The sequence below is a fragment of the Electrophorus electricus genome, chromosome 17 (assembly GCF_041902795.1).
Source record: "Electrophorus electricus isolate QZ-2024a chromosome 17, ASM4190279v1, whole genome shotgun sequence".
Taxonomy (NCBI): domain Eukaryota; kingdom Metazoa; phylum Chordata; class Actinopteri; order Gymnotiformes; family Gymnotidae; genus Electrophorus; species Electrophorus electricus.
Window position 1 is genome coordinate 16884341 of NC_137513.1, and position 70411 is coordinate 16954751.

Here is a 70411-nt window from a genome sequence, read left to right on the forward strand (position 1 = left end):
CTGATATCCCATTGAAACTGAAGCAGTATGTGCACCTTAAACATTTTAAGAGGATGTTGCAATCGATTGAGAAAAGTAAACAAATTATAAGACTAAAATATTTATAAAAATTATAATGATGTTTCCTTTTGTATATCGGAGAGTGAATCCCTTTACCAGTTATTCAGTAAAATGAAGTAATATAACAAGCATCACACTTCATGCTTTAATACATTAGGTAAGGACAATAGTGTGTTTTCAATAGGCGAAAATAAACCGGGGGGGCATTTGGCATGGTATAGTTATGATTTCAGGTCTGAATAACAAACACTATTTCACAGACATGGGATTCACAGTAGGTTACTATGCTGGGGCAAACCCCACCCACAGCCAACCACCAATTTCACACAGCCCATTAAAAATGAATGCAAGACGGCCATTGTATCATTTGCATTTAGATAAAAGTCCATTTTATTGGGGGAAATCTCTTCTCAATAGTGTGATCAGAGAGATTTGTCTTTAATGTGTGAATAAATGTCCTGTAAGTGTCTCCCACCCACCAACACCCTCAGTTTTAGATGTGCCTGCATGGCTAATAAGATTTCATTTAGAAGACTTGAATGTCACATTTGAGTGGGTTTCTCAGTTGGCTCTAAAACCCCATACCGATGACCAAGCTCATCTTCACCACTGAGCAAGCCATACTGTATCACATCACATATATTAACATTTACGGCATTTGGCAGACACTCTTACCCTGAGTGACTTACAAAAGTGCCTTGTCATTTACTCATAGCAGGCATCCTAGCCAGTACAGTAGGTTAAGAGTTCATGGTTCCATTGAGCTAAATATTGCTGAAATACAGGGATCAATGCTGGTGCCTAGATGTGCAAAACACACATAAGCTCTATTTCCAACAACGATAAGCGCAATAACAAATGCACTACAGTAAGTACTAGAGTTTCAGTTACTCAACATTAACCTCCACTGGTATGATGGACTGGGTAGTCATACTCAAACAAGAATTAATGATTCCATGAATGAAGTCAAATGCTGTTGGTATCCGTTCGTTTGTGGTTTCATACAATGACCAGAAACTCATGTGAAACCAAAAATATATCCCTATACCCTGATATATCCAAGAATACAAAGGAAAGTGAAAAATTCAGTTCAGTAACATGTAAAGAAATATTTATTTTTTAAAAGAAACCTGACCCTGAATATGCCATCATTCTACCCTGTTCACAAATTCTGCCATGTCTGAGACATGTGAAGTAATTTAGACCCCATGCAACCTCTAATACCAGCAGCAATTTCCCAAAGGAAAGATGGGGGGGATGATTACCCTTGTGTCTGGTAAAGTGTTAATTCTCTTCAGGAAATTCTCTCGATACCGTGACCGTAGATCAAGAGAGACATGCAGAGAACGTTTCTGTTAAAAATGGATCCGTTTGTCTGGAGGGGGCCACAGAGGACCGTGAGCCCTGTTACTGCTGGATTGCTGAAACACAGATAAAAAAAAGAACAAGGCATCAGGATTCAAGTGCTGTACATTCTGTCTCCAATGCAAGGTCACCATAAAAACACCTGATTACTGCAAAAGGAAGTGTTTTAGCATTTTTCATGCTTGTGGTATACGCCTCTAATGACTGCTCTGAAATTTCCTCAACCCTTCTGGAGCACTCTATCTTACAGTAATACACAACTGTTGGGTAGGGCTGGGTGGGACAGTGGAAGAGAGACTACTCGTCTTTAAGTGACTCAGGGACATCTCAGAACAGAGAGGGAGAACTGAGCTAAAAGAACTGTGCTAAAAGGGCTTGGTCAGAACAACAGGCAGTCAGAGGAAAGTAACCTCAGAGAGGAGAGAACAGCGAGAACAGGGAGGAAACAGTGTATTAAGCTCTGGGGAAAAGTAAGAGAGTCCATGTACTTTACCGTTGTACTTAAGTGGCTTGTTCAGGAATATGTACTTTTTGAGGTGTTTTGTTTTTAAACCTCCACATACCCACAACTATGCTATCCCCCTTCACTCCATTTTTACCAATGAACATAGGACTCTCTAAAAAAATTCAAACATGTTATCTGTAAGAATGAACCATATATTAATAATTAATAATTGAATAGTCTACATAAATCATACTATTCATCCCTCAAATAAGCACACTGAAATTTAAATGTCTGGGCTTTGTGAATCAGAGAAATTGGGCATTCAAATATCTAATCTCTTGATTAATCTGAATTTTGAATTTCCACAATTTGAAATCAGAATTCTGGAAGGTCTCCTAAAAATAGACTACTTAAATTCTACACTTAAACCTGTAATTGTACACTAAGCCTGTACGTCAACTCAAACAAAGGGCTTAGTACATTTTCTCCCACCAGTATCATTTAGTGACTACATTCACTAGCATACGTCATCGTGTCTGTTCCTCATTATTGTCTTTACCGAACACAGCCCTCCAGGAAAAAAGAAAGAAAAAAAATCATAGTACTGACCTCTACTGGACCTTGTGAAGTTTAAATAAATTATAAAATAAATAGATGCATAACTCTGTCCCCCAGTGTGAACAGAGAGCAAGACAGAGTGAGAGAGAGACAGACAGTGGAGAGGCAGAGAGGTGAATACAGAGTTGCAGGAGTTTTTATTCAGCATGCTACACAGAGAAAGCACACCACCACCATCTCCACTACCACCACACAGGGATCTTACAGCAGGAGCTCGGTAGAAAAAGGAAGTTTTAATCTTGTCACTTTCAAACGACACTGGAATTATACATTTCTAAAGATGTAAAAACTCAACTCATGTAGAAAATATACAGTGCCACCCTCCATTTCCATATTTTTGACCACAGAATGCATTCAGTCATTTGTTTAATGGAGCAGTTGTCAACAGGTGACACCCCTTCCCAACCTCCAGACATATATTCTGCATATTCCCAATCTTTTTTTACAATCCATGATGCCTAAACAAAAATCCAGAGGCTGAATAAACTGAATTTGCACAACACAGAAAAATAAGACAAAAGGCACGTTAACTTTGGTCCCGACATTTCTTCTACACATGAGGGCAACACTTCACAATGACATCAGTGACATCACAAAACCTGACAAAGGTCTAAGATGCATTCAGATTCGGTTAACAGCAACGTGATGCTGGTGTTCATCAAACAAGTGATCAAAAACACATATGAAGAGCTGTTCGATGCTCTTTATTTTGAAGTGTGCTTCATGTAGTTTGAGTTCAGTATTGTCAGGTTTGCCTGATAACAAAAAACAGAGGGCAAAGACACATTTTCTTTCACTTGTTTGCTTGAACTTTATGACGGACTTGCCTTAACGAACTTGAACACACTATGGTCAAACATATGCAACAGCAAGCTTTCCCTCACTACAGCCAAGACCCAGCAGTGCATGCTTAAAAAATCCATCTATACTTTAAAGATAAAAAGTGGAAGGAAAGAAAGGAAGGGAAAAAAAACCCAGAAAACAGACAATAACTTGGGAGTATCCAAACAGTAGGTGCTGTAATATATTATACACTACGCTGCCCTGTGTGTGTGTGTGTGTGTGTGTGTGTGTGTGTGTGTGTGTGTGTGTGTCCAGCATTTCATTTTATACTGTATTTTAAGTTCCAGCTCCAAACAAAATCCACCTCCTTTCCAGAAACAATGGGACAGAACATGTACTGGCGAATGCTGACCCTGTCCAATCACATCACTCATACGCCAGTGACGCATAACTGGAATTTTGCTTCTGGTTGAGACCAACAGCAAGACAGCTGGACTGGGAAAAAAACACTAGCACATTAAAAATTGTACAGAAGCAAAGTCAGGGTCAGGGCAAAGACTTTCACGACCACTTCTTACACGAAGAAAACGAGCGTGCCTACACTTCCATCGCTTGTGTAAGAGAGGGATACAGAGAAGATGCTGCTTGGTGTATGTAAGGCACATTTTGTTGGGGGGGGGGGGAACAGCATGCCTGAACACACAAACGACAGGGAGAGGAGAAATTCTCATAGAAAGAGCGAGAGATAGAGTGAACGAGAGAGCATGAGAGAGAGAGAGAGAGCTACGTCGGTGTGTTTCTGTTATAGTCTCCAGGAATGACTGATCCAAATGACATTGACTCTGTGCTCCATAAGGAGTGGAGGGGAGATTTGGCCAGAGATTGTGGGCATGCCTTCAGATGGTGGACTTGGAGAAGGAGACCCTCAGGCGGTGGCCTCCACCCATGTCATAGTTGTGGAGGTCGATCAGGGCTTGGATAGCCTCCTCCACCGTAGACATCTGCAGGAGGGCCATCTTGCGGTCTCTGAGGCAAAGAAAAGGTGGAGGATGTTCAGACAGGGCAACATCTCTCAAAGAAAAAACAGCCCCCTGCTATGTGTAGCTTTACATCTTCCTTACTCAGACACACCTGACTTGGGTCATGGAGGGCCAGGGTTGGGCAGAGCAAATATTAAATATTGATGGCTACATTATGAATACACTATCCTAAAAGGTATTCTGTAAAGCATTTCATTAAAATACATAAAAATAATAACATCCAGAATACAATTACAATACATGTATAATACATCTGTGAAAAGATGTGCCATATGTTCATTTGCCATTATTTGGTTGCTTCAGTTCAGCTGTTCCTCTGTGCTACAGATTGGCACTTTTGTTTATGTAATATTTCTGAACTCTGCATAACATAGGCAAACTATTAAAATCTTTTTGAGCTGGCCAGATAACATAGATTGTGTTTTATAAGCTATGTACTGCCATTGCTGATCTTTATTTCTCAGGTTCCTTTATTTCTACACAGCCTGCATTAGCTAAAAGAATCAACAAAGATTTTGCTTATATAATCTGTTAGCTAGTAGGTAAAATTCAAAAGACATTATAGAGCGGTAGCTAGCTAGTTTAAGCCTGAACCTAAGAGAGAATGTGGGTGACACTGGAACTGGAATCACACTATATTTTAGTCAATCAAAGTCCAAGTCTTTGTAATATGTCTCTGAAAAATGTTGATATTCCAAATATTTTTTGTCTTTTTTCCCCACCTTCACTACACCTATACATGTTGCTATAAGACATAACAGCTAATACATGGTATGTAGCCTTGGTCATTAGCAAAGTATCTTAGTAAAATAACAGAGAGGATTCTTTCGGTGTCCATATTGCCCAGTTGCCTAGCAACACAGTTCGACTTTAACTACTCGCACAGCAGGCACTGAGTGTTAACTATCTATATTGAAGGCAGAAATTCTATTTGAACACACCATTATTTAAACAGACACTGATGGTATTTCTTTAAAAGACTACGTATTTTTTTAGTTAGTACTAAGGAATTGTAGGAGGACTCTGCCCAACATATATAAAGTAATCGTATCATGAATATTGCCTTTTCAAAATGTAATGTGGATAAAATGCAGATACTTCTTTTTTGTATGCTGAATACATACCACTGTTAATTCCATTTCCACCCAACCTTGTGGAGTGCTTGGTCATTAGTAATTAAAGTTAAATCAGGTGTGTTGGATTCAAGGGGAAAAAAACTGCACAGAGCATGGGTTACAAGGACTAGGACTGACAATGACTGCCCTGCCCTGGAGAAATGTAATACAGTATGTTAGAAACATATTTATAAATGCGTGGAGACAGCAACTATTATTATGCAAGTATATTGCAATATAATGATTCAACAGGGCACATAATATTGTGAAACATGTAGAAGGCTCTTACTGAAAGAACTTGAAGGCTTTAACTGTGCCTCCAGAATTGGAGAAGAGAAGTCTCAGGTCATCCTCAGTGACATCCTCCCTGCCAAACAGACGACAGTTACGTTTCTCCAAGCACAGAAGAAGAAACGACAGTGCTCACAGACAGGTAAAAAGCCATAATACCCCACACCCCTCTCCTCCATAATCACTGCACTGCATAATTAAGCAGACTCAGTTTTTTTTAACTCATATGTCTAAGCCAGAGACAAAACTGGTAAGTGATTTTCAAAAAAGAAAATTGTGGCAATGCAAAATTTAAGCTTTATATCGGGAGCATTTCTTGCATTTTATAAGTGTAAAAATACAAGAGGACACACACTGGAGAGATCTGAACAATGCACCAACCAAATGACAAGTGTCATAACTAGTCAAATATTCTTTTACCTTGTTATTAATCATTTCATTAAAATGAAACACAAACTTGTAATTTCCTTGCTGTGTGATTTGCTCTTGTAAGGTTTGGCTTTCCTAGCATGCCCTGGGTCTACCCACCCCAACACAGACTCCAACCTACTGTGTCACCATCTCTACTCACGGGATGTTGGAGAGGTGGAGGGTGGCTGAAGGGGGAAAGATGTTCTGGAAGTTCTTGGAGCCGGGTTTCTTGAAGCGGTGCAGGGGGGAGTTGGTGAAATCCTTGGTGAGGCCCTGGTCATCCAGGCCCTCACGGGGGAGCTGCACCGTGTGGTGCTTGGACAGGGTCACACGGATGATTTTCCCATACATCTTCTGCCCATTTAGGTGGCTCATGGCTGGAGCAGAATGAAAATAGACCAAATGTCTTTACACATTCATCCTTTTAGTTTGACGTGTGAAACTGCTGAAATAAACTGCCAATTGAAGTTCACTAGATGGACGGCGGTAGAAAGGGGGCGAAAGGGATGCCCACAGAGAGGCCTACCTAGCTGCGCCTGGTTGCCGTCTGCCATCTGGATCAGCGCACTGTCCTTCTTGTTATAGAGGATCTTCACCCGCTGCACATCGCCGTACACGCCTTCCGTTCGACGACAAGCAGGAGGCGATGCAGAGGGGAGGGGCGGGGGTGGGGCAGGTGGGGCGAAGCATGAAGGACAAATTAGTGCTCTACGAGCTTGGGTTCACGTGCAAAACAATCAACGCTGAGGAAGATGGTACTTCCAGGAAAAAGAAAACAAAAAGATCTACACGAGTCCTTAAGTGATTTTCAAATAGAGCAGAGTACATATTCTGATAGGCCCTCCCAAATAAAGAAGCTTAGTGATATGGCAAAGTTAAATCGGAAAGCCTACATGCAAAATAACTGAGCATGCATTACGGTAAGCTGTATATGAGGAGAGACAGAAAGAGCAAGATAGAGACATGGCCTTCAAAAGGCCAAAGAAAACAAAAATAAATGAACAAAAAGCCCTGCATAAAAACCTCAGACTTGGAACAAAAACAGAAATGGAAAATTAAGGGACTGTTCTGCAATACAGTCATTATTAAGTAAACCTAAACTGACAAAACAAACCATAATAATGAAATTAAAATCAAGGAAACAAATAAAATGACAGAAGTAAACTGAAAAAAGAGGTAGATTGCCAACGATAACATACCGAAGAGGGTAAAGAGACTTTGGGGCGTAACCATCTTTAGAAGGAGAGAAGAGCAAGCAGCGTAAGACAGAAGAGAGAAGAGTCGAGGTAGGGCGGAGATGAACAGATCGTCCATAACGGAGGGGGTGGTTTCCCGCGCGATGGTGAGGTGACCATGGAGCATGGGTCAAGGCAGTTAATTGGGGCGAGTTGGTCCGAGGAGGAACATTTGTTTTTGTTTGTTTGTTTGTTTGTTTTGGGTCCAGCACAAAGCATGGGGGAGAGGGGATAAAGGGGGGAGGGGTCACACAAGGAGGCAGGAGTAGAGGGTCAGGGGGCGGGGCAGGGCGGGGAGGAGGGGGGTGGGGAGAGGGAGAGGAAGCAACGTGAAGTAAAAACAAGAAAAAAAAGGAGTTGGGGACAAAAAATAAATATTACAGGTCAGTACACAGGAAATGCAGGAGTTTGGTCAGAAATGGCAGGGCTCTCTTTCTATCAGTTCTTTATTTCTTGAACATTGCTTGAATTGTGCCAAATGTAGTCCCCCAAGACCAAACCCGGGCAAGGCACATTTACATAGACTCACTGCAGCAGAGGAATGGCAGAGGGGCAGGGACATGCAGAGTATGGCTCTGGGTTCAGTGGCTGGAACTCGACAAATATGAGATGCAGGCAGTGCTGGTTAAAGGAACGCTAGCCTCGTATCGTTAGGGCAAGGCCAGGCCATGCAAGTTGTGGGCATGAAAACCACCTTGCAGAGTTATGGGCATCAGTAGAGAGCACATGTTTAAAAACCACAGACCCACAAGAGCGTTTGGGAAAGGAAACCATGATGGGAGAAAATTACTAGGACATTTCACAGGTAGAAAAGTAATAATAATAATAATAATAGAAAATGAGAGAGATGAGGCGGGGGTGGAGCTACCACATTTCATACCAACTTTGAATAGCTTAGAGAGAGGCAGTGGAACACCAGGAGAGGGAGAGAGAAGTTACAGCTTAGAGAGAAAAGACAGTTAGATATTACTTCAGGAAAGACCCACAGATAGAGAGCGAGAATGTGCATGAGAGTGAGAGTGTGTGTGTGTGTGTGTGTGTGTGTGAGAGAGAGAGAGAGGAGTGAGAGAGAGAGAGAGAGAGAGACAGTGATCAAAACTTGTACAGAATGCACAGAGCGACAGCAGAGAGACCCTCCATTTTGACAAGAACTTAATCAACAAAACACTTGCTTTCAGTATATTTATGGATGAGTATTAGCCAATGTTCAGGGACTAGCTTACACATCTCTGCCAAGTCATTTCCTACTAAGACAATCAGCTAAGTGTAAATATACTGAAATAACATTAAAACACAGGAGCACAGCAGGGACGGTGGTAAGCTACAGGCTCAGGGGCACGGATGGACAGACGGCTGTTCACCAATAAGTGTGAGCTACATTACACTAGGTTTTTGTTGTTGCCACATTTTTGGCTTTGTGGGTGGTTGGTGCAAATATTTCACACTGTGTTACTGCTCCATGGTTTGGCAGTGTTTTGTGAGTGAGCAGTTCACCTGTGAGCAGTTACACTCAGGACTGATGCAGTTATGAGGAGGCACAAAACTACCTGGAAGTGCTGAGGATGTGCTCTAAGATCTTTTAACATCAGGAGCTGAGTGGAGAGCACGATACCAATGTCAGCATGCTACAAACAACTGTCTCAAGTTCTGGTCAAAATAGAGGCAAAAAAGTAAATAATAAAAAGGTCAAAAGTGAAAGACTCATGTCACAAGACAAAACATGGAGCAGAGGTCAGCTTCATGGAACTGTCTCTCTTCATGAAGTCTGGATGTATATTCCTGCTCAGGAGACTCTTGGTCTCTTTAGACCATGTCTTAAACAATGAACCATTGCAAAATAAAACTTATTGGGAGATTTATAACTCCAAAAACATAAATCTTTAAGTCATGATAACATTGGTATGATGCTATACAGAATATATATAAATGTAAAAAAAAATGTAGGCGGTCCTCTGAAAATAAATACATAAATAAATGAAAATAATGAGCCTTGGCAGATGATGACTAAACATCCAAAAGTACAGAAACAGGCTCTGCCAGAGACCTGACTAGACACAGTGAGAACAGATAGAGGAGGTAGAGGAGTGTGTGTGCGCGTGTTGGAAGGATGCACTGACCTCTTCATTGAGATTGCTGGCGAGCAGTACTCCATTGGTTCCCGAGTGCCCAGAGAGCGCCACCCTCCCAGCCGCGGCTGCAGCTGCAGCGGCTGCACTCAGAGGACTGATAGCGCCTACCGAGAGGGAGAGGAAGACAGGAGAGCGAGAGAGAGGGGGAGAGAGAGTGAGAGAGAGAGAGAGGAAGACAGAGGAACAGAAAAAGAGCTCAACGTCAGTCAAAAAGTCACTGCAACTTCCTAAGGCGGCGGCAGTCCAGCAGCTCATCCCTCTCAGCAGCCTTCTGTCCAGCCCAGGCCATGCAGCCTCACAGCGCTGCCAAGTGCACACGCACACACACAGCACACATACACGCACACACAGCGCCCAGCCAACGTCACGACCCCCTCCGGCCAGACGGCATCCAACGTACATGTCATACACAGCATCACACACATCACTGCCCGCTCAGTTTCACACAGACTGGATTCAATGTGCAGGAAAGTACGGAAGCCAAAAAAGAACAAAAAGAAAAAGAAAGAAAAAAATGTATTGCTTTTTGGGTCTTTTTACTATGAGCCTTCGCGGCTACTGGAACCCATCCGTTCTAACTAGGCGAAGCCAACGGAGCTAACTGATTGGCCAGTCTGTATGAAAGGCGGCGTTCAATAATGAACACGGATCAATCTGTCACGCCCAGGACACAGTGCAGAATGGTAGGGCTTAGTGGCGAGCCACCCAATTAGCACTCTGCCAGAAAAGAGCGGCGGCCCAAGGCCGTCAATTTGGGACAGGCGGACGGCGCCGCTTCGGTGGGGGAAGCCCCGCCAGTTCTCACAGCGCTGGCAAAGAGCCTCTTTCCTCCAAGAGAAGGAAAGGACACAGAGGTGGGGTAGGAAAGAAAAGAAAGAAAGTGAGGGAGAGAACGAAAGAAGACAGTAGGTAACAGAAGCATAGGTACCTAGAGAAGACTGAAACGCTCCAGCACTAGAGTAGGAAGTCCCGGACGGAGTACCTAAGGAGAATGTGTAGAAGTAGAAGTCGCACGCGGTCAGACAGGAAGTGCGGGCCAGGATCTCTTAAAGTGAATTCTCAAACAGTAAATTATCTTAATTAGGGACAAACCGATATGTGCACCAGACACATATCGACTTCTGCCAGTGATAATGTCCAGTTAAAATTAACATCAAGAATAGCTGATTATCTACGTATCTGGATTTCTAATTAAGTGCTATGGTAACGTCCATCGTCTAGTCAGGCCTGGCCACGTAGGAACTGTTTGAACCCAATTTTCTCATGCCTAATTGAGTGAGTATTTATGTTCTGGTCAACACTTTCACCACCATGCATCAACGTGTGTATAACCTTCATATTCTTGGCTACAGTGCTTGTTTTGTCGGGAGTGCATTTGCGGCAAGCAAGCTTTCCCTGTTTTCACCTCAGTAGCACACTTTGCAGTGCAGAGCAACAGGACAACTTAGCCGAGCACCAGGAGTTGGCAGAGCTCTCCAGGGCCTTACCGAGCAAGGAGGTGGAGTCTTTGTTGAGGGCAGCAGCCACTGCCGGGTCCACGGGCGGCTGGCCGTCGCCCGCGGGGAGCTCTGGCCGCGTGTAGTCCCGGCTCTTGTCATTGTTGTACTTCACATTCAGGTTGACAAGCTTGGAGAAGTCAATGCGCAACGTGCAGCAGGAGTTATAGATGTTCTGCCCATCCAAGGACTTGGGAGAAAAATAATGAGGAGCCCAATTATTTTATTTTATGCTACAAGCATACTAGCACTGAAAATTAACTTGAGTTATTTAACCTCTTTCACTCCAAGGACTCACACTCTTATAACTACATGCCTTTCATGTTGGTTTCAGAGTAGTTACTTGATAATTTACAGTAGTAACAAAATAATTTTAATGATTCCCAGCTATCTCACCAGCTTGGCCTGCTGGGCATTTACAGGATCACTGAACTGCAGAAGAGCCTGGAACTGGTTGTTTTTGGTGAACGTGATAATCTTCATGACAGTCCCAAACTTAGAGAAGATCTAAAAAAAAAAAAAAAAAAGAAAAAAAAAAAAAAAAGAGAGAGATAGAGAAACTAGCATGATGTAAATGCTAATTCTGCATGGGGCCAGCACTTCCACAACAGAGAGTACACAAACTGCTGAGTGGTTGTTTTTATTTTTACAGTTTCATCCCCAAGCAGACGGGGAGGGCGGCGACCTGTTGGAGGACGTCCAGGGTCACTGGGTAGAACATGTTGTCGATGATGATGCGCAGGACAGGGCTGGGGGCAGGTGCCAGCACACTCTCGCCCGCTGCGTCTGAGCTCGGGGAGCCACCCTCCTGGACCGCGGATACGGCCTGCAGCACGGCCTGGGCACGCTGGGGATGAGAGAAAAGGGATGGAAGCCAAATCACAGCACTCTGGGCATCAGAAGGGTTGCTCTGTCACAAGCATACACCATTTGTCCGAGGCCTGGTTTGCTAACCTGGTTGAGAGCACTGTCGGTCTTGAGCTCTTTGTGGTTAGAGTACTGGATAAACACGGGCACGTTTCGCACTTGAGGCGTCACCGCCGTGTAGTAGTTCACCATGGTGACTGCTGCTTCCTCTGTTCCGAGCTCCAAAAAGGCCTGCAGATGGGGCGTATATATCCGAGATGAGCCAAAGTACTCAGCTTATGCAGGACCTAGCAGTTAAGAAGGTTCCAAAATGGCATATCCCTGGAAAACCACTTTACACCTCAGATTTTCCTAACTCCATATCTTCTGCTCATACACACCTGGTTTTTGCCTTTCAGCATCAGGATATTGGTGACTTTGCCAAAGGGCAAACCCAGGGCGATGACCTCTGTCTCAGAAACTTCGTTCGGAAGTTTGCGAATGTGAATGACCCGGGAGGGTGGGCTGTCCATGCTGTCCTCCACCCTCAGTTTCTTGCTGTCACTTCCATTAGCTATAAAAATTCACCACATTTTCAGGCTAGATATGAGCATGCATTAAATGCCAATCCTTGGCAATGGAATTATTTTTAACATTTAAACATTATATTCCTACAAATGATATATCTGCATCAAAATGCAAGGTTTTCAGACATGGTGTTGTATCTAGGTTCATGGCTTTGGCTGGAGACTGCACAAAGGTCACTGCATTGGTGTCTAGTTAGGCCCCTCTAACCCTTCAGAGAAGGGGTAATAAAAAAGTGGATGTAGAAAGTAATATAAACATATTTCATAAATATGTTTTGTTGGGGGTTTTTTGGAAGGGGCCGGGGGTTACACAGAAGGGGTATCCACTTTATGTACTGCAAGCCACTGACTGGTCATTGCACGGCCTTAATCAAAGATAATGCACTAGCAATATAGTTTAACAGAAGCAAAAAATATAAATAGTATATTCGTACACTGTGGCAGTAATACTAAGAGGAAATGTCCTGTAAATTCAATATTACTGAACCCTGGTCACAACCACATGGCACTTGTTACTTATAGCAAATAAACCAGAACCAATCAGTCCATTTGTTCACATCAAAGCATTTTCCTCACCTGTGACTGAAGAGTTTGGGCTGTTGTAAAGACTGCCAGACAGTAATTCATCTGAACTTCTCTGAGAGGAAATATAAATAGGTAAATGTAAAAGATAACAATATGCAAATATTAAAAAGTTCATAACACATATTTACCAAACATATGGTAGTTATCACTATCAAATCTATCAGCTTTATTACTGTGATTAATGACACCTTACCTTTACACCAACTGCAACATCACTAGCAATGCTGGAAATGAATGGAGAAAAATATTAGAGAAAAAGAAAAAATATATTAACTTGCCCAGTTATAGCATTTTAGAATGTCACAGCGAACTACCGCTGGCCAAACTCACATGATCTAAGCATTATTATATTTATTATTATCTTACAGTAAAATAGTACATTAGCTGGGATTTATCGCACTAACGTTTTCTACATCAAACAATTAACTTACAAAGTCATGACATAGCTACTACTTAGCTACTATCCCCGAAGTTCATCTAATGCTAACTGACCATCTTACGTCGGATACTCACGTAGCTAGCTAGCCAGTTTAGTTGATGACTAACTTAACCAGCAACGGCTTTGAGTGAGAATTTATACCCATGCTAAAGCCATATATAACTTATTTTAATGTTTAGCTATTGCAACTAAATAACGGTATGTTGCTAAGTAGAAATATGGCTGGCTGGTGCTTTGAAAACAGAACATTACGGAAGGTGACGTTTCAGAAACACTCCGGTTTTAAACAAAGAAATCCGGCCAGCTAAGCTATTTTAGCTAATCAATCCAGAGATCATCAGAGCGCTTTTTCCGGTTGCTATCTGGTTATGTAACCTAAGCGGGAAAAAAACAGTATATGTAATTTCCAAACGTGACACCAAATAATAAGGTTAATACATTATTTAAAAAAAATTATTCCTATAAAAAATAAATTAGAACAAAGCACAGACTATTTCCAGATAGCAGACTAGCTAGTTAGCTCCGAGGCTAACGGACTTCGTTCGCATAGCTTTTAGCAGAGGCGTCGGACAGCGCTTCATCAACAACGAAAGCTAGCAGTTTAGTTAGCAGCCACGGCCTCTGAAGGCAAAACAACTGCAGCGTAGTTGCCTGAAAGTAATTTAATATAAAAGCGAAATTCACACAGCGCATTTTTTTTTTTTTTTTTACATTTGCCCCCCTCCGATACTTACCCGTCCATTGCCGGGAACGCGTTTTCCACGTTATTAATCTGAGTGCTCTAATAGCAGACCGACACACGCACGTCACACCGCTAACGGAGTAAAATGGTGGCGATGCTCGACGCGGCGAGTGTTTGACCGAGTCATCCGACTCACTTTGACGGGACGATTCGGCCCAAGTCCTCTGGCGTCGGCACAATAAAGGCAACTGGGTTTGGGCTATGTGAATAGCTCGTAAATACAACTGACCAATATTTTTAAACCCTAGGTTTTTTGTTTTTGTTTTTGTTTTTATTACATGAAAGGCACAACACGAATTGCCATCTTTCTTTGTTGTGTAGGTGATGGAGATATATATATATATATATATATATATGTATATATATATATATATATATATATATATATATATATATATATATATATATATATATAAATCTTAATTATATTAATTATTTAATTATATATATGTCACTATCCAGATTCATTACATGTTACACATTCTTGAACCATTCAGTGTTTAAAATGTAATTAAAATGTAAACCTGTATCAAAAAACCTTCCAAGCTAGGGAATGTTTGGTGTGAATTTTAGTCCTAGGAATTAAATTTCCAAAACTGACCTTAATAAAATACACTTTAACCAAAAAACCTTAATATACTACAATAAATAACTATACATTGAAATCTTATTACATTATTATAAAACATTAGTCTATGAAGAGAATGGAATTCGATTGCATGAGCTCAACAAATGAAGAGATGTCAACAGCATAGCTCTCCACCAAAAGTACACTGCTCCCCGAGCATCAATAAATGCTCTGTATCGATTTCTATTGTGGTACATGTGGCAGTACCTCAGGGGCCTTGAATACTGGCTAAGTCTTTGTCACTGGAATCAGATTATTGATGAGAGATGCAGGACTAGCCTCTATAGTGTTCCACCTGACCCACCTGCCGTCATCTGAGACATGTCAGGTCACCAGGTCATCTAGAGACTCTAATCTTTACAGGTTTGTCATTTATGTACACCTTGTGCTACCTGATCAGACATATTGCTGGGAGTGTGTGGTTACACTCATGAACACAGAGGAGCCACATTACCTCTGCAAGTTCATGTTTCCCAATTGATAACAGTCTTCTACCAAGACAAGCTTCTGTAGTTGATCCTTTCCATTTGAATGAACAAAAGCTTGCTATCCTGTGACTAGCTTTTGTCATCACTATTCAGTTAGATCTTATCTGAACATCACTGCAATTAGAACTAGCGTTTTCTCTAGGGTAGTTTTGCTGTAGGTGTAGATGAATCTACTGTTGTAAGGTTATCACACAAACACAAACACACGCGCACATACATACACCCACAGACACACAGGCAGACTTTATCAGTCTCACATACAGCATGTTTGGGTTGAGAAAGGAAACTATCATCACACCCTCCACTGTGTCAAGCAAAGTGGCCTTTGAGAGTGACTATTTGTGATTTCAAGACGTGTGTACTGAAATGCCAGGGACATCACATTTCTTACCGTGTCTCCTTCAGACGAGACACCTCTCATCTTGAGGAAAGGGCAGGAGTGTTTAGGTCTCACTGCTTTATTGGCCTGTTGCTCTACTGGCAGACAACATGATTTTGTTTTTTGTTCATACACTGGAAACTGACAAATAATTGACATTTTGCCAAAATTTTTTCTTTTGATATTAAATGGAAATATTCATACATTTATAGTCAGCTATAATATAGGCCACGATGTGAAATTATTATGGTATTACATATATGAATAATGTACATGTAAATAGACTGTTATTTGGTAGTATTTATCAAAAATTGCATGACAAAAAGTCATTAGTGTCCTCCATTTCTTTGCTTATTAATTTGGCAGTATTTAATAAGTATGCATATAGTGCATATAAGGTACATTTTATATATATTGTATATAGAAACATAGGTTTACTAATAGAATGGTTAAACAGAAATGGGTGTAATGTGGGATAAAATCCCATCAACAAGGGCCCTCCTCAAACACACAAGATGCAAATTAACAGCTAATTATCAAGCCGTTCATTGGTTGAATTCTACTTTCAGTATTGGGCACAGTGTATTTACATTCAATGGATGGCATCTGTCAGACACAATAAAATGTACATAGTGTGGCTTGGTTTTACACAGATTTCAGTTTGGTTTTCTACCTGTTTTACACCACCTTAACAGTGCAAATTTGCTGATTCTGTGTTAAGATGTTGCTCTTAAATTCTGAGTGAAATCCTGAAAATAATGTTATTCGTTAAAAACAATATGGTTATAAAATGTCATCCCCTGAAGTATGCATTCATTGTGCTTTATTGCTATTAATACATCAGGGCCTCTTTCAGCTATATCTCTGATGACAGAACAGTAAATTTAACGAGAGAGCATTTAACAAGAAAGCATGTTTTAACACTTCTCATGGGTCTTTTTTTTTTAAGTACATGCCTTCTCTCATAATTGACAGCACGTAAACATGTCCTTATCTCCACACAAGCGTGACACCAAGACAGTTTCCATGGAGACTTTCCGGAAAGAAAAAAAACAAAACTGATGTACAAATCAATCTCGTTAACCTCTTCACCCTTGCCTGTGCCCCTGGGGAATGCAAGCAAGAAGGCTGCTTTCCTAATTCTGCCACAAGGTTCCCTTTTTTGGCAAGTCCAAACCTGACAAGGCGTCATGTGAAGGCGAGAGGCAGATCGAGGGTCACCCGTCCTCCGAAACAGGAGCACGGCACACTTATGATTATATGAAGCCTAATGATGGAGGGCCACCTTTAATGACTGCCCATCTGTCTTTGTTTAAATAAAACCCATATGTACCTGGCTAGCTGTCACTCACTGCCAGCGGTTATTTAAGGAGTTAGGTGGAATTACTTGCTGTTAAGAGCTGAAGAATTCAGGCTGTGAATTCTGCTATGTTCCCTTTCTCGCAGCGTTTTACCAGCGGATAATGGTGTGGCGGTTTGGATAAATTCTTCTAGCTAACGTCCTTCCCGAAATGCGCTTTCACGCATGTCCAGGGAACGCCAGATGTCTGTGCAGCGTGCGGCTCTGCCACACAGTAATCGAGAGCGTCTGGTGTGGAAGGAGTGGCAGGAGGAATACAAAGGGGCTTTCGAATAGGTTTGTGGAGCAAGTCAAGCTCTCCTAACACATGATCAGATCACTCTTCATGCTTCCCTTGTGTACGCATGTGTGTGTAGATGTGGTAAAGCCATGTGTGCACGTGTGTGTGTGTGTGTGTGTACCCCATCTGCCTGATCATGGGTCCCTATTCCCTCCCTGGGGGCCCTCCCTGAGCCTTGCTTGTTATCCTGTTGTAGGAGACAGAGGGTGACACTCCTTTAATCCGCCCGGCTCTGTGCCATGGGCCCTGACACCAAGCTAAATTGTGTTTGCTTGAGGAGGCTCTCAGAAGCACAGAGCCAGCGCCACTTCCGTGACCTCACTGCAGCTTGTAGAACAAACACCATATAGCCCACCATGATGTGGGCCATCGCAATCTCCAATGCAACCAAAGGCCCTTTTGTCATAATTCCTCCACTGATGGCATATGACGTTCCAGCTTCCACTTGAGAGGCCAGGAGCTGAACTCAATTCCCTTCAAAGGAATGCGACAGCATGGGTCTGATGTTCCCATGATCTCTCTCTGTGTGAAAACACCTTGCCTTCCCCTAGGCGACGAGGGCTGTACTTCCGAGAGTCGGATGGTTATGTGCGCGTCTGAGCAGGGGGATAGGGGTTAGTCATGCAGATGGGTCTGATTAGGTCATTCTTTTCCCCCTTGGGGTCTATCCTGCACAATGGCATAGGGTATTTGTCCTCCATAGTTACTCATTATGCACCAAACGCAAAGGTCCCCTTTTGTTAGCAAGCCTCAGAAATTGCTGTGAGCCTTCACTCTTCTTTGCTGCAGTATATACCCTGTCATTGTTATTAATTTTTCCTAAGATTTCAAGGAAGTTTTACTGGAAAGTTTAACTTTGTGGTCATTCAAGCCTCCTGGTGCCTTCTTAATGGGATAATGGGAGCAACGTACAGTGAAGAAGGTCATCCCGGTACTGATCAGTGTTATACCCACAGGTCTTCTGACCAGAGACATGGCGAGTGGCAGAAACCGGCAGAAACCGGCAGCCAGGCAGAATCGCCGCCACGTCTGTAAGGTGCGGCCTAAACAGTAGCAGAGACAGGGCCCTCCGATTCTTGATAAAGTGGCACTCCACCCACGCAGACCCCATCGAGTGTCCACCGCGCCTCCCCCCATAAGACCCCGGGAGAGATTCGCCAGCACACGACACCTGGAAGCTGCGCTAGTGAGGCTGCAGGGTCTGCAGGGATCCACAACGACATCTGGGAGCTAATGAAGCCACAGATGAGCTAAATGTTAATTAAAGTTTCTGTAATAAAGATCCATATGGTCTCACACTGATCGGAATGGCCCTGATATAATCTGTACATTTCATTATTTGAGCATGAGTCTGTTATTGCTCTCCCCTTTTCTGCCTGAAGTCAGGAGCCATCAGGGAAAAACAAAAATTCCAGAGCTTATTACTTTATGAGGAAGGGTGGCCTTTTATATTTCTTTATGCTTTTTTACATTTCTTCATAAACTTTAAAATGTACTGGAGGATATTACATATTCATACCAGAATGAATTTAGCAGACAGAAAGACAAAAGGAAGAGTTGTCTACTTTGAAGTTTTGCAAAGTTTCAGGTGAAATTTTGCATTAAGGTATGTAAGGGTAGTGAATTATTTTGGAGGGTTCAAGATTAAAATTTGTTTTAAGCTATGTATTTTTAGTGAAATATCCTTTATTTGTTCTCACATCAAAAGAAAAAGAAGTAATTTCACAGCGTGGAGCAGCACACACAAAAGCTACTGAAAACACAGTCAAGATGCAACTTTATCTAGCAATGCCACATAAGGCCATGCATCTCAAGTCTTTTCCCAAAACAAACCAGTAAGGGAAAATTGTCTTTTCAGTAGTCTGCTATCTGTCAGCCCATTCTGTGCCTGTTTTCTGTTTGTGTTGCATGGAGAAGAAGAGAAGAGGAGAAGACATCGTTCTGTGCTAATTAGGACGTGGACTTGATGAATCTGACTCTATGAGAGAGTCTTTACAGAGTGACTTACAGAGAGCAGAGTCTCTTTTAACATAGACACTGTTTTGGAAACAACAGCAGTCCCAACGAAGAAGGAAGAAAACGTATCCTTCTGACTGATATTTTGATTGACTCTCCTGATTTAAGCACTTTATGGTAAATACTCTGTCACTTTAATTGCCATTGAAATCAATTCTGAACTATAATAAACTTTACAAGTTTGCATATTCTTTTGCCCTTTCAGTTTGACAGCCATTGGATCAGCCCAGGATTCCAGGATTTAGTCTAATCCAAAAGCCAAAACCTATTAACTGTTGAAAGCTGGGTTCTGTGCAATATTATTCAGCTTGGCCCACACCCTGGCACACTGATACGGTGAGTCAGTACTGTAAAATGCTTATAAGCTTGGCATGGAGCACAGTCATGTCCTGCAGAGGCAATCATATGCGCTGAGGGGTAAGGTAATTGCCACGTATGGCAGCCAGCCCTTTTGGTGAACTACCTCACAGTAGCACAAATAACCAGAGAGTACTCGATAGAGGCCTCAGAGAGGAATTTAGCTAATCTTGGATGAGGGTGACGATTATTAAGTTTCAGCATGTATGAGCTCTTTCACGCAGCTCGAAAGGCTAGCTGGATGTCACTGTTGTTTTTGTTTAAAATAAAATTGGCTGTTTTTAACCACATAAGCAGCAGCTGTAGATATGGATGACTGGGGCATTGTATTTGGTGCAGTCCTAAATGCACTCATTTAGCACAGTTTCATTATTGGCAAACCCGCGATTACACAAACAGTTGGAACCCCAGGTCCCAGGAGAAGTTAGAATGAATGTAGATTCATATGACAGTTGGCAGCCCCTGTTAGATTGTTTTTCTACTGGAGGCCTGTCAGGGCGGTGTGGCTTCTCCTAACAGTGGCGAAACAACTCATTAAAAGCAGATGACACTATAGTGACGAACGCAGGCAATGGTCAACTCTCCCAGAATGCCGAGCTGCAGGCATCATTAGCGGGGGAGGCAGGGCAGCGTGAGGAATTGAGGTCAGTGTGTTCCAGGGCCGAGGTGGGTAGGAGGAGGATGACCACTCTGTGTTGCGCTTCTGCTAGCCGGACCGAGGCCATAATGAGCACGCTCGGCAGGTCGGAGTGTGGGCCCCTATTGCGCACACAGCTGCTAACACCCGTTAACACACAGTAAATGCATGAGCACACATAAATGCGTGCACGCACACACACGCGCACGCACACACAATTTTTTTTTCCAAGAAGAGACATGAGAAACTATGATTATGTGTTCCCTTTCAAAGATGTGTTCCAGCTATAGAAAAAAATGGTGAGAAACATATATATTCAGACAATGATGATAACTATAACGAGAAAATAAGTTGATATAAGAAGAAGCATGGCTTGATGAGGGCAGGAGGTATAGCTGTCAAAGGTGTCTTTTTCACAAAGCACTCTTACATTGATAATGTCAAATCCCAAGCCTGGATTTGAACTGCGAGAAAACTCAAATCCATAACTATGTTTATTATAATATCCAGTCAAACCATGTTGGGGGATGAGGAAAAAACACTTCTCTACTGTGAACTGAATTTAACTTAAATTGACACTGAATGAAAAGCTGACTGAGGAATAACTGCCTTTTATAATTACTACACATATGGTGTTAGGGGTACATGAGTAATTACTCTAGATAAGGTATTTCATTTTGTTCTAAACCTTGTCTGATAGAGGTGAACGAGTTTCCTGTTAACTCCACAAATTACCTGCTTAATTAAAATCTACCATCATTGAAGGAAAAAATGTTAATTAACACCAGCAAATACTGTGATAATTAGAGAGTAGTAACCACTGCCTGACATCTCGTGAATACTTGATGTACCAATGACATGCTTTTTCTTTTTCCACAGAGGAAGGGCATAGATATTATTTGTTTGTGGCAATCAGCACTGGCTGAAGTGACTACAGATTGGCATCAGAGTATTTCAGATTTATACAGCTTTGTCTGCTATGAGTGATTATAGCCGAGACACTGCAATTAAAGATTTTTATCTTCCTCCTCCAGTTTTCTTTCCCCTCATTCAATCTTGTTCAATTGGCATTAAGAGGCCTGGAAAAAAAAAAAAGTGGCTGAGGGCAATGGGAGACGGTTATGTGATTTTGGGGGATTTTAATAAGAGAGGAACAATTAAGGTCTCTGCGCTGCTGCTTGCACTCAAAAGTTCAGACCAGATGCAACCTTCCCCGTTTTGTAGCATTCAGGGCATGAGCAGAGCCTGCAGTTTACAGAAAATCTCTCATTTTCCCAGAGGCAAAGATGGCTCAGTTCATCCCAAGTACAGTAATGGATTTCCTTCTCTAAATGATCAAATTGTACAGAATGACAATTTTCAGGCAATAAAAGATCGTTTTACTGTCACTCTTTAGCCTCCTGTTAGCACAGAGAAGACCCTAAGAGCACTGCTTAGCAGGGTGTTTAATAGCTGTCCCAGGCGAGAAGGGATTACTGCAGATTTCTGAGTGGGGCCACCCACCTCTGGGCTAATGGCTGGCATTTGGCGTCTGGTTGCCACAAGTGCATAATTAATAACCGAGAGTGGACGCTTGGCTGTGCTGCCTTTTCAACTGCACAGTGACTGTGATTGCCTTCTACCCAGACACACAGTGATGCGGATGTGTGTGTGTGTGTGTGTGTGTGTGTGTGTGTGGAGGGGGGAGAGGGGTGTTAGGGTCAACACAGTCATAGTACATTCAGCCTCTCACACACCATTTCATTATCAGATCATTTACCCAAAAAGGAACACACATCAAAGTATCTTTGAGGAATGACTGGTTCACTCTGTTTTTTATCATTCATGACAATATGTTTCATTTTATTTTTTATTTAAGGGCAGAAAAACAGGGCCATTTCTAACTATGTTTCTAACTATGCAAATTTCTGGAAACACCTGGTTACGTGCTGTTAGCACCCTAGGGTGCTCCTGTCATCCAGGGTACAGGTCAAAGGTCAGCTTCCACACAGACACTGATCTAAAACGAAAGGCCATGCGGTATCTCACAGGTGCATGTCACCTCCAATTTACTACTCAGCAGTACTGCATGCCGGTTTCATCCATAGATTTATTGTTTCACACACACACACACACATACACACACACACACACACACACACACACACCTTTGTGGCTGAATAGAAAATGCAATATTCTAAAATGTTCCATTATGCAAAGTATACACTAATGCTAATCAATAGCTAATAGGGAGGTTTGTGGGATTTTTATGTGACTTTCTGTTAGTTCATGTCGACAAATGTCTCATTGTATTTTTAAAGGGTGAGTCTATATGAAATCACTGTGAAAGTAGCCTTCAGCCCAACAAAAGTAATTGCTTATTAAACAAAATAGACAAATCAATTCACAGATCTGAACAAAAACATTTCTATTCATTGGTGCAGTCATACTTATAAACTGTCGTGAAAGTAAATCCATTGTGGTCCATTGTGTTGCAGATTTTATTGTAGATTTTGTGCAAAATGCAAGGAGTATTAATAAAGAACTGAACTGCACTCAGTCAACTGATACACTTGTTTATACAATGTCTTCATCATCCATTTACTCATGTGGGTCAGACAGGAGCAGAAAAGCTTAGTATGAAGTCCAATTAGTGCAATTAGTGCAATTAGTTGAAGCACAAGGATACAATCTGAAATCACTTTTTATGGAGTTTTATTTTTTGCTTTGCAAACAGGTTAACCTGTGTCGGTTGACGGTTTCAGCAGAGTCTACGTCGTCTTCGTTCTGTGTGTCAGACTTCATGTTCTCGATCAATCATGGCTTAGAACCGGAGCCTCGCTATTGCTCCAGTTTTCGACATATCTGTCTCCCGCAGACCTGAGTGACAGCATCCCGAAATAGAAACCAGTCCAGAAGAATTTGCCGTCAATTGGGCAGAAAATAGGAGATGACAGTGGAACCTGCACTGCTTGCTGAAATAGATCGGCACCGCGATGCTTTGATTGTCATTATTACTTCTCAAATGCACTGTGCAAAACATATCGTGGGATCGGAAGCGCAGCAGAGCCCCATTGGTAGTACGTGAAAACGCAGAGTCGTTATGGTTTTGACAGGCGAGGCCAGGAAGGTAGACGCCACAGTCCGGGGTGAAACATGCCAAGACGGCGAAGATTTACTGCCGGTGAAGTAGTCGGGGGATGGGGGCAGTATATGCAGATGAACTCACGACCTGACAAACTCAAATCTAAAATAAACGGCACCGAGACAGAAACGCGTAAGGTAACATTGGTGGAAAGGAAGCTGCGAGAGAATGAATATTGCGTGTTTGGCGCTGCTTGCCTCAGATGTGTCGAAGGGGAAATCCGCGAGGTCTCGGTGAGGGTCCGATGGCCTCACCGGGATGTGATATTATAAATCTAGCAAGAGGATTCCACGCTCCATTCCAGGGAAGAGAGGGTTTATACAGAGGGGAGCTGAGCAAATCGGAGGACACTGGTGTTGTGCATCAGGAAATCTCACACTCAAGAGCTGGGAATTCAACACACTCTAATAGACATGTTTGCTTGGTTCTCTTATGTTATTCAAATGGCTAATCTTCGTTTCCTGTTTGTAAATCAGCAATAGTCTGTAATCCTCTTATGTTCGCCGGTTTACAACACGACTAAAGTCAAACGTGGATTCACATTAAGCCATGAATGCTTTGAGTTAAAAGTGGGATTTCTATACTGGACTCTGTGGGCCCCAATTCTAATACACAGACTGTGCGGGGGGTGGCACTCTCCTAAATCCCCTTCGGCAATCACAATCCATGAAAGCCAAAACCTGAATTAGTAGCTCAAGCAGGAAGGAGAGATGAAGAAGGCACATCTCATAAACTGAAAAGCTCCCTTTCTGTTTTACTTCCCTTTTCCCTTCATTGAAACATTCAAGGATCTTCAAGTGTAGCAGTTATAGGCAGGGACCAAGACGGGCCAGTGCTCCTGTGGCAAGTGTGGACCTCCTGCGGCCCTCCTAATGGGTGAACTAATGGGTGAACTAGCTCTGAGCTAAGTGTAGCCTGATCGCGTTTGCAAACACATGGCGAAAAAGCAGCGCATCAAAGCAAGAACCACTGATCTCTAATAAAGAAAATGTTGAATGATCTGGAACATCGGCTTAATGCTCGCAATTCGTTGATCAATAGAGCTTAACTGGATAACAATAAGGTAGAAAGGTTTAAGGGGCCAGTGGCTCCATTAGAGGGGCCATACCAGCCTGGCCATACCAGTTCAAGTCTAGATCCTGATTCCTACACGGAACAGGAGAGGTTGAACTCTTCAAATCTTCTATTCTGTTTTCTTCTTTTGTAGGAGTCTTCTTCTCTCAAGCCACTCAGGTTTAAACAGCATGTGTAATCCCCACAGACACTGTAATATTCAGGGGGTTTTTTTCAGGTTGTGCATACGTGTCTGGCACACATACCTCATGGGTAGCAAAAATGCTACATTCTTGTTAAACCAATTATAATTGTAGCCAAAAGCTGATTAAAAGAAAAGGAATTCTTAAAGGCGTTACACTTATTTCACTAGTCGCATGACACTTAAGGGTACCCCACACTACCTCTGTGCAGTCACGCCAGGATGGATTGCCACTTCCAATGCTATTTCCAGGCACAGGTTTACATAGAGCGATTAAACTGCTTGAAAAAGCACAGGTTCCGTTCTCCCAGGAAAGCCGTATCTAACGATCGCCCACTGCCAAACACACTGCCCTGGATCAATATGTTTGTCTGTACAGACAAAAGAGAGAACGCACCAAGTGTGCCAGCTTACACTGAGACAATAGAAAAAATGTATGGCCTTAAGACATGTTTCTCACACAAACACACACACACACACACACACACACACACACACACACACACATTTACTTATATATAAAGCACTTCACCTCATCAGGACCAGCAAAATATTTGATGTTCTCTAATTTTCTAACATAGGTAGGACAATTTTGCTCTAAAAATGTATGAAAACCAACATACACACAAAGAAAGAGAGAGCGAGGAAAAAAGAGAGAGAAAGCACTGTCTCAGATGTGCTTCCATTGTGACACCACTGCATCCTTCTGTCATCTTCATTTAGCCACTAACCAGGGGACGGGTCACGGCTACCTGCAGAGGGTGCTGATGAAAGCGTTGAAGTCCTGACTGCATCTTCTGTGCAGTTCAATTCAATCTGTATTTGTTTAGTGCTTTTTTTTTTATGACAGACATCGACAGAAGGCAACTTCACAGAAATCCAGGTCTAGCCCCCTAATAAGCGAGCGGAGCGCGACAAAGGAGGGATCTTCAGAGGGGGCAGTTTCAAAAGGAGAACACATCCTCCAGTGGGTGACACCAGAGAGCGATGCTGATATGAAAGCGACAACAGTAGGATTAAAAAGATGCACTTGAATCATTCAGGTGAGGAGAGCATGAAAGACGAGTGAGATAAGCCAATATTAAAAGCGTAAATATGGCAGAACGCTGGTTTTGTTCAACATTTACAGGACGTTAAAAATGAGAAGCATAAGGCAGGTTTAGAACACCACACAAACAGTGCGGTCTATGGATAAATTGGCAGTTTATGCAGTTAGTCGCAGTAAGAAATGAAGACATAAAAATGTAACACATAAAAAACAGGTTAGGAGTTCATGCAGTGGTTTCAGCAGGTGAACTACTCCCACGGATGCCAGATCTAGATCAATTCTACAGGTCCTGCCACAGCTGAGCTCGTTCTGTTTTCTAAGCTTCTTATTAGGAAAGAGAGAAAGCACATAAATTGTTATGTATCAAATGCAGCTAAGAGAAGGAAGTGAAAAGGTTTGGGGGGGAATATCCCCAACTCATCTCATTGCTAATTTCCTTGTACATGTTAACTGTGATGTTTCACACTATAGAACTTTGTCACCAACTCCTCCACCAGGGTCTGTGACATGCATGCTTCTTCAAGCCTTCCGCAAATGTTTTTTTCACCCCCCCCCCCCCCCAATCTTTCTCCTCGCCCTATCGGCCTCCCACTGCTTGTTAAATCAAAACATGTCACTGCGCTTGATTGCAGCAGTCAAGATCTAATGTATGCCACCTGTGGGTGTGCTCCAAGGCCCGTAAATTATATTAAACCTATAAAAAAAGATCAGCTATCACAGATCCATGATGGACTGAAATAATTATAGCAGGTCTCATTTTGACTGTAAAGCTTGCAGAAGACGACCAATGTGAGCGGAGAGAAGGTTCGAATAACACCTCACTATCGCCCCAGGGGGCGCAAACAATGTGATTCAGCATGGAACTGCATTGGTCCCCTGCCAAAAACACAAAAGCATGAATACAATAAACAATTGTTATTATATCATATCATGTGACTTTATGGTTGACTGGAATATATTGGCCTTATATATATATTCAGTTATACACACATACATGCACACACATATGTAGAACACTGACTTAATGCTCACAGCATATTAATACGGCTTAAATGGAGAAGAATAACAGCATCACAACATAATGTATGATGTATAATATATATATATATATATATATATATATATATATATATATATATATATATATATATATATATATATATAAATTTTAATTTATTTTTGAAGAGCGCGAGTGAGAGGTGGTGAGATTTCATGTTTGTAACTAACGTTTTGGACGGAAGTCCTTCATCCGCTGTGTGAGCAAAAACGAACCTTTCAAGCAGAAAAAAAAAGTGAAAACATACCACAGTCACTCTCTCTGCTGTGTGGGAATCTATGTAGCTCTGCTGAGCCCTTCAGGGCTGCATTTCTTGATGGCCGTGAACACAGTCTCAGGGTGCCCGGTTCCTGCAAAGCCAGTTTCATGCGCCAGTGTACTGGAGCACTCACTTGGCACAAGAGGTCAGATCTGCTAATTAACTGTCCGGCCGTGGTCTTCATTACCCAGACTTGATCGCTCCTGCGCACATTCACAGAGTCCCACTGTGGCCTCAGAACAACAGCAAGCGCTGCTTAGAGACTAATGAACAGTTCTCAGTGGACCAGGTATAAATGACAGGCAAGTTAGGGTACAGATTCCTTGCCTTTTTTTTTTTTACATTTTGTTGTTAAAGTGAGAGTTCAGTTCTGCTTGTTTAGACCAAAGCACCCCTTTCTTTGTCTCATCAAAACACAGCAGCTGTAGGCTTCTTTTTCTACACCACATGTGATTTAATAACAGGTTACATCCTCCAAACCAATCATTTTAAGTCTCAATAAACACAAGGCAACAAAATTGTGGTTAAAATATAGTTCTTGCTGGTTCTGGAATTATAGTTTTCTTAATTCCATTTACTTTTTTGCAAGGCAGTACAAAATTGAGATATTTTAGAATGTTTATAGTAACATAATTAGATTTTCATTTCGCATTGACAAAGGTGTTAAATCCATCAAGAAAATGGAATTAAATAAATCTATCCAGTACTAAGAAGCAAATGATATTCTTTATGCTTCCAATATATTATTGGCAATTTGTACACATGCCTAGAGCCAGTTAGGCTTCTAAATATGCAACAGAACTATTAATGCTTTATTTGATTATATGTTCCATTAAGCTCACTTTATCTTATATCAAATTAGGAAAATTTGATAGGAAAACATTATGTTCAATCAACCTTTTCGGGGTTCTTCAGTTTGACATTGTGCTTTTTATTGTGCAGATCCATTTTGTGTAGGTTCTGCAGGGAGCCATGAGAGATTAATTCTATGTGGCAGTAAAGGTTCTGTAACCCTAGCCTATAGATGGAGTCCCTCAAGGCATGCCATCTTTTCATGGTAGCAGAGACACATTACAATAACAGGGATGACAGAACCTGCAGACATTCGCCATCTCTCTGGTGCATCCTGAAGCGCTTTCAACATGTACACTTGTACTGACAGATTCCAGCTATCATAACTTATCCCCGAGGTAGCGCCTCAGATTTCAAAAGTCATTAAACATAATTGTTATGTGCATCTTAGCATTGTGAACTTTATAGAACCCTAAGGAATCAGTCAGGTGACAAAAAGGCTTATCATGTTTAATAGTTTGCATTCAGAACCTCACAAAGACACAGTGAAGAATCCCTTAAATCCGCTTGTTTAAAGAGTGTGGCCACTTCAATCGATCACACTGCTGAAAACAAAACCCTGGAGCCCTTAAAAAAGTCTTCAAGGTTTGTTGAATGGAGCTCATTCGTTTTAGCTTGTTCTTCTTCTTGTGGGTGTTCATTGCCCAGGTGTCTGTACATACCAACAGTGCCAGGCCATGAGAGTTCCTATAACCCACTAATAAAGATTCAGATGCGTCCAAGACACAATTAGATTAAACCACTTCCTGATTAGCCTACATCTTGGTTCAATTTCACCACTTTGTTGCAAAGAAACCCGTCAGCAAAACTGTAAAAACTAAGCCTGAAAGAGAGAAGAAAGTTAGCTAAGCCTGAAATAGTAAATAAGTTATTAAGTTACATGTTAACATTCATTTGTTTCGCTCCCTAATAATGAACATATTTTTAAACATAAGTATTTAATTGTGTGGATGACTATAGTGCTCCGCGGTGGTGTGGCTAAAAGCAAGTTTTCAACAGATGGCGAGAAAAGAAGAACTTTTCACTAAGTCAAGGTCACCTTTCTTCCAGTCACATTCTGTGGTGGTTTTTCGGCAAATGATGGTGTCATTTGCCGCCAAATTTCCCATAATCTCCCTCATTTTCCCTTCCGGTTCTTACGACCCATCACGGTACCTTCTGTTCACCCCCACCCCATCCCGGTCTTTGCTTTGACACTTTCCACCACGCCTTGTTTGGGTTTCGGTGTAAACGTGTACATTTTGACGCTATAAAACATGTTTTATTTAGTAATATAAACAGGATCTCTTATAAAAGCAACTAACGGCATAATTTGCTTTATTCGCAGAGCCTGCTGCATACAGCCAGTTAATCGCCGAGCCTCGTCTTTAGAGCAACTCGTTTCCTCGGACGGAATGAAATCTTGGGTTGTTTGTTGACGATGATTAAAATTTAGGCATGCATCGACGCTTCAGTCTAACATGTGGTTAACGCCTCCAGACGTCTGTGCTACCTGCTTTCAGCACGGCGCACGTCGCGGGCGAAGGAACATCATCTGTCGTCTTGCCGAGATCATCTGCGCTTTTCAGACAGGCGCTTGCTTCGTCATCTGCGGATCGAGCGATGCCGCGATGACGAGAAGAAGCTGCAATATGTTTTATGCACCTGACCGAACGGTTAGCGTTCAATTGACGCAAGAGGTCGGGAGGGCAACTCAGGATGAGCCGTGAAGGAAATATATTCAGCGGGCCTATTTATACAGTCTACTGTAAACAAGGCTTCCATTGTGTAATGAAACGCATCACACTTTGACATTTTACTATAAGACTTATTAAGAGAAGAATGATAAAAATGTCAATTGGCTAAGATATCAGAGCGACTCGCGATGAAAAGCGTGGCACTGCAGAGTGTAAACTTGCTTCCAAACTAGCTTCTATTAATGAAGTGGTTATAAAAGGAAAGAAAAAGTCAGATGTTTTACTTTGGAGATTTACCTTTGATGACTCATTTGATATTTGCATTTTTATGATGCCGACTGCCATTACTCACGTTTTGTTTGTTTTTTTCTTACAACTAGACAGACAGAACACACAGAAGAAACTGTGGAATCAGTTTATCAACATCTATCCATCAACCCATTTCAAAACAGACCTTATTGAAATGATTTCTAATCATACATGCACAGCTGTGTTGCTGCTGTGTTTAGACATCATTGACACGGATGGTGCGACAGTGGTCTGCCACTCCAAATCATCCAGGCAGCAACGGGCCTGTGGTTAGAAGCTGACCCCCGACGAAGGATCGGCTGGGATAGCGTGAACGGTGCACAGCTACAGATGGGCTTCAGACTCTATCTGTGCATCTACAAGGTGGGTATTTGTAATAAAGTGTCTGGTGAAAGGAGTGTGTTAAATGGAGCTTTCTTACCCAGAAATCAGACTGTGAGGGCCCCTGTAATGTGTGGGCATGCCAACTATAAAACGGTAGAGAAATGGAGGGTCTGTCGCATTAGCAGGGAGCACCGGGGTTGCATGCACAAAGCCTGGTGTAATACTCCTTCCACAAACTTTGAAGAGTAAGATGTCATCGTCTATCGAAAAATATTTTCCATTCTATCAGTCTTAAAATTCACCAATACATCTTGAAAATAAGATCATTGTATAGTGATGCTTGTCTGTGTAATTTATGTTTAACTTTGTTTTGAACAGCAGTAACATCACATTTGAGCACTTCTAAGAAAATGGATCTGAAGAAATGTATATTAAGGCCAATAAAATGTCATAGAAAGCACAGTTTCCTCTTTTTGCATGACAAGCATGACTTTTCCTTTTTGAAAGGCAAAATTTATCTTGATTATTGAAGACTTCAGTGATCACACCATTGGATCACACCATTGTGATTAAGCCCACTAAGACACTGCAGAGAGCAGACATTTTGTCAGTACTGAAGCTATCGGTCTGTAATCTTATACCGGCTCAACATCTTCAAACATATCACTACAATATTGATTTTTTATTAAAAATGGCCTGCCACATATTAATATTTACACTTCCAGCATTTGGATATTCTTATCCAGAGAGACTCACGGAAGTGATTTGTTGTCTACTTGGAAGGTATTTATGCATAAGATAGTTCATAGGATTAAGTCTAAAGATACCATTAAGATAAATCCAATCCAGCATCATATAGACACACACAAAGTACAAGTATTTGTGTTAGTGTAAGCGCTTTGTGGTGAAGTAGGTCTTCATTTGGGTTTTGAAGACAAGGGACTCACTGGTGAGGACAGTCTGGGGAAGTTCATTCCACCACCTGGACATCAGGTCAAACTGAGTCCCACTTATGGTTGAAAGGACAGTATGGGATAGTGCAGGATATGACTGTGGCCTTGGTTTTGCATGCATTGGGGGTTTTAAATGTAATGCATGCAACCCTGACAGAATGACGAGTCAGTGGAGAGTACATAGCAGAAGTGTGACATGGTATGCATCAGTGGTGTGACGTGGCGCACATCAATGCTGTGACATGGCATTGTTGGGGGAACACAGGAAGACTGAAGAGGAGTCATGCTGCTGCCTTTGGGTTCAGCTGCAAGGACCTAATAACACTCACAGGGATACAGCAGCAAATTCCAGATTGAAAAAAAGGGCTGAACTCCTTACTACTGCAATCAGCTCCTATCATATCTGGTTAGCAGTGGTCCTTTGGCCAGTAAGTAATTTGTAAATAAACAGTGGGGAGGGGGCGGGTAAATTGTAAATGGTTCCTCTAAAACAGGTGACAAGTGTACCTAATAAAGTGACCAGTGAGTGTAAGTACAAGATAAATGCCTCTTATAACATGGTTAGTGCACTCATCAAGGTAATAACTGATTATAAACTGTTGATTTTGTAAAATTGTGTATTTCAAAAGAAAAAGCTATGCAATAATATTTATGATTTTTACGTCTTTTAGGTTGACGCTTAAAAGTATGAATTTTGAAATAAGTTGCATTGTTGAATCTGAATCAAAGTTTCTGATTTCCACTTCCTGTGCAGACCCAGCACACAGACATGTGTATTTGAGCATCTCAACCAGACGAGGTGACACACATAGGAAAGTGCATTTAAACTGGCAGGTGGCCCAATTATCCTCTTCCCAGCAATTAGGCAGCATACATCATCATCTTCAAGGGCAGCAGCAAATGTTTTCTCTCTCATTTTCTGGTAGAGTGAGTTGCATCAGGCATCAGATTTTCCTGATTGTTTGTGGACCTGACAAAGGCATTTACACAATAAATAAATAAATAAATACATAAATAAATAAATCCCTGCCAACTTCCAGGCCTGCTACTCGAACATGGCGTGAGCATGGACCAGCTATTTGTTTATGCAATTGGACAAAACTGCCTATTCGCAGTTGGCAGAAGGGCCAAGTTCACACCGCACCCCTGCAAATCGCGTTGATCTGGCAACTGTTGGTTTAGGAGGATAGCAGAGTAGCGAGGCTCATTGCACCGTCTGGAATTAATGACGTGCTGCCGGGAGGCGACCAGGTCGCTCCGGGCAGGTGCCACAGAGATGCAGTTGTCCCGCGGCGTACGGACTGGGAGTGTGGGTGTTCAGCGTGGGGGTTTAGCACACTGAGCAATGTGAATGTGCAGCAGGGGCCACAGGGGGCCTCTGTCCGATTTTCGAGCTAGCAGACGCGCTGCTCCCCTACAAAGCGCTAGCAGCCAAGCTCCACAAGCCTACTGTTGCTTCAGGGTCCTTGTGAGCAAAAAGAGGCACGATTGCACTTTGTTCAAAACCGAAAACCCAAGAAGATCACAAGGGCTACTTTTTAAAATGGTCCAACTGAAAGCCCAAGCACCTGCCGAACAGATTCCAGAGAAGGCCCTGGGGTGTTGTGAAAAGTAAAATTAGATCAAGCCATATTGTGTTGCCATTGACTTTGTGAACTGGCCTTCCTCAGTGGCATTCACTGGCCCTGACCTCCACAATCAGGGCAAGAATTGCCCCGGCAGGCAGGACAGGGTATAGAGCGGCAGACGCCAGGGCCTGACCATCTGCCCCTGCGAGCAGAGCACGCAGCTCCTCATCTGTGCTCAGCATGGAGGAGATCCCTCATAACGGCAGGTGCGCAGATGGGAAGCAGTGAGGGGACCTATCGCCAGTCAGCTTCACCCACAACCTTGCCAGAACCGGGCCTTGGCCCAAACGCCATTTGCCTCAATTACCGTTAACCAAATCCACAAGTTAGTCATTCAGTCGGGTAATGGTTATTGAGGCAAATGCCTTCTGGACTGAGGCAATGCATCTCAGAGCTGTCTGAAAGAGGACAGAGATGCCAGTCTTATGACATTGGCACATGTGCGGAAATGTTTTTGAATCTTGAAGCTCTGCATTTATCACATCGGAGAGGGCCCCTATCGAGACGCCTAAGTGTCGCCTGCAGGGATGTGGAGAGATCTGGGGAATCAGATTGGCTCCCAGCATCCGGAGGTATCTGCTCAGCTGGGACCCCTGGGGAGAATCTCAGCTGGGGCCCAGCTGGAGGTCTCCACTGCATGGCTCACCAGGCCCAAGCACCACTGGCTCCACCGCGGGGCTGACAGCAGCACGCACAGGCAGGGAAGCAGGGACTGAAAGGCAGTGAAGGAGAGAGAGTGAGAGCAACTGAGCGACTGGGCAAATTAATTATTTTTTATGATTAATATTGCTAATTATTGATTGTTAATTATTTTGTAAATAATGTGTCATTTCTGCTCCCATCTATGTTTGTTTTAAATAGCTTTGGCAGTAAAATACCATTAAGGTTAATTTAACATTGTTAAACTGAGACAGAGAAAGATATGAATAGATTCCTTATTTGTTAATTGATATTTTGTAAATAATGCACTTCCTACTGCTATTTATATATGTATGTTAAATTACTTTGGAAATAATGTAAGTTGTAACATCCATGCCAATACAGCAATGTACTACCAATATAAATATATTTACATATGCATATATGATTTTCTTCTTCTTGGTGGCTAGTTGGATAGTCTGTTGGCTTTTTGGATGACTATGAATAGTCCCGGTCCAGTTCTACATTGCATGATCAGTGGTGATCCTCCACTGCAAACCCTTTTAGTCTGAAACCAGCCATAAGAGTTTGACTGCAGCAGTTAAAGCATAGTGATGATATAATATTGATCTGTGACCCCTTTGGCTGGAGTTAAAGTTGCATTCTCTAAAATTGAATTGCTTTTCTTTCTTTTGAATTAGTTACTAAATGAATCTGCTCACATGGGTAGGTTTTCAACCTAAAATGAACCTGAGAGGACTTCACAGCCTGTGCCTATGTTCTATATTTAAACTTTAATAATCAAATACATAGAATGTTGGGCTGACATTAGACTATATACCCAGAGATATAGGTTGCAGGTATAGGAAGTACTGTTACAGTGTTACCTTGAATAAGTTTAAATAGAACATCCAATTAATACACTGCCACAAAACAGGTATATTCTGTCAGACGGGATTGAAAAGCGGACACAAATATGCATGAGGCTCTTAGGCCAGCGGTCACTGCAGCACAACATTGCCCTCTGCTGTTCATTGGCTCCACACACAGGTGCAGCTAATAAGCGCGCCTATATATTTTTATTAGAGAGAAATACAGATATTAGAGAGAAATGCAGATTTTATTAGAGAGAAATACAGATATAAAAATATATGTATAAAAAATGCATTAATCCTTACAATGCCTATCTAAGTAAAGCTATTTTAGTAGCTCCACAGTTAAGATACAGAAGCCGATATTACAGTAAAATGATCAAAAATGGCATTGAAATGTTTAATTTTAAAAATTGTTGCATTGCACATTTAACATTACACTGCACAATTTTGTTTTTCAAAAATAAATATTAATGCACTAAAAAGGTTTTAAAATCCCACAACCAGAAAAAACTAAAAAACTAAAATAATAATAATAATAATAATAATAATAATAATAATAATAATTACAGTCCAAAAATAAAATAAAACAAATCGCAAACACCAACACTTTGCCACACTGCACAAAAAGCCGTCGCAGGACGTCTTAGGCTCCTTGGCAAAAAAACCAAAAAAACCAAAACGTAGTTGGGATTAAATTAAAACTATGATGCTACGGTGTAAACAAGGCAAATCGAATGTCTTAAAACAACATTCACTAAACAGTGTTCCAAATGAGATAAGTTTGTTCCTCACATTAACCCAAACACTTAAACCTGCCTCATCCTTATCAACTAAAGACGCTTCTTTCTAAATTGAAGACCTTCTTTCCGTACCACATCTGCTGAGACTCGGTCTGTCCAAAGCACACCATGTGATATCTCCTTTCTCAGTTAACTTAATTAACATGTCTATCTCTCACGTAAGCCGGCCTCAATACTCCAGTTTAATTAAAAAGGGGTGCGTTCGCGTGCCGCATTATTCACGAGGTGTGTGCTTGCATGCTAAAAAGCTATGATGATGAATGAGACCACGGGCTCAATATTGCGGAGTCCAGTGCTGTTGCCAACCGTATACCTCAGTGACCAAGAGAGATCAACATATTCCTGTTTTTTTCCACGCTTCTCGAAATTACATCTCGTGTTCTCAAACCTCTCCACACTAAACACAGAACAACTTGCCCGTTTTCCCCAAACCCCTGACAGATTAATTACAAAATAAAGCGTCTGCACTCTTCTTAAAATGAAATGAAACTCAGCATCCAAATGAGATACTCACACCACCATCCAATGAATTCGCTTTTAGTGACAGGCAATTTCGCACGGATGTGGCAAACCTAAGACACTAGCATAATGAGGACTATAAGTGTCCCTGCATGGCATATATCAACTCGAATCCCAACTGCATGGGACATATTTGTACCAACCGTACGAAGAGGCCCCAAATGTAAGAATGGACAAAATGTATTCATGTGCAGTACATAACTTAGACAACCTCTGCATTGTGAATGAAAGGTCACACAACAGTTGCTTTTAGTGTTAGTTTTGGAATATTTAAACTAAAATGCCATCCACACAGTATTGCCAGCAAAACATACACAACTCATTCATGATGTCATAATGGAAATAGAAATCCCCTCCACCCTTTGAAGGCAAAAAAAATACATTCCACCTCGTCAATTTCTCATAACCATGTAAAACACTTTTAAAGGGATATTTTTTTAAGACAGAAGTCTGAATGTAAACTGTGGTAAACTATAATCACGTGCAAAAACAAACACAAAAGTGTTATGAATCAGTATGAATCGGAAAAGAAGCAGCAAACTTGTTTTGCATAGAGAAGCAATTACAATGCACTCCTCTAAAATCCTTATATTTACATTACATTTATCTTGGGAGCATTGCTTTTGAAGACACACACAAAACATACAATCTTGCAAACACGGTGCAGGAACAGTTTGTCTGGGACAGTCTCCCAGACTGGGAGAAGCGAACATAACAGGAGATTGGAAACGATGTGATTGCTCCTATGTGAAGGAGAAGATAGGCTGTGACCACACGGACGCAATGGTGTACGGCACTGCGTCTTTGCCATAGCTACTTTAAAGAGGCTCTAAATTCAGATTGCAAACTTCAGATTGTTTGCGCAGTTAAAATGTCACGCAGTCCATGCGTTTTGAGCTCGATTCACCCTACTACTTCCTTGCCCTGGGTGGATCTAAAGCATTCCAATGGCCATATGCCTCTCTCCGCTCCCTCCATGGGACACTGGCTTGCTCCTGCGCCAGATCGAAGAGCCATTTTATACAAGCAAATGCCACTACGTAGATGACATTTAAGCCATGTTGTTTGGGAGGAACGTGTCCGGGAAAAGGTCACGCGAGGTGAATTTATTGTTCCGACAGGCAGCAGCAAAGGGTAACGAGGTGATTTTCATTATGCTTTGTTAATCAGGATTTTCAAAATGTAATTTTATACAAATCCCCGTGCCATAAGGTATACGAGCCAGAGCAGCCTGTTCAGATTGTTACAGGGGAGACATGTCTGAAGTACAGGGTGGTGAGAGAAAAAGTACAGCATCCCAACTAAACACTCAAGACATTCTCAACTGAAGTATTTGGACACTCCATCCTGGATTTCTGAAAGTAAAACAAAACAGCGATTGTCCTAGATGTGAGCCACTGACAGATTCATACAGGCTACAAGGCGTTTCTGTTACAACCTATATGCTGTGCCAAATTCTATGCAGCACAAATTACATTTTTAAAAGTGGTACAATTGGAAAATGTCTTTCAATCATTTTTCTGAAGTATTTAAGCCCTTAGGGACAAGCAGTTCAGACTGAGTGCCCAATTCTGCCCATTTTTTCTTAACACTTTATCCTACAATGACTTCCATTTAAAAGAAGACTCAGGCACTACCCACTGGAAATGGGTAAATGAATCAATTGTTTAACAAATTAGAAGCAATGAATGCACCAAATCAATTTACAGCAATGAGGGAACAAACTCTTGGTAAAGCTTCAAGGATCCAGCTATATCGAACTCCTTTTTGAGGTCCTCTAAAGATAATGGTTCTTTAATTTCAAAAGATGACAACCTGAAACAAAAGGAGATGGGGGGGGGGGGGGGGGTTAATGACTGCATAAATAATCTGTTAATAAGACTGCAATATAAGGGAATTTTAAAATGTGTGAAGACCTGACAACTTACTTATGGAAATCTTCTGGAAGAGGCATTTCACACAAAACGCTCATCATCCTCTCCTTGCACCGTTTCCCTGATGAGTCAACATCAACTTTCACTGTCCTCTGTAGCTGGATATATTCCTTGACACAACAATTTAGATTTGTAATTCTCCAAATGTCTTTTTGCAAAATATGTATGAACTGGGGTAGTAAAACTGTGCAAAATATGTATGAACTGGGCTAGTAAAGGGAAAATTAAGAGCTCTTTAACTTCCAATTATGAGTTAAGAGTTATGGATTTGGGTTGCATCTCAATTAGAAGCCAAAGCACCTTCTATGAAGTTAGTATATGAATAAAATTTTTAATCTAATGTGGACTTTGCTATGGGTTTGAGAGATCTATGAACAACTGTACCTTAATGCTTTCTTTTGCCCCTTGCAGCAGAATCAAAATGGGCTTTCCCACGAAGAGTCTTCCAGTGAGACCCAGCTCTAAAGTCCACTTTTCAATCAGTTTGATGTACTTTGCTCTGGATCTCATGTGATCTAAATGAAGCAACACTACCCAAGTTCCCTCCGAATGGCTGTTTGATGTATATCGGCCGTCGAGGCAGGGTGAGGTTGCAATCACAACAGAGGAGTTCTGCCGAATCCAAGTCACCAGAGCGTGGACCATGGGTTCACACGGAAGGGTACGCGCTTTATTCAATATCATGGTCCTCAGTTCTTGGCAACGTTTCCTGGACAGCTCACTCGAGTTAACGGTGACATCCGGAAGCGTATGGGGATATTCGGGAGATAGTCGGAAGATGAGACTTAATGGCGTTTTCTTGTCGGCCGTTTCTATTACCGTGCATATGCGGTACGCAATTCCTGTTTCAGCTGCATTCACAGAGGCGGGAATAGTTAGTCAAATGACATCAGCTGTAATGTTAACTGTAGGGCACAGCATTAGGTAACTCTAGCCACTTCAGTTACTTGGCATTACAGGTATTTGTAATTACAGCAATAGTTAGCCCGTTAGCTAATACTTGCCTGATTCCTCAATTAACTCAAATTCGTCTTTTTCACAGTAAATTGCAGATAGAACGGAAATTTCCTCCACTGCTTCTTCAGACATTTTCATTACATAAGTATATGCGACTGAATCTGAAAGTTTAGACGTTTATCTCGTTTAGTTAACGCGTGAATGTTTGTGATTGTACTAAGAAGTTGTATTCCGTGTTGCAACACTGAACTCTAAATTCAGTTCCTAGCGTTCTGGTCAGTAGTTTTCGGTATGACGTCATGAGAAATATTACCCGAACACAGAGAAAAGATACAGGAGCCCCGATAACTCCCTTTTACATCTGTGGAAATGGCAAATGAATTAAGCACCTCACACAATTTATTTAACGAGATCAATTAAGTTTAGAGGATATAAACTCACTGATAGAAAAACGCAACATCTGCAAAAAAGCACGGAATTCAAGCTGTTAAGAGATCGACATGTAATGTTCGTTCTGTAAACTCAATAAGTACGATATCTTAATCTATGCAAATAAATCGGCATTTAAATCGAATGTAACCCCAGTGTAATCTAATAAACTCTAATCCAGAAACGTGCTTCTGACTATTAGAATGACCAGTGTCTGATTAGCACGGAAGATGCTCTGAGGGGGAAAGATCGAAGTGCACACAGCCAGGGGCGTGTGGAGGGCAATGCCTCTTTTTCAACGTGTTTAAGTGACCAAATGACCAAAATATGAAACGTGTGATACAAATAAATAAATAATCTATCTTACATAAAAACCCTCACGTTTTATGGACGTGATGCCTCTGCTCATTGCTTTCAGTATACAAGCACGCCTATACATATGCACAAATGTAAGAAACAGGCTACGTATCTCAGTATTTTACAAATATTTCATACATTATTAATTTCAAATCGCCCACATCCTGTTTAACGATTGGACTAACCCCAAGTCCTATTTCGGTATGACGTGAAACCTTTTGGCGAGTTAAATCACGTTCATGGAGAGGAAGCGTTAATGCTGTTTAGGAGACCCATACTAACTGACTAACATGTTATTAAATTATACTTTTCATGTGGTGCATCATGTGGTTGTAAATGGTGCTTTGAATGTAACGTTTGTCTTTTTATTTTTCATATTGCTAATTCATTATACAGTTTCAATAGTTTAGGTAAGTTACATATATATCGGAATATACTATTTGTTGTCGCTTTATAAAGCTGTCGGGTTCAAAAGCGAAAGCTTATTTGCCTGGAAAATTTCAGTGCCATGGGTTTAATTTTGTTTATTCGTTTACAGGGCTTGAAAAACCTTTGTCGTCTAGGATCTAATTCAGCATGTTTTATCTTTCTATTATCAGTTAAGGGTAATGTTGGATTCATGGTTGTGTCGCTATTCATGAGGGGACGTCTTATTTGCGATGAAAAATAGTTTTGAATTCTATACATACCTAATTTTATTACTTATTACGTGTACTTCTTAAACAATTGTTGACTGCACTGATGTTGACTGCTCCTTTGTTGACTAACTGAAAAGCTAGTACTTATTGTTTATTGCACTGATCGTTGTCTAAGATAGATGTTACGTGTTTTGCACTTCTAGGCATCATTATTGATCCCTATATTGCAACAGCATTCTAGTTCATTGGTATCTTGGACTCTTAACCTACTGTACTGGCTAGGATGTATTCTATAACTAAATGACAAAAAACATTTGTAAGTGCCTCTGAATAAGTGCATCTGCCAAATGCCATAAATGTGTTGTTATTTTTATTGATGGCTCATTATGTTATTAAATAGAACTGTTGAAAAACCTTGTTGTATTTAACATGATTTTGTCTTTCCCTAGATTGCCAAATTGTTTTGTGTATATAGTAGTCTGAAAGTGTTTACTAAATACTTTTTTTTCAGTCTGTCTAGTGACCAAACTGCAGCCCACACAGTAAAAGGTGATCATGTGCAATTATTTATTCTCAAGAGGCTTATGTCATTACCAACAAGAAAGGCTCATAAATAAAAGCCCCATTAAAATCTATGTAAATCATGTTACCACACTGTATTCGAATTTGCAGACATTTACAATTTAGTAATACAGGTTATCATTGTATCACATTTTTTTGTGTTTGATTAGTATGTGCCACATTGGCACCCCCCAGTAACATCACAAACATTGAATAGCCATTATCAGTAGTCCAGGCATTCAGCATCTTGTGCATGTGTGCATAGGGAACAACAATATGGCCATGAAGTGCTTACTGCAGACATATACACTTCACAGCAGTTCTTCTCTAAACAAAACGAGCTTGCGCTCAAGGAGACCAGTGTTCTCAAAACTAATTATTGATAACATGCCCCATGTAGCCTTAGCGGCCTGTATTCATGAGGAGATATTTCGCCACCAGGCCACCTTCATGCGATCCCACACTGCTCCTAAAGAGTCAAAAGCTGGACGGACATCTAGGATGGTGTGGTTGAGTCCCTGCCCCCCATCATAGTAGTCTATCACGTATCTGACCTCTTTTCCACACCGGTCAACGATCCAGTCATGCCTGTCAAATGGAAGTTCATGCCTGTGGCAATAAAATGACCAGGTTAAAAACTAAATAAAAAGACATTGAAATTACATGCTTTTTAGCGCAAAGTTAAAAAGCCCCTCTTGTGCAGGGTGACTGTATCTCACCCTATCCAGTGGCGAAAGCGGGCTCTTGGAGTGAAATCCTTCGCTTTGCCTCCAAATCTTACAAGTGTTGGTCCGCAGGGGCATTCTCTGTGGAGGATAACAGAGTTATGACTGATTAATAACTCACAACTACCTGGGAAACACAGTAAGGTAGCAAAATATCAGTGTGCATGCCTCTTTACATACTTTGAGTGGAGCGCCTCCCATCTCAGGATCTCCTTCCAGGCCTGTTCATTGTTCTGGTTGTGAATCTTAATTATGTTTGACATGTCTTTTTGAGAGACGTCTTGCTCTTTCCATCGCCACCTGGTGGGCATTTTAAGTACATTTCGTTGAGTTTATAGTTTCCAGACTATTAACTGCAAAAACTCAGGCAGCTGTCATCAAATGAAGATTTTAAGGGCTTACAGACTGGCTAAGAGTACATAAAATATTCTCCTTTAATGTCTACTCACCCTTTCCTCAGCATAGCGTTCCAAAACATCTGCTCAGAGGGGTAGACCCAGTTCAGGCCTGACCCTGCGCGGGGGATGCTGGACTCCTCTCTCACCACAGACAGTGAATAGGGCTGATTAGGAGAAGGCTCCTGGTTGGGCGGAGGCATCTGAAATCAGACACACAAGCGTAAGGCGCCTGGCCACGTTGACATGACAAGCTGAAGTGAGAGTAGGTTTTGTTCCACTTACCATATTTGCAGGGTTGATGTCAGAGGACTCGGGTCTGGTTCCACCGGCAGCTCTCATAGGACACTCCACAAATTCATATGCTCGCTCCTGATGCACTGGGACATTTGGGACTTTCTGTGGGGGCCCTTTGTCCAATGCCCGGTGAATGGGACACTCAGCTGGAGGGGCACCTGGGACATAGGATTAAACAGCAATAATATGGCTTTCTGTTAAAAAAAATACCTTGGACTTTAGATCAGAGAGGGTGATGAAAACAAGTTTTTTCATAAACGAAATTAGCTGCCAATGAGTAAATCAGTATTATTAAAGACCAAAAGGGAACTCACTATTTTTGGGATCCCGGTGCATGGGGCAGCCTTGTGGTGATGCCTGGCCCAAGTCAGACATCACAGCACCCTCTGCCTTGACTGTGCCCAGGGGACTGGGCATAGTCTATATAGTCTCTACCACCTGTTCCCTGTACAAGTGGACCCAGCAGACATCCAGTACTAAAGCTTGAAGACCACCAAAAAAAAACTGTTCCATTAATGTTCCTGCAATGCTCAGTGAGGATAAATGTCAAGACATGCAACACATTTATTTTTATTCTCCATTTCGCCCATTACCAATCTACTAGCCTGCAATTACAAGTTTAGCTACGACAATATCTACAGAGATGTGTATGAATAGTCACATCACATGAATTTGCCATCATTCAGCTAGCTAGCTATCTAAACCGACTTACAAAAGCGCCACGGGAATGAACTCTGCAGTAATCCAGCAATCACTGCAGCTCGCATGTACAAATTCCATTTTTTTTCTCTAAAGATTACACATTTTCATAAACTATTACTACGTTTTCGAAGAACTAACAAACCTAATTGTAAATAGCCAACAAAGTATTAATGTGCCCTTGTAAGTGAAGAACAGTATCCTCTATGCCAGTATCCCAGCAGAATGAGTAGCTAGTTAGGTTAGCAAGCAAGCAAGCATGTGGCACCTAAAAGCGTCAGCAAATTACCTTAACTTCAGAGTTTATTTTCGCCCCATGTAGCACCTCTACAGCTATTGTGACTTTTTTAATTCTTAAAAGATTTCAAAGTCATAATTTCTGCTTTACACAGCATACGTCCTGAAACGTGTTCTTCTATTAGTCTACTGGTAAGACCCATGGCTATAAATGCCTTTAACGCCACCTTCTGTGTAGGAATTGAACAGACGTAATCGCTATAAGCTACATGACACAAAAATGACACAACAAGCATAAAATTAGTTACATTAAAATTAGTTACAGAGATTAGTTCATTTTACAGAGATATTAGTTTTTTGAAATAAAATATTCTGGTAAAAATGACCAAAATGACCATTAAAAATGCTGTTTGTATCAGTGTTCCACCCCTGTAGTATGGAAGCTCCAAGTTTTGCTTACATTTGGTTTACAATTGGCCTCTACCTGAGAATCATAACAAAGGTTTACTTTTTCTGGATAAAATACCCCCTAAATTCAAGTATCATTGTTCAGAAAGTAATTCTGCAGGAAAGGGGAAAGCTGTGAAAACAAAGATAGGAATGGGCTACAAAATATTATCAAAGTGTTTGTATATCCCAGTTAACACTGCTATTGTAAGGAAGCTGTATTACACCACCCAACCAAAGATACTTGTGAGGGAAGTCACAGAGATTAATCACTTTGAAGGACCTACAGAGTTAAGAGACTAGAGTGAAAGTGCTCCAGTAAAAAATATTTTAAAATATAAAGGATTCCATATACAACTGGTCTGTATGGGAGCGTGTCTAGACCAAAGCCATTACAGATAACAAAAACATCAAAGCACATCAGATCTCTGGTGGAAACCATCAGACTGACTCTGCTAAATGTAGGATAAAGGTTTATAACTTCAATTAACAATCACAGCAAATATCAGAATAGGGATTATTGTTATTGTTGTTCTTTTGACTGTGGCATGGTTGATGGTACCAGAAAGATAGGTTTATGTATTTCAGAAAATGCTGATCTCCTGAAATTGGCATGCACAACAGTTTCTAAAGTTTACACAGAAGGTGGCAAAAAACTACAAGAACATCCACTGAGCAGCACTGTAGGCAGGAATGTATTTTTCATGAAAGTGCTCACAGGAAAATAGGCCAAGAAGGTTGACCTGACAAGAAGGTTATGATTACTAAAATAAGCACTCTTTACATGCATGGTGAACAAGAGAAGCATTTCCAAACATACAACACATCGAAGCTTGAGGTGCATGGGCTACAACAGCAAAAGACCAAAGTTTAAGAGAGTTGAATATTGGAGAAATGTTGCATGGTCTGAATGTTGATTTCTGCTATGCCCTGTAGATGGTAGGGTCTGAATTTGGTATAAACAGCATGGCTCCATGGACTCTGTGTTATCAGATCAGGCCACTGCTGGTGGTGAAATGATGTGGGGAATGTATTCTAATACCAGTTGAGCATGGTTTGAATATCATGACATATTATCTTATCATATTAACCATATATGACTGCAATTTAGCCAATTTATAAAGGCTACTTGCGGCATGATGCAGCGCCATGTCTCAATGCACAGGAGATTCAGTTTAAATATGGAGAATGTGGAGGTGACAAATCTGCAGCAATTATGATGAAAAATAAAAAATGTAGCTCCTATCCAGTATTTATATTCTATTTACAGCATTTGGCAGATGTTCATATCTGAGCATCTCTCTCTCTCTCTCTCTCTCTCTCTCTCTCTCTCTCTCTCTCTCTCTCTCTCTCTCTCTCTCTCTCTCTATATATATATATATATATATATATATATATATATATATATATATATATATATATACACATATATATATATACACACACACACACTGGGGGACCTGTGCTATCTGATGAAAATTGGGCTTTTGGAACATATACAAGACACTCATGGATAAGAGTGGAGAATAGATAACTGTTATATATATTTATATATATTCGCAATTTCAAGTGTTTTAGGCTTTTAGGGCCCATTAAAACCATCACCAGAGACACAAGAGTCCGATATATTTGAGCCAAACCTTCACTTTAATTCAGTTTTATTTACATGAAGCTTTTTACAATACACATTGTCACAAAGCAGCTTTACAGGAACTGGGTGTAGGGACCTAATGAGCAAGCCAGAGCCAACAATAGCAAGGAAAGACTCCCTTGGTTAAAGTAAGCAAACCTTGGGTTGGGGGGGGGGGGGGGGAGGGGAGCAAAACAAAACTTTTCCCATAAATATTGAATGTTGCCCCAAGAACATGTGCTTTATAATCATACATATCATATTCTAGAATAGAATGTTCTTTTTATAAATAAGAAATAAAGTATGTTAAAACACATACACCCTTGTTATCTGTGTACATACTAGTCTAAAACATAGAGAATAATCTAGAAAGTATCTTAATCATTTTATATAGACATGCATTATCCTTTAAGTAACAGGCAGATAGGTCATTAACTCCATCATTGTTCACATTCTGAGCTGTAGAGCTGTCAGTCTGACACACTTCCTTAGGCTAAAGCGTGTGGCTGCTGTGCTGTGTTTATTGCATCCGTTATAGTGAAGACAAGTTTGGTTTAGCTTCATAGCAGTTTAGCAATGACTACTCTAAGCACTATATTTTTTTATTGTCCCGATGTTTATCTGTGACCCTCTGTTGAACTGTGAGTTCATTTAAAGCAAACATTAAAACTTTTCACATGCACATGCAGTATCAGTAGGCACAGTCAATATTTAGAGTGGCAAATGCCTTATAAACTGCATTAAGATATGTCTGCCATATGATCATGTCCACTTTTTAAAATGAATACTGCAACATTTCGTGTAGCACCTGATGGAACTAAAATAGGAAATAAAAATTGGCCTGCTTGGGTTTCGGCTACCATGTTAGGTTGTTTCCTGTAGAAGGCGGTGTCACACAAACAGGCAAAATACTTTTCCTTATCTCACACCACTCAAGCTGCTTCAATTACTCTTTCAATATCCAATGTTTCCAGTTCCACCGCTGCTTCTCAGACATGCCTGGAGCGCAGGACTTTGAGGCCTGACATTCATGACATCTAGACAGAGGCTGCAGAGCACCTAGGCGAAGCAAGTGTCCAGGCTGAGACTGGCGAAGGCCTCCATGCCATAGACAGAGTACAAATGGCTGTAGTAGACCCTCGCCAGGAATCCTTGCCAGGAAGAAGGAGGCCGCCATAACTACACCATTATCAAGACTGGATTTGGAAAGCTTGTGGTACCCCAGGACCTGAAGAAACCATCTAAAAACAACAGGTGGTCACTGCTGCTGAATGATGGCCTTTGAGTTAATTGTTCTGTGATTTTATATTGTATACTCACTGCTGGTTCAGAAAAGTGGTGGAAAATTCAGATAGAAGATCAAAATTTGCAAAATAGGGCAATATTCCCTGACTCTAAGAGGCATAAAAATGGGAATGGTTTAAATATACTAAAAATAAAAGAAACCTTTGTTTCACCAGGGAAGGGATAATGACAACATGTGTTTATGTTTTTAAAAACTGTGGAGACTTGGATCAGCATTGCATCAACTCTGCATTGGCTTGGGATTAAGTGCCTTGCTCAAAGTGACAAAAGCATTGGTTATGAGCTCTGGTTCTTGGTATAACTGAACCAATCCTGCACAGACTCAGCCTAGTTCTCAGAATCAGACCTCAGCCAAGTCAGACTTTTGAATAGGGAGAACACTGAAAGGGGCAGTGCACGAGCTTCCTGGCAACATGCAACACAAATCACATAGCTACACCATTAACAAGACTGGGTTTGGAACGCTTGTGGTACCCCAGGACCTGAAGAAACCATCTAAAAACAACAGGTGTTCACTGGTGCTGATTGAGTTTCCCATTAACTTTGAGTTAATCGTTCTGCATATGTGATTTTATATTGCACACTTACCGCTGGTTTACGAAGGGAGTGGAGAATTCAGACAGAAGACGAAAATTTGCAAAATATGGCAATATTCCCTGACTCTAAAAGGCATAAGAACAGGAATGGATTAAATATACAAAAAGTAATGGAAAACTTTATTTCCCCAGGGAAGTGACAGTGGCTTGTTTTTTGTTTTTAAAAATTGTGGAGACTTTGCATCAACCCTGCAGTGGTTTGGGATTAAGTGCTTTGCTCAAAGTCACAAAAACATTGGCAAGGATCTCTGGTTCTTGGTATAACTGAGCCACTCCTGCACAGACTCAGTCTAGTTGTCAGAATCAGACCTCAGCCAAGTCAAGAGTTTTGACTAGGGAGAATACTGAAATGGGCAGTGCACGAGCTTCCAGGCAGCATGCATTACAAATCACTGAAATGCTCAAGTTCAGCCAATTCTACAAACTTACCAGAACATAGCAGTAGGCGTAAAGGGCAGCGAGGTGGTGCATCAAAAAATTATTCTCTCCTATGAAGTCCCAGAAGTAGACCATAAGCAGAAAATCTGAAAGAGAAACATGTTCTCTGAGCTCCAGGTCCATGCTCACTGCTGAGTGTCACACAGAATCCTTTGTGTGGGGAACAGATTCCCTTTTTGGGTTGTCCAGTCTTCCATATACATGCCCTTTTTTCAGGTTTGGCATAGTGGATGCAGCAAAAATACATCTTATGAGGATTGTTAATTAATTAAATCTTCCTGCTGTTTCTATAGTAAATTATTTTAAATAATAGTGGTAAGTTTGCTGCACATATGTGAAATTTGTGACTACAAAGCTATTGATGGTATTGATTGTTGATGTGTTTTAAGTGGTTGCACAGACCCTCACCTGAGATTAGGTAGCCTGTGGTTATGCTAACACTCAGTTTCACCAGTGATGAGTCTGCCCTATTACAACAGAAGCAGGCAGAATATAAATCAGCAGGTGTGAAAGTGACCCATATGACTTAAGTGACCCATATGTTTTAAATCCTCATTAATTAACACAGAAATTCTCACCAAACTGGATCTTCCTGGATTGCTTCATCAAAAAGAAATATGTACAGGCACAGGAGTCCCACAACGAAGGCATGGACTGTAGAAGCAACCCTGAGTCGTAAGCAAATACCAACAAAAATTCAGATTAAAAACATGAGACAGGGACACGTGAGCAGAACCTGTTTTGTTCAACATATTTACATCTTTCATTTACTTTCTTGTATGGCCATCAGCCTGTTGTTCTTGTACAACCTACAGTGTAGTGTTTTAAAGTATGAGTGGGTCACCTGGTGCTCCACTCTGTCCTCTGTGTGCGGTTTAGTGTGAGGAAGTGTGGAGTGACAGCCAGGGGCCCCATGTGTGAAACAGCCACTGAGACACAAGGAAGCTGCTGAGTGCAACCAGTAGAACCAGGGGGCTTAGAGGCTCCATGGCCATGCCCACCTAGCCCTGCAGAGAGAGAGAGAGAGAGAGAGAGAGAGAGAGAGAGAGAGAGAGAGAGAGAGAGAGAGAGAGAGGTGAGTATCATACCAATCCAAACATTCCGCTACCCTGAAAAAAGAAACCTACAGCACCTGGTTAACTCCTTGTTTTGTTTGGTCATACCCCACTGTGCAGTAACAAAATAACAGTTTTCTGACTTCAGGCTTCCTGCTGGTTGAAAATGTTCACCTACCTGTTTTGCCATAGTGCACTCTGTCGCTAAAAGCTTAGCAGGGGGATATATTTGTATTTTCATAAAGTGTAAGAACCCTTCACAATACCTGCTTTGAGAAAACACTTCATAATGGTTTCAAAGCTTACCTGTGGTCTGCTGTTTTAAATGTGTGATACATAGAGTAAAAATATCAATGGTGTTACTAGCAACAACAACCATTACTAATGATGGGATCAGTCAATCATCATCATCATCATCATCATCACCACCACCACCATTACCATTTTAATTTTACAGAATCAACTGTTTAGACCGTCGTGAGACAGGTTAGTTTTACTCTACTGATGATGTGTTGTTGCAATAGTAATTGCAGTATAGTCACTTCAGACTAAAAACACAATACTCCCCAAAAGACAAAAATCTATCATAAAAGGACTCCTTAAATATATTCGCGAAATCAAGTGATAATTAAAATGAGAAGAATACCATGTCAGGTTTGAACTCTGCTCTTGCAGTCTAAAATTAGAAAAGCAAAGTTCATGAATGAACTTTATGTAGGCTGGTCAAATGTAATCCTGAAATACTGTTGAAATCCTGAAAACTGTAAAATGATGTTAAATGCTGTTTAAATGTTACATTAAAACCTGTCATTCTATTGAAATGCTGAAACGTAATCACTTTCATTCAAATAGATTGTGTATGATGAACAAATAATTCTAAACTTTGTATTCTTAGCCTATTGGAAGTTGTAGAGCGATGATGACAGTTTCTTGCAATCTGATTGGTAACAATGATCCAACAGCTGTGGTTTTAAAAACAAATGCAGAAAGAAAATTCAATAATAGTAAACTCTCAAAGTAGCAGATGATATAACTGATATATTTTATAATTAGACACATTTTTCATTCTATTAGTATTTTTTTAAAGAGACATTTTCTTTTTATATGAACTGTGTAGTTTTGTAACAATAACAATTTTCAGGTACCCATAACAGAGGTAAATGCAGATTAACCTAACATTGTTTTTCCCTTAAATAGGATGTTAATAGGCTGGTTTTTCTCTGATGCTTTTAAGGAAAATTCAATCATTAAATACAGTAAACTAGTATTCATAGCTATAAATACATGAAAACACACACACACACAAACACATACATGCACACTACTTTATTAGAATGTGATGCACCTCAACACTCACAACCAGATTAAATGCCACTACCATGTCTGTGGTACTGCTGTGTGAAGAATGGTCTTCAACAAACAAACAACAACAACAACAACAACAAAACAACAACAAACAAAAACCCAAAACAACAACAGCAACAAAACCCCCAACAACAACAACAGGTCATCAGTGTTCCTATGGTTAGAAACTGACCAGTAATTAATAGTTTACAGGGTGGAGGATGAACTGTGGATGCCAACAGATGGATTGCAATCTATAGTACACAAAAAATAAATACCTAATACTATACCAACAAGGTAGTTGTAAAATTGTGGATATATTGTTATATAGAGACACAATGCACATGATTTTTTTTTTCTACATGAAGACTACTAAGCATAATACAAAGTATGGTATTAAATAAACAATTCCCACATATTCCATAAGGTTTGAATATGTGGATCATGCACTAGACTACACCTAAATATTTTTAAACTAATATTTAATGCTTGCCCTGCCTGGGTAGTTCAGGTGGTTAGGAGCAGTTTTGGAACTGTCAAAAAATGTCCTTAAACTGTGATATGTGAAGTAGAATTAGAATTTGTTGCAGCTTGAGGACAGCCTCTAATAAAATGTAATATTAATTAAATAATTTGGTAAGAAATGAGTTAACATTTTATATTTTTCTCTTGGTCTGTGAAGTAGGCTTAATATAGCCAATGTTTGTTTGAATAATTTGGGGCACTGGGGACTTTGTACATAAACAGTCTCCAAAAAAGGACTTAACGTGAATAAATGAACAACAACAGCGAAGCACTGGTGAATATGTTGAATTTTGCAGAAGGTGAGTCTGCTTGAAGCAGTTTTAAGATGAAAACAAAAAACAAAGATACTAGTCTGTGATTCACTAGTGTGCACCAATAGATCCAGCAGCCGAGGCAACAGGGAATGCCTCCTAGTGGATCTTCTCCAGAAAATCCTAGTTCAGAAACATGCGATGTATGTTATGTTGTCATAAGGAACCTTCTGCTAATCTCACTATTTAGTTAGGCAACGTACCACAGAAAGGTTGTGGTACCAGTAAAGAGGTTTTCCTTCAAATAATGGTGGACCAGCAGAAAAAAGGGGAAGTGAAATACAGTGAATCTGGATTGAGCTGTAGTCTCAGTTCCAGTCATATCAGGCTTTCAAAGCATGCATGTATATATGCATACATTGACAGGTAAATAAATAAAAGTGAACTGAATTACATTCAGAGCAAACATTGTTTCAGCATCGAGTATTCCACTATTCCATTGCCAATTTTACCGCTAAAGATCCACAGAAATAAAGGTTCATTACAATTCACCCCCCCCACCCCTCACTTACTCACTCACTCTCGAACAATTTTCCCCATGCTGCCTACAACTACTGCCCTCTGCTGAGCTACAGGTGATACTTTCATAATCATGATTTCCTGGCTTACAAATTAATTTACAAATTGATAGTTTCAGAAATGTAATTTGTTCTCTAGGCTAGCCAACTTTCAGATTAGTTTCTAGAAAAATTAATCAGTACAAAATTAGATCAATTGCTAAGCATAGGCATCTTTCATTTTTTTTCAAGGGTATTTAGTCTGGTCAAGAAAAACTTCTTTCCCCAGTGGACTTAGAAACATTCTGTCATTTGCTTCTTAACACTTTTGCAAAGTGAGCTGAGGTCATGGTTCAGTTCTTATTTAAAAACCATAGGCTAAATACAAGCACCATGAACAATATGTTTGTTTTATTTTTACTTTTTCCCTTCATTAAATTCCATTTATCTGAACTCTGTTAAATGCCTTAATTACATTATCTTGCAAGGTATGACCATGAAAGGTAGTACCTTCTGTGAGCAGACACAGAGTGAGGGTACTGGATCAAAAATGGGGGTTGAATTTCACTTATGTATCTTCATTTCTAACCAATCTGACCATGCTAAAAGGATAGCATGAAATTTCTGTGCAAAAGCACAATCATCAAAAGACACCCAACACCAAGTAGCACCAAAGGCAAGTAATCAGTTTCTGTGACCTGTATCAAACTATAGCTAGATAGTGTTGTCATGTTACCTGTAATTCATGATTGTCGACGCCCTCATGAGGCATTTGTTAACAGCTGGAGGGAGGCTTCATTTATTTATTCTTATATTTCGATTGGGTGATTCTAGAGGTCATAGTTCAGTATAGCCACATCTACGATAGCATACAGGAAGCAACTCGTGCGTCAGAGCAGTTCTCCATCCATTGCATTCCTTTCATGTTGATCCTTGGAGAAGCTTTGCATTTCACAAGAAAAAGACAAACACTGGAAGCTCATGTTGCACAAGACATGCAAGTAAAGACCACTAAACTTTACTTTGGTGCTTGTCGTCATTCAAGCCTGCCAAATCTCACTGTTTAGCTGTCAATCTGTCAATTTGTGCAAGCACACACAGAGGGTACAGAATAACTTAAGCCTATTCACAGGGATTTTTGAAGCAAATGCCAACTTAGCATCTTCAATGTATCTCTTGTGAGGGCCTTTTGGATCTGTTCCTTGAAAGGAAAAAGCATGCACATGTCCTCTTACTCCAGTTTTTACTGTCTGTCCTGGCTGTTCACATTTCAAACATCCAAAGTGCATAATGAACTGAACAGAATTCAAAACGAATGCGTTTGCTGGTAAATTACAAATCCCTGTGATAGATAAGACTTTGCATGCAAAGGGTTCAGGCGCCTCAGCAAACTCAACAAGGACTCATATCTCTTTCAATTTTGTTAACAGTCATACAGTGGTAAGGAAAATAGACATAGAAGTTTTTGGCTCACCAAATCATCTTAAAATTCACATCATACTGGTACAGCTGATAAACGCTCGAGAAAAATCCGAAGGGACGTCCAAATACAAGCGAAATAGTCAAAACTAAGAATTATTGTATGCGCACTGATATTTAGCAGCACTGTATACAGCAGAAATGTATACAGGACTCTAGACTAGGAGCACTCGACTAAGTGTTTAAGGTGCCAGTAACTTTAGCTTCTCTCCGTTACTTTTTATCACGGGAAGACGGAGAATATTTATAGAAAATTCAGTTAACTCTGCTTTTGTGGTTTAACGTTAACAGGAGTGTAATGTGTCTACTGAGGAGAAAGCAGTCCTAGACGATTATTCCTAATCAACTCCCAATAATGAGGTTAGCTGGTTGAGCTCAAATCTGATAAGTCGGCCACCATCACTATCGACAATCTGTAAACTGGTTTACCTCATGAATTTGTTACTGTTAATATGTTCTGAACATAAATAAGAATTATTTTTCACTAGTTACCCCAGTTTGTACATGTACAACCATGTAGTGAGATATTTTCTTAGTGAGCTGGGTTGCCTTAGATTAAGAATATTTTTGGACAAAAATCTTACCATTTTATGAATATTTATTCCACAGCATGGCAAGTCCTGGTAGAAGGGGTGTAAAGAAAATGCCCAAGAGAAACAGCTATTCACCAAAAAAACTAAAGTTCTGTGAGCAGAACGCATGCACAACTACATCAATGAACATGACGAACAAGACAGTAAAATGTTCTTGTTTTCCCCATTCCCATAACATTTTAGTTTTAGGTCTGACAACAAATTCTATAATCATCCATCACATTAGCTTACCTGAGCAAAAACAAGATGAAAAGAAGGGTGTGAAAAAGGTCTCCACCTGCACCAACTCAGGACAAGCCCTCTTGTATACCAGGACTGCACCAGCGCTCAATGGCACCAAAACAGCTTGAGTCTCCACTGCTACTTCAATGAGAAATGTGTCAAACGACCTTCTTATGCTATTAACCACCATCTATTCTCCAAAGAAATACTCAGAATTCTCTGATGGCTGGGCACACAAATTGCTTTACTGTCATCTTACGGTTCAGTGCACAATGAGAAAGACACTGGATTTCTATCCTGCTAATCTTTAGACACCTGTCAGGGTGGATTTCGGTTATACTCCTTTTACAGATGGGGACTTGATGAGGCCCTCGCAAACCCAAACACAAAGAGGTTAACAGAGTTCATGTTTAATGCATGATGAGTCAGGAGTGCTAACCTGCCATTCTGTGTAGAAGGACAAAAATCTATGGACGTCACATGGACAATTGAACTGATGCAGCTGATGTGTCCAAACCCACATGGTGTGAAACATCATATTTGTATTTTGGCCAATTATGACAGATTTTTAATACCAGTTTATTTAGACCAGAGATACATAGAGTCCTAGAGCACAAGGGTCAGTGTAATCAAAATTGTCATTCAACAAATATTTCAAACTTGTATCAACAATATGAAAAAGCAGTCAATCCCTAATTAACACAATCCTTGTTTTTCTTAGAAACATTCTTAGGTCTTTTTTACTGTTTAGTAAAACAAGAAATTTTATTTTTGGTTGCTCAGTAACTTTGCTTTATTCTCTTGCCTGCTTAAACCTAGAGTTAGCTACATAGCTGAACACACAGAATTTCCAAACTGATTCTGAGGGATGTGATTTTCATAGCTCCTGTCTTCAATTGCTCATGCGAAAATAACCGTTGTGAAATCAACTGAATAAAGTAGGACATGAAGGGCCCAGCAGAACCCTCTGAATCCTGGCAGATTGTTCTGAATGAGGACATACAGCATGTACTTCTACCAAATGAGAGTCAGAGATACATCTGTACTTGGTCTTATAAAAAAAACTGGGTTTGAATGGCATAATTGGCTAGATTTACAGACATGAGTAATGTCTGTAGAAGTGATTAGAATTTCAACAGAGCAATGTTTTTTATTAATATAAAAATATTTTTACTTGCTGCCTCATCTTATGCAGGGCTTCCATTTTGGTATCTGTTCATCCAAAATACATGTGCCTGAATTTGTGCTCAGTACTTGCCCCATCACCGTGACATACGTTTCATTTAAATAGGACCTATGGGGATTGTTCCTAGTGCCAACTGTATATATTTGGTTCATGTCACTCCATTTGCTTGCATTTGTGCTCATCAGATTGGACAGTTGTGGGCTTTTTGTGTCTGGGTGAGTATGAGAGGGAAGTGAAAAGGAGCTGACAGCTGCAACTGTGTTTTTGTTTGTCCCTGAGCTGGTAAGGAGCATGACAGCAGCTACACATGACGAGTCAAGGGAGGGGCTACGAGTGACCAACTTGCTTAAACAGCAAACAGAGTACAACTACTGGCTGCTGAAGATGTGGATACTATGAAAAATATGAATGCTGAGAATCCAGCCTGGGGACGATGCACCATCTTTTAGTGCTGTAGCACGGTGCAAACAATCCTAATTTAGCAAAGGATATAAAATAGAGTTACACGGGGCAAAGGAACCATTTTTAGTAGGAGTAGTGATTTCTACTGGCAATTATCTTGACATGTGCTCCATTTTAGAAACAACAAAGATGACTCAGTTCATCATTGGTTTTTACTGATTGGCTTTTTGTTCTGAGAGCAAAACATATGGCTGTGCCAAGCCTTGTTTTTGTTCTACCAGTCTAATACTAACTGGAAGAGCGATGGCAATAGAACATGATTGAATCAAATCTGATTATAGAAAATTGTGACACAATTGAAAAAGTGACACATTGAGGATGAGAGACAATCATAGCAGGAGGTGAGGACAGGGAGAAAATACTAACGCGCATGGCCATTTCAGGGTCCAAGTCCCTATATATATATATATATAAGAGATAAAGTATGTTAAATACCTAAATCCTTGTTTATCCAAGTAGGTACTTGGCTAAAACATGTAGCGTAATCCACAAAGTTTTACATTTTATATAGACATGCATTGTCATTTAAGTAACAGGTAAGATAGGTCATCGACTCCATCATTGTTCATATTCTGAGCTGTAGAGCAGTCAGCTGACACACTTCCTTAGGCTAAAATGTGTTGCTGCTGTGCTGTGTTTATTGCATCCGTTATAATGAAGGCAAGTTTGGTTTAGCTTCATAGCAGCTTAGCAATGACTAGTGTAAGCACTATCATTGTTTTTGATTGTCCAGATGTGCATCTGTGACCCTTCAAATTACTCTGTTGAACTGTGAGTTCATTTAAAGCAAACATTAAAACTTTTCATTTAAAATACACAATAACTGTATGCACGTGCAGTATCAGTAGGCACAGTCAATATTTAGAGTCGCAAATGCCTTATAAACTCCAGTAAAATATTTTTGCCCTATGATGTTGTCTACTTTTTAAAATTAATGCTGTAACTTTTCTTCAGTGGTATCTGATGGAACTAAAACAGATTCACAATAAAAACTGGCTTGCTTGGGTTTTTGACTATCATGTTTGGTTCCTGCAGGTAGAGGGCGGTGTTACACAAACAGGCAAAATACTTTTCCACATCTCACACCATTCAAGACACTTCAATTACTTGTCAAAATCACATTTCTGGTTCTGAACAAACACACCACCCTCTTTTCCATATAATCTTAATCTCAATCTCTGTCTCTCAGTCCATCTTCCTGCTTTCCAGTTCCATTGCTGCTTCCCGGACACGCCCGGAGCGCAGGACTTTGAGGCAGCCCCGAAGGATCCTACGCATCCACATGACATTCATGACGTCTAGGCAGAGGCTGCAGAGCACCCAGGCGAAGCGAGCATCCTGGCTGAGCCTGGTGAAGGCTTCCGTACCGTAGACAGAGTACATATGTCTGTAATAGACTGGAATGACCGCAATCCTCGCCAGGAAGAAGGAGGCCGCCATAGCTACACCATTAACAAGACTGGGTTTGGAACACTTGTGGTACCCCAGGACCTGAAGAAACCATCTAAAAACAACAGGTGTTCACTGGTGCTGATTGAGTTTCCCATTAACTTTGAGTTAATCATTCTGCATATGTGATTTTATATTGCACACTTACCGCTGGTTTACGAAGGGAGTGGAGAATTCAGACAGAAGACGAAAATTTGCAAAATATGGCAATATTCCCTGACTCTAAAAGGCATAAGAACAGGAATGGATTAAATATACAAAAAGTAATGGAAAACTTTATTTCCCCAGGGAAGTGACAGTGGCTTGTTTTTTGTTTTTAAAAATTGTGGAGACTTTGCATCAACCCTGCAGTGGTTTGGGATTAAGTGCTTTGCTCAAAGTCACAAAAACATTGGCAAGGATCTCTGGTTCTTGGTATAACTGAGCCACTCCTGCACAGACTCAGTCTAGTTGTCAGAATCAGATCTCAGCCAAGTCAAGAGTTTTGACTAGGGAGAATACTGAAATGGGCAGTGCACGAGCTTCCAGGCAGCATGCATTACAAATCACTGAATTGCTCAAGTTCAGCCAATTCTACAAACTTACCAGAACATAGCAGTAGGCGTAAAGGGCAGCGAGGTGGTGCATCAAAAAATTCTTCTCTCCTATGAAGTCCCAGAAGTAGACCATAAGCAGCAAATCTGAAAGAGAAACACCCCGTTCTCTGAGCTCCAGGTCCATGTTCACTGCTGAGTGTCACACAGCATCCTTTGTGTGGGGAACAGATTCCCTTTTTGGGTTGTCCAGTCTTCCATAGACATTCCCTTTTTTCAGGTTTGGCATAGTGGATGCAGCAAAAATACATCTTATGAGGATTGTTAATTAATTAAATCTTCCTGCTGTTTCTATAGTAAATTATTTTAAATAATGGTGGTAGGTTTGCTGCACATATGTGAAATTTGTGACTACAAAGCTATTGATGGTATTGATTGTTGATGTGTTTTAAAGGGTTGCACAGACCCTCACCTGAAATTAGGTAGCCTGTGGTTATGCTAACACTCAGTTTCACCAGTGATGAGTCTGCCCTATTACAACAGAAGCAGGCAGAATGTAATCAGCAGGTGTGAAAGTGACCCATATGACTTAAGTGACCCATATGTTTTAAATCCTCATTAATGAACACAGAAATTCTCACCAAACTGGATCTTCCTGGATTGCTTCATCAAAAAGAAATATGTACAGGCACAGGAGTCCCACAACGAAGGCATGGACTGTAGAAACAACCCTGAGTCGTAAGCAAATACCAACAAAAATTCAGATTAAAAACATGAGACAGGGACACGTGAGCAGAACCTGTTTTGTTCAACATATTTACATCTTTCATTTACTTTCTTGTATGGCCATCAGCCTGTTGTTCTTGTACAACCTACAGTGTAGTGTTTTAAAGTATGAGTGGGTCACCTGGTGCTCCACTCCGTCCTCTGTGTGTGGTTTAGTGTGAGGAAGTGTGGAGTGAGGCGCTCGGACAGCCAGGGGCCCCCTGTGTGAAACAGCCACTGAGACACAAGGAAGCTGCTGAATGCAACCAGCAGAACCAGGGGGCTTAGAGGCTCCATGGCCATGCCCACCTAGCCCTGCAGAGAGAGAGAGAGAAGGGGTAGGTAAGCAGCTCAGTATCATACCAATCCAATCATACCAGCATCATAGCAATCCTGACAAAAGAAACCTACAGAACCTGGTTTTGTTGGGTCATTCCCCACTGTGGAGTAACAAAATAAATGTTTTCTGATTTCTGGCTTCCTGCTGATTGAAAAAGCAGCAATCAGCTGCCTTTTCACCTACCTGTTTTTCCGCAGTGCACTCCATTGCCAAAAGCTTAGAGCAGGGATACATTTGTATACCTGCTGACACAGCTGTCATGACAGGCAAAGGTCCACCAATAAATGGTTTTGGGAAATGCACACATGAGTCTGAAGAGTATTGGTGTCTGCTAGAATAGAGCTGACACAGTAACAGAATATGTAATCCAATACCTACTTGAAGAAAAGACTCCATAATGGTTAAAAGCCTATCTGTAGTCTGTTGATTTAAGTGTGTGACACATAAAGTAAAAACAACAATGGTGTTACCACCATCAACAATAATGACTGAATCAATCAAAATTACTAACATCATAACCATGTTCATTTTTCAGAATAAACTGTATTAGTGCAATATGATAACTTCAGACTAGAAATAAAACACCACACCCGCAAAAAGACAAAACTCATAAAACTCATCATAAAACGAGTTCTCTTTAAATATATTCATGAAGGCAAGGGATAATTAAAATGGGTTAGAGGGAGAAGAATGACCTTGTCAGGTTTGAACTCCACTCTTGCAGTCTGGAATTACTGCTGACACGTGTAACATTATAGGATGAGAGAGAGCCCTAAGGACCAGCCTGAACACATCCACTGTTTCAACAGAAGCATCCCCTGCATGTATATCCCACCTATCCCTAGCTTCCATATGAACATGATTTTAGCATAACTCTAAAGCATGTGAAAATATGACCTGAGGCTGCAAAATATATCGTTAAAAACGACAATGTTTTTGCAGCGCTGCTATCGCAGAAGGCTGCAAAATGCAAATGGGTTTTCTACCAAAATATATTTTTCTTCTTGTGGGCTGTCTGCTGTGCGCATACCTGTCCAATCTCAGACTTCCGTGGGTTTTCTAAATCTGCGCATTTTATTCTTTAACTATATCACATCGAGAATCCCCTGGTTTAGTGTAGTTCAAGGCACCGCAATCACATGATGTAGTAAATAACCACAAAATAGTGGGGTTTTTGTATATAACGTGAATATTTGTCACATTACCATTCCTCAACCGATCAAACGCAAACTTACCGTTTTCTTTACGAGCTTCTTGTTTTGAATCGGCCATTTAGTGCACATGAGAGCATTTGACGAGATGCAGACTTGCAGAAAATGAGGAGCGCCCCTTGTAAACTGTTGTGCTCACGAGAACATTGATGCACAGCTAAAAGGTGAGGGAACAACTGACGGACCTTCGTGAACGCATGACTGTCCCCCGAGCCCAAAACACGCACGTGCGTTCTGACACCCACACAATACATATGCACCGCGTGCATTCTGCTGTCTTTCACTGATCCGACACGAACTGCCGCATAGTGTGTTCTCAGGCTTGTTTATTTATTTATTATTATTGTTGTTGTAAATTGGCCTAGCAAAAAAAAAAAAAAAACAACAACAAAACCTGAGTTAAGTTTTCCATCAGGTGATGTAGGACTAATCCCAATAGATGGCGCAATTCATCTTTCAGACTATGCGTTCAGCACTTGTTAATTTGCCACAGTATAGCACATAATCCAACAGAAAAGAATAACAGTGCGATATTTTAATACACCACGACATTTGTTTCGTTAGATCACAACTTTTATTATTGTTGTTTTGTTTACATTATAATCAAAACCTTTAGCATTATTAATTAAACAGTTAATTTGGAGAAAGTCCTAGACTTCCGTTTTTACAAGTATTGAAAACAGATGAAAACAGTTCACAGTGTAAATGAAGAAACAAGTCACCAAGCTAAATATTTTTTCAAATGCAACCCCCCTTCCAAAACAGGTTTACTCTGATACAGTGAGCAAACACTCCACATGGCACGAAGTTTCACTGAAAAGCACTCAGAAACTTTCTACTGGTGTTTTCAGCGTGAACGCTTACCTGCTAGTGAGTTTCAATTCTTACACTTCCTGTTTGTGGACACGTTTCCTTCGATAGTAGTTCTGAGATCTAAGAACAACACGGAATGAAGAGGATGAGCGTGCGCCCTGCGGTCAGGATGTCCTGGGGGGGAAAAAGTCATTGATCTATTGCTTCATACCTTGTAGTTTAACAATGAGTCTCATTTTGACAGATTTTAGGGCATATTTACCCCTTTGTAATTAAATTATTAATTTGTAATTAAATCTTGCTTTGCAATTAAATTATTAAACAATATTACGTATGGGTGCTGGATATTCATCATATGAGGATCAGCGGTTTCAATTTAGAACAGTTTCTGAGTATCTCAGAGACAGACTGGACTGAGACATTTATAACGAGGAAATATTAAAACTAAATTTCGTGTGGAGTTAACAGTGAAATCCAGACTTGCATTACCAAGTCGCTTTCATTTTCTTAAGGTGACGTTGCTGCCATTCTGTTATATTTCAGCGTTACAGCGTTTATTGAACCCAACACACCGAGATGATATATCGTTATAGATTATAAATTGATTATCGGTAGATAAAACCTTTTCATTCAGAAATCACTCTCAGACTACCGCTCGCAATTGGTGGCCTTTTGAGATCAATCTGATTTCAATCACGTCCTCATAAAAACCCCCTAGTAGTGCGATTGTGAAAGGAGAGATTTCTCTGTTCGCGGGTAGGAGGCAGTCACTCTATTCGAAGCGCACGTAGTTCACTTTCCGGGGCGTTGTGCTGAGGATCATTCTCAAAATCGAGGAAAACTTTCTTAACACTACACAACCCGTTGTGTCGCTGACATCGACGTGATATACAAAAAATGGCTCAGTTTAACAAGGGCCCCGCGTATGGTTTGTCGGCAGAGGTTAGGAGCAAGGTAAGCTCGCATACCCCCGTTTGTGCTCCGGACCTAATCTTATCGGCTGTTTTCTTGCAGTTACTTTGTTTCTCATCATTTCCTTTTTCTGTCCTTCATGCGCTTCACCGCATTTGAAGGCGATTTATCGCACGTGCCGTCGCCACTTTTTCTTCCAAGTTTTGATTTTGATTTTTGATTTTTTTTTTTTTTTTTTTTTTTTTTTTTTTTTTTTTTTTTTTAGTATCGTGGATCGGGATTTGCTTAGTTCTTGCAGTCTTTTGTCCTTCCGATCGCAGCTGGAGGTTTTTTTATTTATTTATTTAAAATCAGCGAAGCAGATCAGCATGTTTTTGAGTACGTTCTGAAAAAAAGTCAAACCGAAGCCTTTATCATGACTTCTAGAACCCATATTAACGGGTCACATGTGCCGATATTAATGAATGAAACGTCGTCCAACAACCTTTTAACTTCTTTTCTGGAGTCTGTATGCTAATTATTTTTCCCACTAGATTGCAAAAACATTTGATTTATTTCCATGATGTATTTAAAGTTGTTTCTTTGGGTATTTGTGATCTTGCAACACCAGATGACTTTCTTCAACACGTGCAACCTTTTTCTCAGATAACTGAGTGGGGTATTTTAGCACGATGGCCACTGCTCCTCTTGCAATTCGTGTAGTTTGCTTAAAGAACGTGTCTTAAGGCCTACATTCAAAATTCTCAGTAAAATTGTATTCCGACTTGGGACTTGTATTACGATGCCTCCCTGGTGGTGTTTTAAAGGGTAGTGATTGTGCATTCAGGTGCTAAGGGAAGCCTATTGTTTAAGAAATCATGGGTGGAGTCGGTGGAGTCCTTGTAGAACAGCCACCATTTGTTGATAAAAATAAACCAGGTAATGTAGCCTAAGACGTTCGCGTGAAGTTACCCGACCTGAATATTCAGAGAAAACGACCGGCCGCAAACAAAACAAGCATTATTTATTCGTTTTCTGTTTGTATTTTTAAAGGGGTGTAGATTTACTTGCATTCGTGTTTTTAAATACTGCTTTTTTTTTTTTGCTTTTTTTTTTGCAGGACGCACCGGTTAACTTTGAAGGCTAATTAATAACGTTTTGTTACGCTTTCAAACAGGTATTGCTAAACCAACAAGAACTTTGCATCTATGGTTCTGAGACCTGAGGGAAATCATCTCAACGTTCTGTTGCATGTGCTAGTGTTCATGTAGGCCTGAGCCTCCTTTTAAACATGGACTACTTTTTAGTTTTGTGTATGTGTATAATTTATTATTATTATTATTATTATTATTATTATTATTATTATTATTTAGTGTTGAGATTTGGGGGGGGGGGGGTTGTGTGTGAGAGGAACACCTGCTTTGAGTGCTGCTGGGGATGTGTTTTGTTCTCCTGTAGTTGTGTGGAATAGACTGTCGGCTGGTTCTTGTGTAGAATTTTGGCTTATGTTCAATTTCTTGTGGTAAGCATCCTGGCAATAGCATTAAAACTGAATGGTTAGATGCAGTAAGGCCTAGATTTCGAAGTTTGTGAGACACAGTAAGAGTATAAGGGTATACCAGTTTAAACCATGTGAGCACTCAAACTGTAACACTTTGCCTTGCTCCTGGCACTGGTCATATTTAACTGTGGAATCTGTTCAGTGTGTATTTAAGTAGGTTCAATGTAGTTTTATATAGTTTGCTCAAATATATGAATGTCAGTCATTAAAGGTCATAGTTCTGTCTAATCACCTTACTTGTCAATTAAAATGTAGCACATTTTGACAAATGGCAATTCAATGTTCAGTTTCTATTACTTTTTTTTTTTTTTTTTTTTTCCTTGTTGATTTGGGACGGTCATGCCAGCTGTAGTTTCTATGAAAACCACTGACGACTTTTTTTTTTTTTTTTTTTTGGTGCATTGTTAGATCTGATGCCCATTATCAGTGTAAGAGCTGAAATGTTTTGGCAGAGCACCTGAGCTCTGAGGTGCTCTTCCCTGTGAGCTCTAGCAAGCATTGTAGTTACAGGACTGTGCTTGAAGAGCTTCAGTGGTAAGGATGGGATGAAATGGTGTCATTCCTGCAAGATCCGTTCAAGTGCTTTGATTCCCCAAAGTGAAATCGCATCTGTGAGGCAGCGACCCTGCCAGCATGTTCTCACCAAGCCGCATACAAATATCGCGTTCCATGTTGACGCCGAACCCTGCCAACAGTGTGGGCTGGAAGTAATGGATGTCTCAGGCTCTGATGTGCCTGGTTCATCTTCGGGCATCCAGATGGTTTTCCCCTTCTCCCTTGAACATGCCCTGCAATATTGAGACAGAGTAGGACACAGGATCTATTGTTTGGAGCGCAGCAGGCAGATGGCTGCTTGTGAAGTGTTCTGTAAGGTTCGTAGCACCCCCGGTTTCTTGAATGAGGTCGAGGTTCGAAATGTATGCATGAAGATGTGCATGTTTCTCCTGTTAACCTTTGACCTCTCCATGGCTGGCAATTCATTTGAGTACCTGTGATCTTTTTGAAGATGGGGGGGTATTTTCTGCCAACGACCTCGAAGCTCTCTCAGTGGAAACATGGGGGGGCTTTTGTGGAGGAGACAAATGACTGTTTGTTTACTTCCTCAATCTCTCTCTCTCTCTCCTTCCCCTTGGAAGTGGCTTTCGCTGGCACTGTTGGTGGCATGAGCTGAGTGAGGCTGCTGAAAGATGGTTGAGGAAGACCATGGGTCTGTTGCTTCCTTTCACTTTTGCTTTGTGCTAATCACCGCCAGACTGTTTGCTTCAGCGTGTGGCACCAGCCATCAGACCTGCCCACCGTTGTCGCCGACTGAGGTGCAGGGCCACACGGCTGTCTCGCTGCAGTGTATAGAAGTGTGGAGTGGGCCTTTTAAAAACCAGGAAGTCATGGTTTCTTTTCAGATGCAAAATTTCCACCTCCAGCACCCCTGCTACCATCTGTCGCACCTCTCCTCTGACACACGCATGTGCACACACAGGAAACCTATCCTAGGAGACCCTGATGAGGGCAGTGTTTGAACACTGAGTTGGTGTCCCTTCTGTTTACCTATGCAGCATCAAATCGAAACCTCACTATTTGCTTCATTTTTAGCTATTTGTTAACGAGCAGTTTCCTGTTGTCCTTGGGCTGACACACTGCTGAAACTGAGGTGCTTAATACCACAGAGATTGTTTCCCAACACACTCACTCACACTCTCTCTCTCTCTGCTGTTGGTTATCACAACATTGGCCTTTGCAGTGTTTATTTAGGTTTGATTGATTTTAACATTTTCTTCACATCCTGACCACTTTTAGTCTTTTGGAGATCAGCATTCTGGGGGTGTTTACAGCCAACTCAAATATAAATAGTATCTGGCCAACTCGAAACATCAATTTTAGAGGTCCAACTCTCATAGTTTCAGTGTGTACTTGCAGATTTCTTGACAGACCATCCTTCATGATGTATCTTCCCAGTTGTTCTCCATCCTTTAATAACCCAGCACACCGCAACCATGAAGGATCTTAATGATTGTTTGTAACCATATAATGTTCATGAAACTTCCTCTGAGGCCAGAAAATGCATATGCACAAATATGATTTCTGCAAATGGAGACCATGCACCATGTGCATGGGTAATGTATGCCTGTGTCCTTTGGGGGTTATCCCACTGGGCCGCCTTGCGCATCTTGCATTTGCTGATTTCTTCTGTCAGGACAGGACTTGCCAAGCATGTCTCAGAAAGCCTTGGGTGTGTTGCGATCCAGAAAGGAAGTGCTGGAACAAAAACTAACACCCATGGCAGTCATTCTCTTGCCATCATATTGGCCTTATGGTTATTGTGGTCAGCTGCAAGGCAGTCAACTCCTTGCCTAACCATCCTCGATAATGGCACTGTTTTTCAGGTGCTGTTAAACCAGATGAGCTCTCATTCTGGTTTATTTTGGGATGGGTTATGGAGCCTTGAGGGTATCTGGAAACAGCCCTAAAGGCAGGGATCACATGTAGGTTAACCCTCTATGCAACTTACTGCATGCTGTGCTGCTGTTGGCACCAGTCCTGTTTCAGCAAGCTCTGGGGTGAAGAGGGGATGGATTTTTCCCAGGCTGACCCCTGACCTCAGAGACCATAGCACTCAGTACTGAGCTGAGCCTTTAAAACCGGGATTTGGGTTTTTTGCTTATTTGTCTTTTAATGGGTTTGTTATGCCCATTTCTCTGTGCTTTTACTGTCTTGAGCTCTGTCTTGTTTGGTTTTTGGTATGCTCTGTTAATTAACTTGTTACGATTGAGCGTGTTGGCAGAGTGATGGTTTTCCCTAATAATGAACTGGTCTCACTACACTTTGATGTGGTTAGATTGTTCCATAGCTAAATGACTCATTCCATGGCTCTGCTCCCACTCCCTTTTTAGATTGCTCAAAAGTATGATCTGCAAAAGGAGGAAGAGCTACGTTACTGGATCGAGGAAGTGACCGGCATGCCAATTGGCGAGAACTTCCAGCTGGGCCTGAAGGATGGTGTCATCCTGTGCGAGTGAGTGCCGCTCAGTGTCTGAGTGTCAGTGTCTGAGTGAGTGTGTAAAAGAACTAAATTTTTTTTTTTTTTTTTTTTTTTTTTTTATTATATCTAGGCTTATCAACAAACTTCAGCCTGGCTCTATAAAGAAGATTAACAACTCCAAACTCAACTGGCACAAGGTGATGTTTCATGAAGCATCTTTTTCTCTAGTTTTAGGGAGGATCTGCAAACTACTATTGTCCAGTCTTTGGAATTTTTATTTACTGTACTTTTCATCACACACACGTGGCACCAAATCCTTTTTCTCCCTCTGCCTCCCATAGCTGGAGAACCTGGGAAACTTCATTAAAGCTATCCTCACCTATGGCCTGAAGCCCAGCGACATATTTGAAGCCAATGACCTGTTTGAGAATGGGAACATGACCCAGGTGCAGACCACGTTGCTCGCCCTGGCAAGCATGGTGAGCAACATGGCTGGGTTTCCAAGAGTGGCACTGCCATGTAGAACCAGAGTCTCAAGATCCAGAAACTATCCAGATCTAGTACAGTTTTGGGTTTTTGGAAAATGGAGATATGATTGACTGACTGACTGTTTTGTTTACTTTATTTATTTTTTCACTACTTAAATTTAAAAGGCGAAGACCAAAGGTTTGGACACCAAGGTTGATATTGGCGTGAAGTACGCAGACAGACAAGAACGCAATTTTGATGATGAGAAGATGAAGGCTGGCAACTGTGTCATTGGCCTACAGGTAAGGATCTTGCTCAGAGCTTCAGATTAAGTTAAGATCTATTCATTTTTATATTAATTCTCCCCCCCCGCTATCTAGATGGGGACAAATAAATGTGCTAGCCAGGCCGGAATGACTGCCTACGGCACTCGCCGACATCTTTATGACCCAAAGACTCAAACGGAAAAGCCATACGACCAGACCACCATTAGTCTGCAGATGGGAACCAACAAAGGAGCAAGTCAGGTAAGAGGAGTTGATGCATCAAATATACAGAAATTTAAACAGCATAATTTTTTTTCAATCTGGTGAGCACCAGTATGAGTTTCATTTAGCTCAAATCAAGTGTGCTGCTGCCCACAGCATATCAAGGCAGCTAAATGTAATCATAATTCATTTGGATACTCATCAGGAAACTTGGTCACTTTAAATGATTTCCCAAGCATTTAGACTTTTGTGAGTAGTTCACTGCCATGATGTTCCTCAAATCAAGTCTTGTTTATCCAAGATGTGTGCTTGTGGCCCTGAAGGAAAGTCCCGTTATCTCCCTATGAGGCATGACCAGAGGTTGTGTTGCATTACCAGTGGTCATGTTATTTGTTAACGAACAGTTTCCTGTTGTCCTTGGGCTGACACACTGCTGTAACTGAGGTGCTTAATACCACAGAGATTGAGTTTCCCAACATAAGCTCACTCATTCTATTATAAATAGTATTTGGCCAACTCCAAACATCAATTTTGCAGGCCCAACTCTTAGTTTCATTGTGTACTTCTAGATTTCTTGTGATTTAGACCATCCTTCATGAGGCCTGTGCACTTTGCATTTTAAACCATGCATGTTACAAAGCACTCACACCACCATATTTTAGTTGCATATCCTCTTGAATTTCTCAGAAATACTAGCCACAAAGGGGATGATGTCACCATAATCATGTTGTAAGATAATTCTGTAGTTTGCTAGGGCTCTGTCAGCCCTCAGGTTCCTGCACTGTTCTTGGTCTCGCCCACACATGTAAATGTTGGTGTTTTCCTCCATTCAGTTGAGCTAATGAAGCCCCTAAAATGGAAGACTAAACATCGCAATTCTACCACAAGTTCAGTTACTTAATCTCCTGCTACTAGACAGTAACACCCGTCCCTTCTTTAGGCTGGCATGGCTGCGCCTGGCACCAGGAGGGATATTTATGACCAGAAAGCCTCTCTCCAGCCACTGGACAACTCCACCATCTCCCTGCAGATGGGCACCAACAAGGCAGCATCACAGAAAGGCATGAGCGTGTACGGCCTGGGCCGGCAGATCTACGACCCCAAGTACTGCAGTTCTCCTGGTGAGGCCAGCACCCATTCTAACGGCAGCCAGGGCACGGGCACAAATGGCTCTGAGATCAGCGATGGTGACTACCAAGCTGACTACCAGGGGGAGTACCAGCAGGAGTACCAAGGCGAGTACCAGCCACAGTATCAGGACGAGTACCAGCCCCACTATGATCAAGGCATCGATTACTAGGTGAAGCAAAGTGTTGAGATTTAAGATTTTTTTTCCACTTTCTCTTTTGGTTATTATTTTAACAGAGCAAGATTTATTGCCTTGCTGGCCTTAAACTGATGCAGAGGGAATAAAACTTCCTAATCATTCCTCTTTAGCTTATAAGTGTGTGGGTTTAAGTTACAAGAGAACTATATCTTTTTGTATTATGTGGATACTTGTATTTAGTTCTTCTTGTATTAATTTTAATGCCAAGCATGATGGATAGCATTGCCTCACTCAACTCCCCTCATACTCCTGCAATGTGATTGGTTTTGCTGCGGGACAATCATCTTGGGGATCCCCACTGCTCTTGGACTCCGGCAACCTTTGAACTCCACTGCCACAGAGAGGCGTTAACCCTTTGCCAAAACACGTTTCCTGGATCCCAAGAAACATTGCTGTTTGTCAGTTTTAGGGAAGGAACTTTAAAAAAAATTGTTTTGCCTTTTATTGATTCCTTAATTTGACCAAACCGTGCATTCATTACTTGTGCCATATGTTTTAGCTGACTTTTTGTTTCCCCCCCCTTCCATGTCCTAATGTATTTATTGACATTCTTGCCATTGTCACTCAATAGAGCCCCACATTCCTGTTGAATTATTTTTTATGAATAAATTGTTACATTTTACGCACGTCGTCTTGTTATCAGTGGCTGAGGCAGGATGTACTCCCTCCTCCCTCACGAATACCTTGTGCAGTTTTATGGGAAACTTTGTTTGGGGTGGGCAATCTAATTCAGTAAAGATGCTCCCCTCCAGAAGCGATGAGCTTTTTGTCTCACGACAGTGTGGTCTGAGCGTGTCTGAATGCAGTCTTGTGTGAGCGTAGTGTGGAGAGCAGGAATCGGCCTCGCCTCCGAGTTCGTCCTGGCCCAGCTGTACGGCGCAGGCCTGACGCTTCGTGGGAAAAGCCCCGTGGCCCTGGGTCTCGCCCCTCCCCTATTTTCCTGGCTGACTCTCAGGCGTAGAATAATCCTCGCTTTGTGCTCCTGTGGAATCCAGGCCTGATAATGCAGCGCTCAATTAGAGCAGAGGCCGGGCACACAGCGCAGGTTGTCCTGGCAACGTCTCCTTTTAGGAGAGAAACTCAACACCCAACCTGTGGTTCAGAAAGGCAGCGTGACAACACATCCAGACTTCTTCTCCTGAGGGTGCTATGGAGTTTGCAGTACTTGATGTAACTTCTTCCAGTAAAGAGTTGTGTTTTTAAGGGTGGGAAGGAACTGCATACTCCAAGTTTGTGGTTTTCCTCTACTGTTGTGGCTGTTACATTAGTAGCTGTTAAAATTGAACAGTAGGGGGGCATTTCTCCTATTTTGCATTTTAGGTATAGGATTTCGCTGAATTAAGATTTAAACTTCCAAGGTTTTCCCCTACTTTTTATGCATTGCACTAAAACATTCACTGAATCAATCACTTGACAAGTAGAACATGGCTGACCCAAGTACATTTATTAGTTCACTATTGCATGAAGACCAGCACAATCTGACTACCATAAAGACAGACTGCATTTGTTACTGCTTTATTAAGCTGGTGTGACTTTATACTTTTAAATATGCTCACTTAAATGGAGACTTCATTTAGTCCTGTGAGTACCTGTTAAAGGTAACGGTCATGTAAGGGGAACAGCACAGGAATGGTAAATTTGGCGTGAAATGCTGCGCACATCCTGCCAAGTTGAAGGTGGACCAAGACTAATGGGGGAGAGAGAGCGTGTTGCCTACATGGGTTGGTGGGGGGTGATTGGTCCTCTCTTGAGTACTGCCTGGAAAAACACCGGTGTAGCGAATGCTCAGGGCAAGCATTCAATTTGAGAATAACAATTAGCAGGGTCGCATCTGCTAGTCTGGAGGGTAGACCAAATGAAACACTGACTTAAGGTGCAGCAGGTGAAGGAGCTTTTATGTACACAGTTATTCAGTTGCCAGCTGTGTATCTGATTTCATTTGGCAAGAAACAGCCCATGGAGAAATATAAAATATTGTTTTAGGAAAAGAAGTGCTACAGTAATGACTTGTACTTTCAACTTGTAATGACCCCAGAGACCTGCATCAACTTACTTACACTGTCACAATTCTGTTTGAGTGTGAATGACTTCACAAAGATGGATAGAAATAACTCAACATTTATAGATGTTCAGAGCATTCTAGTACTCTAAAGCACTTGGGAGAGGATCTGCACTGCGCACCGAGTGCCTAGTGGAGCAAGCAGACCGCTGGAGAACACAGCATGCGCAGATCCAGCTGCGGTCGCAATAAGCAAGAGTGGATTTGCCCTTAACCTGCTGATGAATAGTTTCCACTTGCGGCTCAAAGTGAATTCCTCACCGTGCACAGCTGCCGAGGGACTAGAGGCCTGGAAAATTTCTCTTTATTTTCTTTTCTTTTCTCCCTCCTTTAATTATGGCCAGGTGGAGTTAAGCAGAGGGCTCAGGTAAACCATGAACTGAATGTCATGTGGGCTGTTGGCTTTAGGCCCAGTGATCCATGTTTTTAAGAGCTGGTTTTGCTGGTTTTAGTGTTTAAGTGTGTCACGCACCTCTCCCTGCTGATATGTCTGCATGTATGGATAGGTAGCTTCAAGGAAACGACTACATGAAGGCAGCAGCGGAGACCGTGCTGCCCAA

General features: G+C 41.2%; 5 protein-coding genes and 1 pseudogene across 10 annotated transcripts; 1 reads left to right on the forward strand and 5 right to left on the reverse strand.

Annotated features, from left to right (window-relative positions):
- Positions 1 to 764: 764 nt before the first annotated feature.
- ptbp2b (polypyrimidine tract binding protein 2b) lies at positions 765 to 14336 on the reverse strand. Of its 4 annotated transcripts, XM_035534131.2 has the most exons (17): positions 14180 to 14336; positions 13200 to 13230; positions 12998 to 13058; positions 12236 to 12408; positions 11943 to 12086; positions 11674 to 11835; positions 11385 to 11495; positions 10980 to 11178; positions 10421 to 10474; positions 9481 to 9596; positions 8911 to 8955; positions 7328 to 7361; positions 6655 to 6747; positions 6289 to 6505; positions 5716 to 5793; positions 4166 to 4297; positions 765 to 1481 (listed from the first exon to the last, which is right to left on the reverse strand). In XM_035534131.2, exons 1-16 carry the CDS (start codon positions 14185 to 14187, stop codon positions 4168 to 4170), a joined length of 1656 nt encoding a protein of 551 aa, XP_035390024.1. In that variant the 5' UTR covers positions 14188 to 14336; the 3' UTR covers positions 765 to 1481; positions 4166 to 4167. The 4 variants fall into 4 exon arrangements, with proteins under 4 accessions (XP_035390024.1, XP_035390025.1, XP_026882955.2 ...); XM_035534132.2 differs by lacking the exons at positions 765 to 1481; positions 10421 to 10474 and having other exon boundaries at positions 2607 to 4297; XM_027027154.3 differs by lacking the exons at positions 765 to 1481; positions 8911 to 8955 and having other exon boundaries at positions 2607 to 4297.
- A 21642-nt stretch (positions 14337 to 35978) lies between these two features.
- rwdd3 (RWD domain containing 3) lies at positions 35979 to 39596 on the reverse strand. Its single transcript, XM_027026299.3, has 5 exons — positions 38589 to 39596; positions 37969 to 38435; positions 37579 to 37694; positions 37358 to 37465; positions 35979 to 37005 (listed from the first exon to the last, which is right to left on the reverse strand). Exons 1-5 carry the CDS (start codon positions 38677 to 38679, stop codon positions 36960 to 36962), a joined length of 828 nt encoding a protein of 275 aa, XP_026882100.2. The 5' UTR covers positions 38680 to 39596; the 3' UTR covers positions 35979 to 36959.
- Positions 39597 to 40508: 912 nt separating this feature from the next.
- Positions 40509 to 43080, reverse strand: hccsa.1 (holocytochrome c synthase a). 2 transcript variants are annotated; one of them, XM_027027622.3, is made up of 7 exons: positions 42932 to 43080; positions 42258 to 42425; positions 41932 to 42101; positions 41701 to 41849; positions 41432 to 41551; positions 41246 to 41332; positions 40509 to 41135 (listed from the first exon to the last, which is right to left on the reverse strand). In XM_027027622.3, exons 2-7 carry the CDS (start codon positions 42358 to 42360, stop codon positions 40943 to 40945), a joined length of 822 nt encoding a protein of 273 aa, XP_026883423.2. In that variant the 5' UTR covers positions 42361 to 42425; positions 42932 to 43080; the 3' UTR covers positions 40509 to 40942. The 2 variants fall into 2 exon arrangements, with proteins under 2 accessions (XP_026883423.2, XP_026883432.2); XM_027027631.3 differs by having other exon boundaries at positions 42258 to 42388; positions 42932 to 43078.
- A 2935-nt stretch (positions 43081 to 46015) lies between these two features.
- LOC118242574 (TLC domain-containing protein 4-B-like) lies at positions 46016 to 48284 on the reverse strand (annotated as a pseudogene).
- A 5671-nt stretch (positions 48285 to 53955) lies between these two features.
- si:dkey-10f21.4 (Transmembrane protein 56-B-like) lies at positions 53956 to 59469 on the reverse strand. Of its 2 annotated transcripts, none has more exons than XM_035534293.2 (7): positions 59292 to 59469; positions 57859 to 58031; positions 57593 to 57682; positions 57424 to 57482; positions 57004 to 57098; positions 56567 to 56640; positions 53956 to 56473 (listed from the first exon to the last, which is right to left on the reverse strand). In XM_035534293.2, the coding sequence occupies exons 2-7, from the start codon at positions 58017 to 58019 to the stop codon at positions 56155 to 56157; spliced, it is 798 nt and encodes a 265-aa protein (XP_035390186.1). In that variant the 5' UTR covers positions 58020 to 58031; positions 59292 to 59469; the 3' UTR covers positions 53956 to 56154. The 2 variants fall into 2 exon arrangements, with proteins under 2 accessions (XP_035390186.1, XP_035390185.1); XM_035534292.2 differs by lacking the exon at positions 59292 to 59469 and adding an exon at positions 58240 to 58317.
- A 1372-nt stretch (positions 59470 to 60841) lies between these two features.
- On the forward strand, positions 60842 to 68414 carry LOC113588745 (calponin-1-like). The gene is made up of 7 exons (XM_027028073.3): positions 60842 to 61034; positions 65421 to 65542; positions 65640 to 65706; positions 65851 to 65988; positions 66163 to 66279; positions 66358 to 66504; positions 67406 to 68414. The coding sequence occupies exons 1-7, from the start codon at positions 60978 to 60980 to the stop codon at positions 67763 to 67765; spliced, it is 1008 nt and encodes a 335-aa protein (XP_026883874.1). The 5' UTR covers positions 60842 to 60977; the 3' UTR covers positions 67766 to 68414.
- The last annotated feature ends 1997 nt before the right edge of the window (positions 68415 to 70411 follow it).

What these genes read in the sequence shown, in the direction of transcription:
- LOC113588745 (XM_027028073.3), top strand. Translation starts at nt 60,978, where the DNA reads ATGGCTCAGTTTAACAAGGGCCCCGCGTATGGTTTGTCGGCAGAGGTT. An exon ending in ACTGTGTCATTGGCCTACAG is followed by an intron (nt 66,280 to 66,357) that starts GTAAGGATCTTG and finishes CCCGCTATCTAG; the next exon opens with ATGGGGACAAATAAATGTGC. An exon ending in CCAACAAAGGAGCAAGTCAG is followed by an intron (nt 66,505 to 67,405) that starts GTAAGAGGAGTT and finishes TCCCTTCTTTAG; the next exon opens with GCTGGCATGGCTGCGCCTGG.
- rwdd3 (XM_027026299.3), bottom strand. Translation starts at nt 38,679, where the DNA reads ATGAAAATGTCTGAAGAAGCAGTGGAGGAAATTTCCGTTCTATCTGCA. An exon ending in GGGCAAAAGAAAGCATTAAG is followed by an intron (nt 37,695 to 37,968) that starts GTACAGTTGTTC and finishes TGTTGTGTCAAG; the next exon opens with GAATATATCCAGCTACAGAG. An exon ending in CTTCCAGAAGATTTCCATAA is followed by an intron (nt 37,466 to 37,578) that starts GTAAGTTGTCAG and finishes CTTTTGTTTCAG; the next exon opens with GTTGTCATCTTTTGAAATTA.
- hccsa.1 (XM_027027622.3), bottom strand. Translation starts at nt 42,360, where the DNA reads ATGCCCAGTCCCCTGGGCACAGTCAAGGCAGAGGGTGCTGTGATGTCT. An exon ending in GCACCGGGATCCCAAAAATA is followed by an intron (nt 42,102 to 42,257) that starts GTGAGTTCCCTT and finishes CCTATGTCCCAG; the next exon opens with GTGCCCCTCCAGCTGAGTGT. An exon ending in TGGGAGGCGCTCCACTCAAA is followed by an intron (nt 41,333 to 41,431) that starts GTATGTAAAGAG and finishes TATCCTCCACAG; the next exon opens with AGAATGCCCCTGCGGACCAA.
- ptbp2b (XM_035534131.2), bottom strand. An exon ending in ATGTTGCAGTTGGTGTAAAG is followed by an intron (nt 13,059 to 13,199) that starts GTAAGGTGTCAT and finishes ATTTCCTCTCAG; the next exon opens with AGAAGTTCAGATGAATTACT. An exon ending in CCAGCAATCTCAATGAAGAG is followed by an intron (nt 8,956 to 9,480) that starts GTCAGTGCATCC and finishes CTCTCCACTCAG; the next exon opens with CTCCTGATGTTAAAAGATCT.
- si:dkey-10f21.4 (XM_035534293.2), bottom strand. Translation starts at nt 58,019, where the DNA reads ATGGCCATGGAGCCTCTAAGCCCCCTGGTTCTGCTGGTTGCATTCAGC. An exon ending in CACAGGCTACCTAATTTCAG is followed by an intron (nt 57,099 to 57,423) that starts GTGAGGGTCTGT and finishes TTTCTCTTTCAG; the next exon opens with ATTTGCTGCTTATGGTCTAC. An exon ending in ACTCCCTTCGTAAACCAGCG is followed by an intron (nt 56,474 to 56,566) that starts GTAAGTGTGCAA and finishes TGTTGTTTTTAG; the next exon opens with ATGGTTTCTTCAGGTCCTGG.